We start from the raw sequence: 72,089 nt of genomic DNA, 5'->3' as shown, positions 1-72,089 counted from the left end.
TATTTCTTTACAGGGCTTAGAATGAGGTAAAACGGTATAGTATAATAATAATCCGAAATAAAAGGCCAAAATAAATTCAAAGTTAAATAAAAATCATTTCTATGGGATATATATTCAGCCACTCTAGGGCCTCTTCAGTCCAAAAAAAAATTCAAAATACTTTATAGGGATAATTGAGGATCAATAAGCTACACTATTGATATAAGTAAGTTATTCCGTCCCACATGTTCAAAATAAATGACGTAACGTAGAAGTAGCTAATGGAATATTCAATAGACACTGATGTGCTCACAACTTTATCTTGGCTTTCAGTGTTAATTTCACACTATTTATCATAGTATATCCCCATGTCTGTAAAACCAATGAGCTCTTAAAAGTCACGATATCAAATAAAAATCTGAATACTCGAAGTAAATATTCAGATAAATTTACCTGTCAGAGTTTTGATTGACACGTGGGTACACCCGAGTGTTTACCTGTAGAGTTCAACGTCCCGTTATATAACGCGAATATCTTACCCCTCATTTCATTTTACCTGTAATTACGTAGATTCTCAAGCATTGTCAGCTTACCGGTAATTTTCAGATGATAAAATATCAAAATTTTGTCTTATTACGTTGCTTAATTTTCGTTTTAATTGTCAAAGCAAGAAGATTAATGAAGCATTTCACATTGATATGATAATTATTTATCAATAAGAATCGAAATATGTTGATTTCGCTGTCTCCTTTACTTTCATTGTTACGTGTTTACTGATAAATTGCTCCAAGCGTCAACAATGAAGAATACTTTCACTAACCTGCCGTAAGTTTCTTTGTAGTAAGGTTGAATTTGTTACACATTACATGTTCAATTATCAAACACGAAAACTAATTTATGATAGCAAAAAGGGAGTTCTGGCATTTCTTTCTGTATCGTTTAATCTTTATAGATTAAATATAAAAGAACGAAAAAGATTTCAAATTTGAGACAAGATTAATTCTGCCCATGGATCCAAAAAACGAGAACTGAATTCACATTTAATGTCAATATACACAATAAAGCTACATCGTCATACATTTGTTGAAAGATTGGCAAAAAATGAATTAATGTTTGATATCAACACCAGGTATCAATAGAGAAGTAGCCATGTTCATGAGAGGCAACAAGGCTTGGTAGATAGCATTCAACCCACAACAAGTTTTTGTCATTTTCAAATTTAGACTTTTACAGTTTTTGCTTGTTATCGCTCCACGAATCACTTGACCTCCGCTACAGGATCCACATGAAATCGACACTTGAGAAGAAATTTGTTATTTACACCTGTATATCTGATACCAGGTAAACACCTTACCTGTCCAGCTGACCGTACGTTACAACACAGCATCATTTACAGGTAGTTCTGCCTTCTGGTCCCCACAATACCCATCTGTTCTCGAGCGTTCATTCAAGGTTTTATTTCACTGCTAACAAGGTAAAATCTATTGATATCAAATCTTGATTTAAAAACTAGTGATTCACACACGAGACGTCTCTCTCACCTTTTCTTTTTCGTTTTATATGGAAAAGCTTAAATTTTCTGAACAGATAGATATTCCATAGTGCTTAATTTTGCTCAAGTTTGTCTAATAAAGATATATATGAATAGTTTTCCTTTCTTTGAAAGATTAAATGTTTGAAGTATCGATACCTGATCTTAATAATGGAGATCATCTTCACCGGACTCATAACAAAATACATGAAAATGACGTTCCTAATATTTAACTTATTTCATATCTATAATTATAAAGGAGTTCCAGGTTCTACCAACCTATATCCAGTCTGGTAGCCTTTGTATTTACTGGTACATAATATTTTCGAAAAGCTTGTTACATATTTTTGAATTCTTAAGGCAAACATTTGAAATACTTTTAAGAGAGTTTCAAAAATTGTCACATAACGTTAGAAACTTTGGTTTCCACTATAACGTTACTGTTCCTGTTTAAAAGATGATAAGGACTAACTTGAACGAACTTCAGTTCTTACAACGTCTAGGCCACAAGATCATGATCTGATGTCAAATCAGTCTTAAATTTAGACTTAGCCAATCACAGATGACGTTACAAAAAAGTAAGGTCATTTTTGATTGGCTAAGTAAAAACCTAACTCTAAGACTGTTTCACGATCCTGGGGCCAGATACACGTTGTTTTCGTTAAAAAATGATTGGATGTTTTTGGTAGAAATTTGTTAAATGTAGATGGTGTACCATCGTCAAAACCTTTTTGTATTGTCTCTACTGATACTAACCCAGTGACGAAGGTATGTGAGGAAAAGGTATCGTAAACGACCAATTTCAGACCTGCTTCAGATTAGAAAATAAACAGTAGTTAACGTGTTACTGCACATATTTGCGGTTTTGTCAACAAATTGTGACGTGTATGGAACTATTCATTTCATGGCTTCCCCACTCTGTACCAAGAAATAGCATTTGCGGTTTAGCGTACCGACAGACGTGTACAATTAAATTGATCACAAACTGTACTAAGAAAGAATATAAAGCTATAAATATAAAACCATACATATGCTTCCCACATTGTACTAAGAAAGAATACAAAGTCACATATGCTTCCCAACATTGTACCAAGAAAGAATATAAAGTCGTACATATGCTTCCCAACATTGTACTAAGAAAAATATAAAGCCATGCATATGCTTCCCCACATTGTACTAAGAAAAAATATAAAGAAATACATATGCTTCCCCACATTGTACTAAGAAAGAATACAAAGCCATGTATATGATTCCCCGCATTGTACTAAGAAAGAATATAAAGTCATACATATGCTTCCCCAACTTGTACTAAGAAAAATATGTCATATATTGCTTCCCACATTGTACTAAGAAAGAATATAAAGTCATGCATATGCTTCCCCACATTGTACTAAGAAAGAATATAAAGTCATACATATGCTTCCCCACATTGTACTAAGCAATAGTATAAAGTCACATATGCTTCCCCACATTGTACTAAGAAAGAATATAAAGTCACATATGCTTCCCCACATTGTACTAAGAAAGAATATAAAGTCACATATGCTTCCCCACATTGTACTAAGAAAGAATATAAAGTTATTCATATGCTCTCCCACCATTGTACTAAGAAAGAATATAAAGCCATAATATGCTTCCCCACATTGTACTAAGAAAAATATAAAGCATAAAGTCACATACTAAAAAAATATAAATCTCCCCCACATTGTACTAAGAAAGAATATAAAGCCATACATATGCTTCCCCACATTGTACAAAGAAAAAAAAAAAAAGAAAAAAATATAAAGTCACATCTGTTTCTCCACATTGTACTAAGAAAGAATATAAAGTCACATATGCTTCCCCACATTGTACTAAGAAATAATATAAAGTTATTCATATGCTCTCCCACATTGTCCTAAGAAAAAATATTAAGTCATACCTTTGCTTCTCCCCTTTATACTAAGGAAAATTATAAAGTCATACATTCGCTATTCGAAAAATATAACGCCATACACATGCTTCCCCACTCTGTACTAAGAAAGAATATCAAGCCATACATATGCTTCCCCACCGACACAAAGACTCACGTATACCTATACATTGCACCTGTCGGGCCGTGCAATATGACGTGAAGCATGATATATTTTCTCTGTAATCTCTCCGTAAATATCATTATTATTTATAAACACCTTTTGCGTGACATGTCGATAAAAAACCAGTATATTGAATTTCCGTAGATTGTGATATATCTGCCTTACATTTGTTTGAGATCAAGGGAGATAACCTGTCTCAATGGTCAGACGGGGCCTTGTGTAATGGAAACACTTTCATCACACAATTTACAATTGTGTTATAAGTCAACAGTTCCGAGAGATGAACTTTCATTTTTTTGCACGATAGGACATGTTTATGACAGACATGACTCAGCAGATCGTTCCTCTGATTGACTAAGGTTTGGGGGAGCTTGGATGTACAAGTATGATCGTACTTTATACACACAAGCCTCCGCATCCACACAGGAGGTCAAAGCATAAGTACGAAAAGTATAATTTCGAAAGAAAAATTCAAGCATTTTATGTTATTATACACTAATTCACCAGTGTTAGGAATTATAACGCTTTGGGATGCTGAAATGTATATCACTAGTTAAAAAGAATAGTATCTATTCCAAGGAAAAATTCCCTCTGAATCAGATGAAGGGAGCTTGAAAGCATAAGCAAAACTGGAAGAAAATAAGATATCTGCGAAATATCAAATATTACATGCATGCATAATCGACAAAATAACAAATGAACAGCGTTCACACTGAACATGTTTTAGGGAGCTTGAATACCTAAGTATATGTGCGAGAATAGAGCAGTGCATCTGCTGAAGGAAAAAGAAAACCCTCCATGCAGAAGTGACGAAATCATCTGCTTTACTTAAGAAGTAGAGTGAAGAAAACACTAGGCCCTTTATACAGCAATCTCAAAATGTGGCAACTCACCTGTTCTAATTTCAACAATGATGTACCGAATAAGAGGTTTAGGAGTTAAAAATTAAAGCATGAATTGCTGTTAGAATGTACGATGCTTATAGAACAAGTATAAATTCAAAATAGTTTTACCGATTTTTAAAAAAAAAAGTACAGCCATTTTCATAAGTAGTGAAAAAACATGAAGAGGTGGAGAAGGCTTTTATTTTCAACTGACTAAACAGGTGGATTTCTGGAATACTAGGTTTGGCAATTAACACTTTAATTGATACTCATGAAAGTGCGCGATCTCTTAGTGATGTTTATGAATGGGACATATTAGCAGTTACTCAGCATCCCTAAACGAAAAAAGGTCTGGCAGGATAGCACACCTGGGGATTTTGTTTGGCTGCTAATTGTACCTGGAAGCTACTGATTAAATAATTTCTGTATCTATATAACCATACATTTGCCAGGTAAAACCAATTAGATTTATTTAGACAAGTGAACCTTTTGCCAATCAATGCGCAACAGAAACAGTTACATCAATGAAGCCGAATCAAAGATGTTTTTAAAGTACATTTACCTTATAATTATCGGTATGCAGTTGCTTAATTTACTGAATATTAAACAAATGCTGGTTAAAAGCCTTTCAATAATACAACATGCTCGGTAATATCACGATCATGTTTCCAATTACAATGTACAAAACACTAGTAATGGATTTAAATACGACCGATAAATATATTGCACTGCTTCAATTTGGAAAAAATCAGGTGACAACGATTGAAAAAAACCGAATAAATATACTTTGAAGGTGATCGTAGTTGCTAACATTGACTTTAACTGATAAAATTCAACATACAAAGAACATAGGAAAGAGGGCTTCTCTTACTGATCTCCCTTTTTAATTGTTTTACCCTTCCATTTTTAATGTCCAATTGAATCTATTTGGGAATTAGTTTGAGTACTTTTGCATTCAGTGGATATGTTGACTGCCTTCAAAGGCATTTTCCACATCAGATTCGAGAATTGCAGATTGATTAACTCTACTGGAAAGTTTTACGGTCGACATTATGACCATGTTTATATGACGTCAGCTTCGTCAATGAGTGTCCGAGTCTCTTGATGTTTTATTGCCGCAACCCGATTCCCATTCAAGATTATGACAAAACCTTACTTTGACCCAGATTAATGTCAAGTACGATTCAGAGAACGCTGACTCTTCCGGAATATGTGGGCCTATAAAGTATTATGTTTATTAGTCTCTTGCAGTTGGTGTTTCGTTTTCAGTGCAAGGTTCGATTACGATTATATCCTCTAGTCGATAGCAGTTATTTCTAGATCTTTAATGTAATCAGAAGAAATCAAAGTTAACTAAGTTTGATGTCGATTCGATTAAAATCTTTATTAATACATGCCAATTAAAATAAAAATTTGGAATCCATTCAAAAACATCAGAGCCAAGAATCTGGTCCTTCAATGGAATAAGCATATTCAAAAAAGCTACAACGATTACCTGATTACTTTTTAAGTGATGTTTTGCGTTTATTTCAATCAAAATCTTAAACAATTTTCAAATCTTGTTTCAAACTCTACATGAGCACACCGGTTACGCCGAAACCCCGGAGCGGAGTATTTCTTTTCGCGGACATACCACTTGTAATTCGGCTTGAAAACTACGGATTCCTACGCGGGGTGACACTTGACGAGACATCACGAGATACTTGTTGCCTGCCTCGAGATCTGTAAAGTTTAGAGCTGTTGGTTTTATAGAAAACGTCCCACCAGGAAAAGCTAATAACTAACCGTATCACTCCCCGGGTGCCGAGGAGTTCCGGTAATACAAAACTTACTGGTGCAATACTTAGCGATAAACGTTGCACCGTGTTTGCTTGTGCATGCTATTGCATGGGGAAAGCGGAAATTAATGAAATCTTCGGGAACTTACTCAATATATAGCTTACTTTACTTCCTGCCAGTGTATCTTCATATGTTCCAGGTTGTAGAGCATTCGTGGTTGGGCATATGACCATTGTGTTGTAGTGTCTCATTTTAATCATTATTATTTTTCTCTCATTGCAGAACCGGTTAGAACATCGTTGACCAATTACAATTTTTACATTTCACTGCAAGCACCGGCGTTAGATTCTACTAGATTTATCAAGGGTCTTACAAGAGCATTTGTCAATTAAAAGGAGATTATTTATTGGCTGTTCAGCACGAGGCTTACTGAGTGTTGACTAGGCGTGTTTTACTAATCCTATAGCTGTAATCCATAACTGTACATAGCTTTTGAAAGCATGGTAGGAAATCAGTTTGAAATATTACATATTCTTAGTACATACCGCATTATAATTGGGACAATTATCTTTTCCATAGTCTAGGTATTATCATTAAAATCTAGGTTCACTTTGGAATGTCCAGTCAACTGTCATTAAAGGGAGTACATCAAGTTTGCAAAGTGAAGCATATGTGTGGTAAATGAATGAGCTATACGATGTAGTCTCATTGCGATAGCGGAACTCTGGCCTTTTTCATAGTGCTATCTTACTAGAACATACTTGTACGTATTTTTTACTGTAGGGAATACAAATGACGTTTCCTTTTTCTGATTAATATTATCCAACAACAATACGAACAATATCCTCTTATTTCAAATCTCTTATCCGAAATTTTATAACAATAAAATACACAAAGACTACCATAAAGAACCCATCGTTTGATCTCCCGTTTGACCGTACCAATGCTTCCGAACCCAAATAGATAATAAATCAAAACACAACATCTGACTTCATTTAAATATTTACCTGAATTCACTTTAACAACTTTGTTGTCGGATGCGAATTACACGTGCAACTCAAAATGCATGTTTTATGAGTCAGTAAATACCCTATCATCATTTACGGAGCCGCGCCCAGACATGCGTAGAAAGCTTTCCTTACCTATCTGAGCAAGCACCAAAATAAACAGTTTAAAAGCATAAAGTTGCAATCAAAAGCATTTAAGACAATAAAATTTCTTTACTTTGAACTTTGAAAACTAAGACATCGAATGGCAACCATCTGTCGTGAAATTTCTTTAATTAAAACCGTACCTCTTTCTGAAACAGTGAGCAGATGAGAGTCGTTAAATTCTTATTAAATTATGTAAACCTTTCGTCTTAGCCTGTTCTGTCCTAGTCTGTTAGAATTGCTTGCGATACTAATGATTTCTCATTCATTAATTCAGTGAATGAACACAGAAGATGATTGTTTTAAGTTTTTACATCCAGTGGTATATAATTGTTAAGACAATAAACATCCATTGTTATGAGAGCGAACCATTATATTGTAGTAGAATATCACACAAAGCTAACCAATAAAGAATTATCTACACGGAAAGATACTTTCTATCTTTTAACATCTAATAACTTTCGGCCCATTTGTAATAGAAAATTTCAAGAAAAAAACATTGAAGTGCCATTATTCCTCAAAAGTGGTTAATAATTTGGTTGCAATATTCTTTTTTCATTTAAAATGTAATTGTCAATCATTTGAGTTGGAGAAGATCTGAAGAAAAACAAACTGCTTTGTACTAAAGATATACAAAATGTGATGAATTACTCTGACTTGTGCCTGCTTTGAGTTTAATTTCGAATCTACCACACGCTATAGGACGGGCTAGGATGAGAAGGTTATATTTACAATATTCTAAACTTACGTCAAAGACTTTTTTATTTCTTTGTTTGGCATTGTGGGAGTTTCGTGACTCAGAAACTACGGGATATACTCTCTCGTCTATCCTATTTATATACAAATTTAATGAATGAATTGTATTACTAATGTAATAATGTTTTTCCTGTTAGTATTTGATCTATACGTACGTTATTGTAAAATCACTTTGCCCGCGCCAATTTACCCTTAAAAAAACACAGGAAATAGGAACTCTCTTATGTTCTCCCCCAAAACGTATCCCAATTAGTCTCGATTTTCACGCCAATCTACCGCCATATTAAATAGTTAACCTCGGGTATAATTAGCGATATTTCATCTTAGTTATATACATATAGAGGGTGAACCCCCTAATTGACTTACCTTCGATAGAACAATATAAAATAATATCTCATAAACTATTCTTTTTACCCTCCCTCCTTTTAATCCTAATTGGAATATTGTTTAATCTTTAATCTCAAACTATTGCCAGGTTTCTGAAGGAAAAAACCCACTTAAAACGTCAAGCAAAACTCATCATGTAACTTTAGAAAGAGAAATAAAATTTAAGAAATCAAAATGTACTTCTCCAGTTTTTATACATATTCGGTTTTAGCACTTTTGTTATAAAATGAGAAACATCAAGAAACCGTCTAAAAAGGTGCCATGGAAAATATAATTACATATTTGGGAAACATTCCATACTTACGATACAATACTGAAAACAATACATAATGGACTTCATTTGCACCTGTAGTGTACAACAGTTAGTTTGTTTTCCGAATGACTTTGTTTTGTTTATTCAAAAGTTTGAGTTTTAAATGGAAAGACGGGAGATACAGAGGAAAACCACCAACCTACCGTCACTGTCTGGTAAATGCCCCTTGTAGGTTCAAAACTCGCCACTCAAGGGTCAAATAGTACCAAAATGTCGCAAAACTTTACTACATAGCGAAGCCACTGTGGCCGCTTTGACATGAGCATATACATTTATTAGGCAGTCTGCACTGCTGCAGCGGTAACTTTGGATCTATGCAAACCTATCGGGTGACTCATTGTCAATTATCTTGTGTTAGGCATTAATTAACCTTTAATTTTCGTTACAAAATGATATCTTTTTTTTAGATATTATGCCCTGTCACCGTTCACTGAAATCATTATGAAGTGACCAGTGTGGACGTTATGAGGATAAGGTGATCTGTGCTGGCTTCATTTCAGTGATTTATCATAAAACATATATTTTACAATTGGAATATCAATGTAGAGAAGATATATATGAAGTTTTGTTTAATTCATGTACTTTAATTAGGTTGGCCTCCCAAGTAGCATAAACAATTTCAGAACTAGATTTCATTTAACTTGGATGGTAAACAATTGATATGCAACCTGATACAATTTTTTAAAATACAATGTTTAGTAACAAGTTCGGTCATTTGTAAGAATATCGATACAGACTCTGAAACCATTAAACAACAGACAATGAGTAAAACAAATAAAAACGTAAGATGCAAGAATTCAAAAAAGGTCCTTAGAACGAAATGATACAGAATTAAGAGCAAATAATGTTAACTTGATCGTCCATACCTACCATTGAAACAGGCACAAACTAGATATTTCTATAAAGTTACACTTTAGACAGCAATCACTGTGTTTGTCATCAAGTTCTTCAATCATCCGAATGAATTTTTTTTCTTGATATCATTGAGTTTACATTGAAATTTTGTCAGAACTTACAAATCTTTTTTTAACCTTCCTTGCGAGTAGGTAGCGATTATGACGTCATTATTTTGTGAGCGAAACTCACGTCATTTTCTCCGAAAAGTATTACGTTAAGCTCGCAAACACATGACGTCACATGCAATCATTACCATTACCTATCCGCAAATAACCCTGCAAAATCAGAATAGCAGGACATAAGTTATCAAGATTGTTTCAGATCACTTAACCGCTTATGTATAACAATCAAGTCTCCCATCAACGGTTCTCGATGTCGATGTTAACGAGCTGATACCCGAATCACATAGGTAGAACATTATGTATGTCTGTAGTTTCCATACCAATCAGGGTCAACTTTTAGAAACATTCCATAACTTAACGGAATACTTTAATTTACAATTCTCCATTATAAAGTATCACAGAAATAAAGGTAAATTCTTAATTCTTTAACATAGATTATAAACTAAACTTCTGCAATGCTTTTCTATAGATAGTTTTATGTCAATGTATTCTTTACAGTTAAGGGACGTCCATAAAACTGTGGCCAATGTTGATTGTGTTGATCGTGTACTTTTAATCCTATATTTGCATATCTGAACATGCCATATAGGGACTTTTATATAGTTAGTGTTATCTAATTATCTCCCGTTAATGACATGCCTTCGTTTATCTGAAGACATAAATAGGCAAATTTGAATAACAAATTACATATTTGTTTAATCAGCTGTGATCGTACATGTCGAGACATCATAAAAACATGACTGAGATGAAAATAAAAACTAAAAGAAAAACTTTTTATTGATAAACATTTAAAACATTTTCTTCAACGAATTCTGACATTTACATTGAGAACATATAACCTATAAATGTTGCCGTTGACAGCGTTACATGTAAATCTTATCTACTATATGTGTTGGTTATACCTCTCGCCAAACTACTGACTGCAGTGTTGGCAGATTTACTTACTGGGGTAAGTGATTTCGAAAAAAACCCATATTGAAACTGTTTTCGCATTAGAAGCTCATATTGCCAATCAGATATTGAAGTTATGGTTTGGTTGTTAAACCTTTGATTTGAGTTACTATACATGCTCTAGGCTTAGCTCTCCCACTTTCTCCACATGAGCTTGAGACCGACTACGGTGAAGTTGAGCATCAAATATTAATTCACAATAAGTAGCAAATGTCTCCAAATCTGATATCGATTTCATGCTGCACTCTTCTGTAACCGGAGTTAACATGAACAATAATGTTTCTGGATACTGGTATTTGATAATTCAATATGCAGAAAAAATACAAAAAATAAGGCAAAGATTGAAAATGGAATTAGCATCCCGAAGCATGTAGAGTAATGAAAAGGTAAATAATTGCATATGGTATCCAGGGCGGATGTGTGTGAAGGATATATTTGACTGGGTGTGAATGATTTGTGTATTTGCATATGCACAAACACTTCGATAAGTTTTACTAAGATGTTGACATAATGCTATTTAATTTATGGGTAGTTTGGTACCCTTTACATTGACAAGAAACAAAGTGCGAATTGAAATGAATATTTATAATGAGTAGCAATATAAATAACTTGACAATCAGCTTTGTTATATGTATTGCTGCTCTTCTCAATCAAACAAGAGCTGAGATTTACAGAAGGTCAGCGATAGAATAACTCCAATTTGGCCTCTTACGTAAGACGAAGTTTGACCTATGACCCTGTACTGTTTCAATGTTTACACGTGAACAATCCCGCCATTACAGGCGTCTTACTACTCACGTACGCTTTTTCATGATCATATTAACATACCATAAAGTTTTAAAAGTGAAGGTTGCCTCTTTACTCAGAAGCTGCACGACAGTATTGGCAATAATGATATTTTATTCATATTTGCTATAATATAGAAAATATGTATTGTCTTGCTACCATTTTTTTTTTCTTTTCCAAAAATACAGATAACTATGGAAAAGTGCAGAACTATTTTGTTGGTCGATAAAGGGCTATATTTCAATTGAATTGTCCTAATAATTTTCTTATGAATAAGTAAATACGAAAAGTGGTATAAATATACTTATCTAGACATTGTGATTATATACATCAGGTATTCGTTCTTTTGTGATATATGTGTTAACTACTTAAAAGGTGACATTCGAGTCTGAACGTCAATAAATGTAAAAGTGTAAGAAGAATATTATCCGTTATCTTAAATATACCATCACCTCAAACACTATTTAGATCAGATACTCACATTTTCGGATAATTAGGAGAGTTATTACTTCTAATCCGTTTTCCATTGTAGTTGTATATGGAATCCGGAAATATATTCCGTCATATAGGGGCGCTGTACCGGATATTACATTGATGGAAATACAATAAAATTAAACAACGGCTTACGATAATAACGGATAGCGGCAGACGCTTTTATTAATATTGATGTTAATAATAGTTGTATGATAGTTATTCAAACAAAAACCTAGACAACCATGAAATTCCACTTAACATCTCATTTTTTTCGAGTGAAGAATCATTTTGATAAAGCGAGAGGTTTTGACTATGTAAACAGCGTAATACTGCTTCATGATGCTTTCAAACTATATATAGATCTTATACCGAGGCAAACAATCATGAAATTCGTCCATTGAGAGTATAATAGATGAGTTTTTCATTGTCAACCTTTTTTTCTGAACCAGTTTTCCTTGTGGTGCCATTAAATTATATCATAACACCATTTTCACACAAATGTATGACAAATGATTAAATACGTACTAATAAATATAGATTTCCTTCGATGAAGACTATATGGAAGTTTTGTGGTCGTCCGGATATTAGATACCGTTATCAAATAATGTACGGCCAAGCCTGCCTTAGCGACCACCTCTTTACAAAGTTCACCTGCTTTAAGCTGACAATACAAGTTAAAAAATATACATTTGAGATTTAAAAAAATTACGAAGGTTTTATTTTTCAAAATTCGTTTCTGAGACCGCCCCTTGCGTTTCTAGGGACGGGCAGTGGCCATTTTGTTTGAACTCTGCTTGGAAACGAATTTCGAAAAAAAAATATTGAAAAAAGACATTTTTTTAAATCTTAAATGTATACTTTTTAACTTGCATTGTCAGTTATAATGATCAAGCACACCTCAATGTACCCAGTGTATAACGACACCTTGGTTATCTAGACTTTTTTCTTGGTCTCTTGAGTGGTCTTCATTGAGAGGTTTGAATGTACTATGGCTTTTTTTGCAATATTGACATTGAGGTTTTTTTTCTTTTATAATATTTTCTTTATTATATATTTGTAATTACTCACTAATTTCTTATTCGAATGAATTTTGTTTCCATTTCCACATGAAGTCTCATTTGTACACTATTTCAATTACATTTAGTTGTATTATATATAGATGTTTAGAATCAAAGTGTAGAAACATGAAATGATCAAGTCTTTATTACTATGGCATACGATAGTTTAAACTGCTTTCGGAGATGAAATTGAAAAAAACAAATTTCCTTTTTGTTCTCTTCTTATTATGCCAAAATTTATCTTTTCGTGATTACAAAGCACTTCCAAACACAGAAGTCATTATCTATCAAGTGAATTTATTGAAATATTGAACTGTAAAAGGGTTCATATCGGGTAGTGGTGTAAAAGCGCAAGTCTTTTAAATAACATCAAATCACGGGCCATTAGTTTTGTACTTAAGCTCAATCGCCCAAAATCATCGTCATTTCATTGTACTTTTAAACGTAAACGACGATGATAAGGGAAACATTAGAGGAAAATTGATTTTTCAGACATCAAATTGAAGTAAATTAATATAAATATATTTGTAAATAGTTACAAAGTACGTTATATTTAAGTTGATATACGATTGTACGGGCTTAATAACACGTAAAATTTGTAAAACATTTTACGAAGTTTTTTATAACGAGCTGACAACACGACAATATGAGTCAGGAGCATTACTAGGAATAATGTTACAGAGATTTGTTAGCTTAACGTGCTTTATAAGGCGACTTTAAAGCCAAATATTTTAATAAAAAAGCATGATTTTAAATGTAAGTTTGTGAAAACTGACCCGATGCAGTTATAAAGAAATGATGCATGTAGTGATGAGTAATAAATGTTAAAATGAAGTTAATCATAAAAATCATATTAAGACTTCAAAGTGACAATGCTTTTTTTTTTGTCGCACTGAAATGACAGAAACCAGTTTGTAAATTTACACATAACACCTCTATGAAGAAATCACCGACCTTTAACGGTACACGGAATAACGCGGGAAACACAGAGTGCCACCCATCTCGTGCGACCTTTATTGTGGTATCATCTTTCCCGAGGTCACGTGATAGCATGCCGAGTGTCATCAGGAGTCGGGTGGATTGTTGTGAGGACGATTATAAAACTGATCTTCACACGCGATTTCTTAACGGAAACATTCTTTTGTCTTGTACCTAATTATGAATCATTTGAATTTGTATAGTTCGTGTGCACTGTGTCCGCAAGGACGTTTTCCATTCTAGTACATTGTATCCAACAAAAGTAAATCTAATCGACAAAAGTAAACAGAAAAAAAAATGTTATAAACTAAATGACCTTCCAAAAACAACCCTTAATCAGATATGGAGCGATTTAACAGAAATATTCAATCTGGAAATTTGTTTCAAATATTACCATAAGAGATATAGGGTTTCGAGATCCCAAAACGACGTGGATAAAGTACATTTTACCTTCGATTAGTCGCGCCATACGGTGATTATGTCGTCATCATTTAATGTGAGGTTCGTGACGTCAGCGAATGGTGGGATTAATCGACGGGAAATTGTACTTTACCCCCATATTCCAAGAATACAAAGCATTATTCTAACCTCCTACTATATACACATGGACCTTTCGGTTGTCTTGGATTCAATATCATGGTTATTATAGCTTAGCCTTTAGTAAAACATGAATGTATAAGGTGAGTATTGTTATAAAAAGCGTCATATTGAGATTAATTGTTCGTTATACATATTGATGTTCTCAATTACAGTATTTCATATTCGTTTCCTCATTCTGCCTCTGTAACCATTTCATATTTCCGATGATAAATTGTACGTTTTATTTTGGTTGAAAACCAAGTTTGTCTCTTTACTGTTGGCGAAGCTTCTTTATGTTATGGAGATACAACACAAATTTAAGGATTTTACTGTTGGCGAAGCTTCTTTATGTTATGGAGATACAACACAAAAATCTGAGTGTACTTTAAATAAACCGCGAAGATGTTTATGATGAGAGTACACTCAGATTTTTGTGCTAGAGATGCTCCATCGCCGACAGAGCATAAATGATATTTATAATTTGAATAATAATTGGTGTTTAATCGTGCATATATATGTCTAATTAACACAAAAAATAATATAAATAATTCATTTTGCTTTTTTGTGCATGCGCAATCAGTACTTCATTCCATATATGATATAGTGCCTCGGATTTTTTTCGGGATGCAATTAATTATTTTTGATATTATAAACTTGAAGTAAAATTAAAAGCTCAAACTTTTCAATGGTGGTAATGGTGTTATGTAAGTAACTTTTGTAACTGAAGAAAAAAACTAAATCGTCTGCCCCTGTGTTTGATAGATGAAAAAATACCATTTGTCAGCGTTGGAGCATCTTTAAATCTCCATAACATAAAAAATCTATTCAAGTTTATCCTTATAATTCAATTTACTAAAGATAATCTCTTCAATATTCCAAATTCATATTGGGACCCTTTTGTCTATGAAATCATTACGCCGTCATCTTATTTTTTAAGCCAATGAAAATGCTCGTAACAAGCAAAATTGAATTATTTTTCTATAATATAGCGAAAAGTTTACTTTATCGGTTCACAGAGATAGACTATTGTCTAAAACAAGGGTTAATTTTAATAATGTTTTCATAGTAAAAACAATATGTAAAATTAACACAAATTTCAGATATATTTCATCAGGCAACTAAAAGAACGTACATTTTGAAGAATTTCAACGTCAAAATGTATTGCAAGCTTTTAGCGAAAGTAGCCATTTTGTAGCGACGTCTAAGACTTGACGTCAGGTCATGACGTCACAATGAATTGCCAGCCAATAAAAAGCGCTCCAGGGTATACACTAGTGACATAATGTCTAAATATTACTGGGCGAAGTCACTGGTGGTTTATGTGATAACAGAGACAAAGAGGAAATACCATGACATCGCATTCTAGGAACTACATTGTATATTGTGATTAGAATATGCCAAGTGGTGGTTCTACAATCGCTTAATACATCCCAATGCTAAATGTTCATGTTGAACTTTTGCCGTAAATTTATTTGTGCTTATGCTGGACACAGAGTGACCGACACTAGACAAAGAAACATTATTTTACTGACTACTAGCTTGACCGACGACGGACGAAGGATTCGTGCGTTTTTTGTCGATAGTTCAACACGCAAACAGAACACGACAGGTCAGGATGGTGGGGATGTCACCAGGGTAAAGTTTATGTTTGTATCCCGTGTGGAAACAAAGTGCTTTATTTTAGTGGTGAAACTCTCAAAGTCGAGAGACTTAAAGTATCGAACGGGAGCATTGGTGTAAAAGAATAATTAAATTTATAAATCAATTCGTTTAATCAGCACACAACTAATCCATAGTATGGGCGAACGAACAACGGGCGGGAGAGATACGAATGTATAATTAATAAAACGGCATTATTAACTTTCAATGTTAAATTGGATACTAATTGGTATTGATGATTCATGAGGGTTTTTTTTCAATTGTCCGAACAATATAATGTGACCGGGTGGTGTGTCTTCTTCGACGTCTTTGATGGCAGGCTTGGAATAGCACTATAAAAAGGTCAAGAGTTCCACTAGTGCAAGATACAAGTCACGACACGAAAAACCGCAGCCCTCGAAACATACCGACATCCCCACACGCAAAGCATTGCCTATAGAGACGGCCGTCCTTCGTTGGTAACAGGACGTTGCAACAGTAGCAGAACTGACATGTGAGGGGAAGGACAAAATGCGAAGTGGAAAGGTCTTCATACGTGTCACCGATCAAGATTTTTTTTCACTGACATTTTGTATCGTTTTTTTCGTGTTTTCCTGGTAAAATTCTTAAGTCACTTGAAACAATTTATTTAAAGATCTTCAAATATTGAATTTGCCGTGGCCTGAAAGCGCGAACAATCTTAGCAATCTGCTTCCATGAATAGGACTTAAGAAAATGAAAAACAATGTTTAACCTGAAGTATAGCTACAAGAGTGTAACAATGTCAACAAATCAGCGCGATCTGTTCTGAATGTAGGTCCACCAGGTGGCCTCGCTAGAGTGTTTGTCTAGATATATGTCCACACTATCGGAATTTCGTTATTAGCTTTTTTATTTCAGGTTTCGGACATAACCTCGTGTCAAACAGATACTTTATAGAAGTGCCCCGCCCCCTTCCATTTCATCTTTTGTTCGATGACACGCCCACATATGGCTGTGGACACAGATTACCGGCACTTTTAACAAGACCATAAATCATCTTCAAACATTTTGTTGACCCCGATAGTAGTTTAAAGCATCTAATTGAACATGACTACTAACAAGCATCGCGTGTGTGTAAACAAAGACGAACTCAGACTGTGATCAAATATTGACATTTGTTTTTCGCGCACAAAAGGATGAGATCCCAACCTACATGAGAAGTATATATTTAACTGGATTTGCCTCTTTTGTCGCCTTTGTGCAGCTATTGTATTCTGAAATATATATTTGTGTAATACGTGAACCAGGCAGTGAAGAGGTGTTTTAAACACATAAATACACCTCCTGACTGTTGGCGGTATGGGGGCAATGTTGACCTTGGTGGAGATTTATGATCATGTATCACAGATTTCTCTAGTGCTTCCGGCAGTGCATTATGTCGGCGCTTCCATCAGTGAGATATTATTATCAAATTGATTCGCCAGAACATGTTTGGTTTCTATTTTCTAAATTTTCCGCACATGAATTCAGCACATAAATGGAGAAGGACGACTGGTTTGCCCATTGTAAGATCAATGTTGCCGGGTTGGATGTATTGTTAGACATGCTTCAATGATATAACATTATAAAAAAGGGTATGGGTTTCGGTATAACAAGGCGACACAACAATCTCCAAAAACCTACAAACATTCACACATGTAACACATTACATGCAGGGAGGCTGTCCGATAATGACCTTAGCTGTTAATATGACATTAAGCTAAAGAAACAAACAAACATCAAATAAATTATTATGTTATACATTTTTTTTTTCATTTTGATAATTTTTAGTTTGGTGAATGTGTCATTATCCTGACCCATCACTATCATCCGTTTGCATTCTCTCTGTTAGAGAAGCAAACGTTTAAATGTAATTTGGAGCATTCCTATACCTATGCATGATCATAAATACTTGTTCTCTTTAATTGTATACGTCATTGTTAAATACCTACAAACAGTATCTTATTGAATTCAGAATATAAAACATATTGCATGAATGAATTATTGCATCAAATATTTTTGAATTGTAAGACGATAATATCACTTCGTCGGTGTCACGAATAGTTTACCTGGAAGAGAAAACCAGAAGAGATATGTCCATTTCGAAAGCTTTAGTTTGACCCAGACTTCAGTAGACACAGTAGGGCACTTACAGTAAGCGTTAGTGTGACCCTGACTGAGGACACAGAAGTGTTCTGACAGTGTGGACACAACCACTCAAGACTGGTATAATTATAGCTTTGCTCACACCATTGGCAACTTGTACGACGAATAGTCATTTGACAAGCCTTTAATCACGGCTTGTATAGCTGTCTCATCGTCTTGTCAGAGACCTTTAACTCGCAGACGGGTATGGCTGATATTATTTTAGATGGAGGTCGTTGAGTACTGTCAGGGTTGAGGTAGTGTCGTAATGTACAAGGTGGGTGATAATCGTCAACTGAAGTGAATCGTATGGAGATATGACAAAATGGATTCATTATATCTTTTTTTATTTTTAACATTGCATTATCATAAATATATTACCGTCCATAAAATAATGAATAGGTAATTTTTCTAAGATCGTCCTTATACTCTTTCTGTCATTTCCACGCACTTTTACCTTTATTTATACTTTCGACTGTTTATTGTAACACGGAATACCTGAATTATAAACAACGTAATTTCCAAGCGCCACACTTATCAAAAGGAAGTTGGTAACAGAGAGAACCGTACTCTCTCTGGATATGTTTTTATTTACATGCATTTTGAAACCAATAACGCTTGTTGGTTTGTTCAAATAAATTAACGTCCTATTAACAGATTATATGTTAAAACGCACGAAAATATGTAATTTTACTCTTACTAAAAGTAAAGAATAGACCTAATATTTGATCCTATTGACAAACTACAGCCATATCCTTTCGACGTGCGGCAGGATTCGAACTTGACTCAATTTTGATAGTAGGTTATAACAAATGCCATCTATGAAAGCAGTTTGCATTTAGATTTCAGTTGGATGCCATTTTCACGATTATAATAAAAAGTACACACTGGAAACAAGTAAAAACAGTCACCGGAAGTCCCCTTAAGGTCACCGCGCATGGGTCATGGGAGGCAGAAACCTGGGAATCAGGATTTCAGACCTCAAATGTATTATAAGGCATTTTTCAAAGGTGATTTGTGACGTCACTTATGCAATTATCGAATCGATATTGTCATGTTATATAGTTATGAACATCTCCTTTTCACCAAATTAATATTTAATTTTCGAGGGTCTCATAGGGGCTCCAGAAGTGTGCATGAAATTGGGCAAATGCATAAGAACGCATAAATACGTTACGGCCGTCCAAAAGATATATGTCAACAAAATTTGTTGAAGTGAAAAGAATAAAGCACTGATGGACATGTGGATGACATGATAATCTGGGGTGATAGAATCTGTATTTTTTATCGCACCATAAACCTTTGTGCCGCGTTTGGGAAATAGAACCGTTTTTGATCATGTTATGTATGTTTTACTTGTCAGTGTTGAAGTGTTTCTTTATGAACTTACTCCTATCAATCAGAGAATTTATTGTCCCCTATAACGCTACACATATAAATCATCTGTATTTAAACATCAATAGATTGGTACCCGTGTGACTCTCTTATACGCAAACCTCATCCTGTCAGCATTCGTTCACAATATTTTCACTTTCAACGGGATTTCAAACCTATGATATAAAATGAAATCTTTCAAGATATTTATTGATTCTTTACATTTCATCTTCTATTGGAAACAAGAAAATATTCTTTTTTATTTGTATTTCACAGTTTTATTTCAAATGAATTTCCAAACGTCTTTGACAATATGACAACATATCGATGAAGGCAATGGTCGCTTAAACTGCCGAACCACCTAGTTCCGATAAATTTCCTGGATTTTCAAATAACTTTGGTTCGGTTATTATTTTGATACTTGTCGTTTTTATCATTCATGGCAGTGAGTAATGATGTTTCGTATCCAAATCGGCAATGATATAATTGCCAGACACATGAACAGTTGATGGTTATTGGAGGAACTGAGCAGGACTTAGTGGTAGATATATGACGACGTTGTAAGGACAACCACGACCATCAGCTTATCTACGTAAGTATCGGAGTCGAGTCACATAAAGCACTGTTATACAGTCGGACAGCAATCCGCGATACCCCATGAGTTACTATTAATGTCGTTATATCAATCCCTGGCATATCTTATAGTAAAGATAAATGATATTTAGGAGAAAAATAACTAATCAAGTACATCATGCCTGTAGAGACTCCCTTTGAGGATTACAGAGAGAGGCATCAAACCCCAAAGCCATAGGGTCAATGACAGTGTACCTTTATTCGACCAAACTACCTGTCTCATCTGTTGGCGTACATAGAGCCTTCATTTTTGCAATGAAATGTTATAGGGTGGTTATTATATGAGTATTGCGAAGCAGTCAGCATAAATGGCCCTTCAGATATCCAAAAGATACAAAAGCAAAAATGTACATTTTGAGTACATCCAGTATTACTTATAACAGATTCAGATACAGAAACGCATTCCTAATATTCATAAAATATAGCATATTCCTAAAATAAGTCTCGCAGTCTCGTGTCATGAAGTCACATATAAGATTAGCACGGATATACGATCCTATATATCATAGCATTGACTTATGTTAAGGTAGCCAAAACTATATTCCGTAATACGTAGTAGTACGTAGTCATTCATGTAACAGTATCCTAACAGAGATTTTGACACGTTTGTTTATTAATGTTACTGTAACTTAACAGAGATTTCGCAGCAAAACATATCTTGTGGTACGGAAACACAATAGATACATGTAGTTCATAAGAAATAGTCACTGATATTAGGGTATATATTCCATAAGAGATAGGCATTTGTGTTACAATATATATTCCATGAAAAATCAATGCTGTTATGATATATATATTCCATAAAAATAACCATTGATGTTACACTATATATTTTAATAAATAGTCATTGGTGTTACGGTTTATATTCCTAAGAAATAGTCATTGATGTTACGGTATATATTCCTAAGAAATAGTCATTGCATTGATGTTACGGTATATATCCCATAATAAAAGTTCATGGATGTAACTATATACTTTCAATAGGAAATAGTCTTTGATATTACGGTATATATTCCTAAGAAATAGTCATTGATGTTGCGGTATATATTTCATAAGAAATAGTCATAGATGTTGAGGTATATATTTCATAAGAAATAGTCATTGATGTTGCGGTATAAATTTCATAAGAAATAGTCATTGATGTTACGGTATATATTCTATAAGAAATAGTCATTGATGTTACGGTAACCCAGTAGAGATTCCGTATCGTGACTGAGCACCTAACGAAACCAGGAAGTGGCGTTATTTATATTCGATCATCAACCCCAGGACATAAGTCCTCCACAACAAGGGCCTCTTTACTGTTTTATAGGGCACAGCTATCAACAATCACACACTGTGACAGTTTCAGCCTTCACTTTACCTTTTACTCAAGGTATGGCTATTGATAAAGAGGGGCTGTGACAGTTCTAGATTTGGAGGGATTTCTGCACACAACCACAACTCAGTGTGAATTGTACATAAAGAGATTTGTGGAGGACCCGGATGTTTTCTCGGGGATTAGCTATGTATGCTGTTTTTGAATTCCATGCGAAAAAAACTGTCTATTACAAAGTATTGGGACTCAGTGACCGCGCCTATATCTATACGGTTAACAGTTTAAGGATAACTGTGAATAGAAGCATTTGACATTTTTATTTACCTTAAATATAGAATTTATCTTAAAATGGATTAGAGAATGTTGAAAAATTTTGAAATCTCTGTACATCCCATCACGTTTCGAAAGAGTTTAAATGTAGGCGTTTGCAGGAAAATCCCCTCCCTTATCAACAAGACAAAAAACTCGGTTATCATGAGAAATCGGGACATTTCTTTTGAACATACGTACCCTTCCAATAAAAGTTCATCGTAAAAATCAGCAAAGGTTTTTGCACCGATGGGATTGTTTCCTTCCTAAAATCCTTATATTTTGAGTAATGTCATTTTTTCTGGAACTTGTTCTAAATAAGTTCCGTGTTTTATTTTTTGTTTGTTTGTTGGTTTGTTTTGTCACGTATATGTAGATCATGGGAATATTTATCACCATTTTCCCTATTTTCGGTTATTACTATCGTATCACAAAAAAATAAAGGAAAGCATCACCATGATTCAGCTTTATCTTTTTGTCCGCAATATATACCTATTTGACCTACATATATTAACCATATGTCCAGTCATCTGTCAAACGTTTCCTTGATCTTGTTTATCTTAAGCTTTTCCAAGGTCTTCAAAACGTTTTAATCATTAGAAAAAAACAACGGGACACCGGTGTGATCAAAGAGACAGGAAAGGGACAAAGATTCATGATCCACATCTCAGCAAAGACATGTAGCTAGGAGTGGTTGCATTACTATTCAGATAACAGAACATGCATGAAAGACAAATTACAATTTTATTAAAAGTTTTTTTGTACTTCATATTACACCATGAACACCGCCGAACTATGAGAACCACATCACGACACGTACGCAAAACAGCTTTACTCTTCTTCGTATTATCTCTGTAATTTTTTTTCTTAAAATTATGATCATAATCCGATGATGCAGCTTTAATGCTGAACAAATAACAATATATTAATTTAACGAACAGGATGTTAAACTTTTTTTAATGCAATGACAAAATTACCGCAAACCACATTGAGACTGTCCTATTCACATTCTGTATAATATAATAGGTAAATGTTTTGTGAGTTCATCTGAATAATGAATATGATCACAGCGATTTCGACTGATACATTGTCTGAATCGCTATCCAATACACCAACCACGGATGTTTCTATCCACAGATTTCTTTCCCAAACGCAAAGTATCCACGAATGCTTTATCTTAAAATGATCTTCTGTTTGGACAAGACGGTTAAAACCATTTTAACTTGTTATATCATTACAAAATACACCATGAAGAAAAGATGCATATGGAACGAAATGCAACACATATGCACATGCACAATACAGACTAAGCAACGAGGCCTTACACGAGAGGAACAACATACTCGAATTTAAAGCTGCTAAACTCCGGACTCCCGCCGCGATCAGATTAAAGTTATATAAATTTGATAGACTTAACTTCTTTCAAAGCAAACATGTTTTTACGACATAAATAGGAGGCAATGTCACATGAGACATGGGCCTGACACCTTACAAGTGGTGAAGGACTGGTGATATTATCGACGTGAAATACACGCGCTGTATATCTCAAGTGTATCTCGGCAACACTGAACGCCGATCTGCTGGATAGTGCATGTACGTCATATAAACACCGCGATGAAACGCATCTGTGATCCAGGGAATATCCGTATATTATACACATATTGCAATTAAAAAAAAATATTTCAAGAGGAGTAGAGATTAAAAATAAAAAGGGAGTTGTAAAAAAATGTGTCAAAGATGTAGTAATGCACTATTAAAAGTTAGAATAAGTTTGCGATCACAGATTAAAATATGCAAAAGTGTATATAACTACTATTTACTTGTTGAATGAGAAGTAATATCGGATATGCTGTTATACTTCAGGCTTGGTTGTAAAACAGTAAATATGTCATCTTGTGATTAGAGCCGGTTGTACGATATGTATGTTGTCACTGTAGAATAGACCGAATGAACTCCATATATATGACATTGTGATGTATTTATTATATAAGAGGTTTTTGTATCGTATTATACTTGATCAACAACAGGGGACTACACATTCTTACCATTTCTCACATTTATCAACATGTCTTTCAGTCCCCACTAAATAAAACATTAGAATGATCAGACTTCGCGAAACAAATCACCGCGAAGAAAAGTCCTGAAGCGCCAAAGTAAGCCACCACAAAGACCAAGTCGGTTTACAGTTGTTTCATATCTGTCAAAATTATTGCTAGTGAGATGTTTTAAATTACTTGTATCAATACAAGCTCTATATGTATAATCAGAACCTGCTTTGCTATTTCAGTCGACATACTTGGCCGTAACGTCTACACGAGCCTTCAACGAAGACTGCACAAATGCCATACAAATAGAAATGTTTCGGCGTCATGGAATGATTCGGGAAAGCACATGACACACAAAAACTGTGCCTTCTTTCAATAATTAAACGTTTGTCCTTTCTAGAATTCGGCAGTTATGTTAAGCATTTGTGTACCAGGTTCCATTTTTTCATATTAATATGATTTTATATTAACATCACACAGACCTTTCATCATTTTAAGATTAATATAAGATACTAATATTGCTAATTGGAAACAATCAAGATGGATTGTTGAAATCGACAAAAAATGAAAATAGTGTGACTACTCGAAGGGCCAATGCTACAAATAAATTGGATGGGGGAGTCATGTATTTCACAATTTTGAAAGTCAAACTATTGTATGCTCAACTATCTTTAACCGATGATATAAAACAAAACTCAAATAAAATGTTTCAGGGAAAACACAAAGAAGATGCGGTTAGATGGTATTCGTTCGGTATTCAAGGTGGTATTCACTTTAAATGGGCGAGAGTTTCTACTATTGCAAAAGAGACAAAACATTAATATACCGCGGCCTCCCAAATATTACAGCCATTCAAACACACACACATCGCACGGCATACCGTCCTTAATTATTTATAATGGTCATACCCATTGGTTGACTTTACGGAAAATCATAGGTGGTTTTAGTTTTGCATTATCATTAATCTAACCAAACCTATTGTTTTATTTCCTCCAGTGATATCAGTATTCATTACAAATGACCTAAGAGACGCAAACGAATATACCACAGCAGCCTATTAAAACATAGACATTCGCACACCCACAACGCACTGTGTACAGTGGAGACGTTACTGACAAACCATTGGTTACCTTTACGGAAAATCAAAGGTTTTATTTTTTTTAATTTCAATTTGTTAAGCTCACCTTTGTATTTCTTCCTCCGGTGATATCAATATTTGATACACCAATGAACTAATGATGCGACACTACCTCCCCACACGTTACATTCCTCTCACCACAATCCGGAATCAGAACAAGACACCTGCTTCAGTTGACGTAATCCCTGTAGATCCGCGGTAATTTAGGATGATTAATTTCAATAAAATTAGTTTCTTTACAAACTGCCTCTGTTTTTGTATCGCCAGGGTTCCTCCGCCACTATAATTGTACCATTAAAATTATCTTTATGCCAAATTCTCTTTGTATTAAATTTTGGAGGATATTTTCAGCTTGGCTGCTCGTAGTGTTGGAGCGTTGCCGAGCAACATTTTATAAATTAATTTTGTTTTGTAATATTGAGTGCAATAAGTTTTCATGCATTCAGTACAATCATTTCATAAAAGGATTTTAATTTGACAATAGTCCAAGAATGCTATATTCCCTGCTCAAGTTACTACGTACACAACAACACTATTAGGTAAATTCTGCTTTCTGTCAGTAAGGATCTTTACATAAATGATTTACAGAGTTAATGGCATGTGGTAAATAAATTCAGATTCTAAAACTTCCTAAACATAGTTGAACAGTATTTTAGCCTTGTTATACAGCATATAAAAATGTCTTTTCAAACAGTCATAGTATCTCACTCGCCATTTAACCACAAGAGCAGATCCGAGTGTTTAACAATGAAAACATATAAACAAAATATAAATTCTACAGAAAACAATTAGAATCATGTGGTCCTGCACTACAACGACAGCACTCATGCAAGTAAAGGTCAGGTATGTATTAAACTACAGAAATAAGCAACGTAGTATTAGTATAGTATCAAAATAAGGACTAGTGTAAGTATATCAATAAGTGTAAAAGGTGTTGTTTGTGTGATTGTAAGACATAAATGATCAATATTTATAAAAAATAAGCTGATATTTAACAATGCATGTATAGATTATGGACTGTAATCTCACTTGATACTCATAGCCGCATATCTTTGAAATATAGCGTTAGTTTATGTATAATCGTTTGATATTTTATATCGATAATCAGCTACATAAAATTAAAAGACATCGTTTTATTGTGTGATATTCCACCTAATACTACAGCTCGGTATTGTAAGATGATAACGCTGACATACATGGTAAAGTGACAGAATAACATGTAAAATAGTGTACCCAGCGTAACTGTGTGATATAAGATTAAAAAACTATCATGTAATTCCAGCCTTGATATAGACAATGTGCGAACTGAAACCAATACCACAATTATAATGAACCAAATCAAGAATAAAGACTCATTATTTCATATGAAATTGAAATAAAAACTATAGCGGTGACATAAGGAAATAACGTGTAATTTTATCATTGGATATGCAATCAATGAAATGAACGAGATTAAATTTATACAATAATCCTGATGAACCATATACAATAGAACAATGCATTCATCATTATCCGAGGAACAGCGGCCGACATGATGGACGCCATGACGAGAATTAGATATCACACCAGCCACCATCAATTATTTAGGGGAGGACTTTTCTAACATGTCGATTACAAATGTCACTATTGATTGGTTTAACCTTGAGTCCTCTTCGTCCGGAATTTTGATCCGCATTTGAGTCGGACTACTGTGTGTGTCAGTCTGCATTCGCGGGCGCTTGATTGAGGATTGCAGATGGCTGACAGGAAATCGTTCAGATTTAATAAAATAAGGTAAAGCTCCATGACATGAGAACAAGAACGGTCGGTGCGGAGACTTCAAAGATCACAAAAAGTCTGTGACTGCCAAAGACTATTGAAGAGGGATGTGGACATTTGTGAAATAAGGTTTTAAGCCAATAAGCGTTAGTCGGGTGAACTTACCTTCCACCAAAACGACCTAGGTACGAACTTGACAATTGATCACGTCACCTGCACGACCATTTGGGTTTCCATGGCAGTCCCGTTTTGTTCCACTACAACACGGTATCTCTCAAGTGAATCAGCAAGTGTTTCATTAAAAGTAGTCTGGTTAAAAAGAATAATGTTCCTACCTTATACTTGCGGTGTTTTGATTGAAATCTTTAGTAAATTGCTGTCATATCTGATATTTATTAAAAGAATATGTTCACAACTGTGAGAAAATATTGATTTTGCTGTAATAAGATGCATTTCCTAGGAAATACGGGATACGGACAAAAGCCCCCCCGGACAAAAGCCCCTTAGGACATAAGCCCCTAGGACAAAAGCCCCTTGGACAAAAGCCCCCTCCATACTAATGGAAAAAAGAGGACAAAAGCCCCTTCATTTTTCAAAAAAAAATAAATTAAAAAAAAATAGTAAAAAATATATAAAATATTTTCTTATATCAGTTTTTTTTTCTTCAAATATACATGTAGTTCAAAATAAGACACAATGTAATAATTTACTGGATTATTGGGATTTTACTAAAAATTTGATAAATTGATTTCATGATTTAAGGGGCTTATGTCCGGAGGGGCTTTTGTCCAGGGGGGCTTTTGTCCTACACTCAGGAAATACATACAGGTGCAAAACGACCAGGTATTTCCCCAAAGTAGCACTGGATGGACATGTAAATATCCGGTTTCTCAGTAAGGACACCTGTCAAACTCTTAGAAGGCTCTGAAACTGTCAAATATGTGGTTTAAAATTGTTTATTAGATTTATATCTACGACTCAAGTCAAATTTGACATTAATTAAATTTCCGATTAATTAATTATTGATCAAAATCCTTAGTAATATGACAGCAATTTATTTGGTTGTATGAAACCTATAGACTAGCTAACTTTTATCCAGCAGGCAAACAAGCTTGATTAGTATTAGCGGATAAAACATGTTTCACAATTATCATGAAATAGATAAAACTTTTTTTTTCACTAAAACATTTTCAGAATAATTAAATATTTTCTTAAATTCAGTTGTTTTACCATAACAGCCAAAACATTTTATGTTTGAGTAGTCGCTTGTATATACTCTAGTGTACATGAAGCTCTTGAATATAGAAATATACATGTTTAAAGATGCTCCACCGCCGACAGAGCGTAAACAACAATAATAATTTGAAAAATAGTGTCTGATCGTGTATAGATATGTGTAATTAACACAAAAATAATATAAAAATAATTTAGTTTGCTTTTTATGCATGCACAATCAGTACTTCATTCCATATAGGGTATAGTGCCACGGATTTTTTTCGGGACGCAATTAATTATTTTTAATGTCTTAACCTTGAAGTAAAATAAGAAGAATGGTGTGTAAAATACGTAACTTTTGCTTTAGTAACTGAAGAAAAATACTAATTCGTCTGCTCCTGTTTTCGATACAGAAACAATACCATTTGTCAGCGATGGAGCAACTTAAATAACATTTTCGTTTTAGATTTAACCATAATGTGAAACATATCTGGGTTGAGTTTGCTACTAGTTATCTTAAAATATTAATCTATATCTAGATAATATATATATATATCATTATATATAGTTTTTGATTTATTCTTTATCAAGCAGCTTAATTAAACAAGTTGTCATTTTCACCTTTTAAAACTTAAAGAAAGGAAGGAAAAGAACATGAGGGTTTGATCATAAAAGTGTTTGAAGATTACAACCATATTCGTTTCAACACCAGCTCTCAACAGACAGACAACCAAAGACTATTCATTGATCTCAATTTAAGACACACTTCACTGATGACTGGTACATACCAGTAAGTAAGCTATCAGTATTGTATGTGGCGATTGTACGTTTTACCCTGCTGACTAGCCGAACGAGCTATTATAACTGTTAAATTGATAAGACAACAAACAAAAACCATTGTGATTTATCACCAATATATGGGTGTTCTAATAATGTAATAATGGTACGTAATTTTGAGATAAAGTATTCAAGGCAATGATTATCAGACTAACCAGCCGTTGAAAACTTTTATTTGTGACACGAGAAACCATACATATGGTTTACCTGTCATATCAATACAAAACCCCATTGATGTGACATTCTCTCAGGGGTGTGCTCCATCAGACAGATTTCTGGTCTGTCTGATGCCAAAATCAATTAAAGCAGTCTAACCAATTATGTTGCCCACAAAGCGAAACCTTGTATAACTAGCCATACATATACAGGTCAGCGATCGAGACATTTGGTAGGGCTTTGTTAAATCAATAGAAAGTGAAAGTAGAAGCCATTGTTTGCACTCACGCCCAGGTATGACCACACGTCCATAGAGGGTCTTTAATTAGCAGAAGTATAAATATCAATACATGAACACATTTCTTGTCTCTCTTGGGGGTCAAAACGCTCGCGCTGATTAACGGAAACCGGAAGTATTTAAAATTAACAATATGTTTGGATGTCCGTTTGCCATGGATGTTAGGCACAGTCAGAGAAGTCACGACGTTTGTCTGTGATGGGACATGTGTTTTCACTTCTGATTAATGATCAACAATCAATGTGATGGTATTGAAGTGAAAATAAAAAGAATAAGATTAATAATGATATCAATAATTTTGTTCTGTAAAATAGGACCCCAAATATTTAAAATGGCTAATCCTCCACCACATGTTTAATACCTCTTGGCGGAACAATCTATAAATGTGCATGTTGTTTGACATTTAGCCACTATAACAATTTAGTTTGATACTTATTTGATATATTTGTCAGCGAGTTTGCCGTTTATTCCTGTGTGCCTCGACTTTCTATATCACTAAAGCGAGTTTGCCGTTTATTCCTGTACTCCGGAATCCTATATCACTAAAGCATATTATACTATAAATCAACTTAATGTCGCGTTTTTATGCCCCACGACATTTTCACGGCCATTAAAGATCGCGATGTAAAATGCTCTATTATACTCACAGTTGAATTTGTTGTTGCGATTTAAATTCGCGAATTCTACTTGCTTACGAAATACGCTGAAATAAGTTGGGTTATAACAAACTGATCACCAAAGACAAAGTTATAGGTACTAAAACAATAACTACCCAAACCAATATCTGGAATATCGTGAACTGGTCCCCAAAGACAAGGTTATAGGAAATAAAACAATAACTCTCCATATAAACACATGAAATACGTTCGTACAAACTTCAACCATTTGACTAATTTCTTCATGCTTATACAGAGAGTTTGTCGTTTTTCTCTATGTACTCCAGATTTCTTAGAACCTAGTTCATACCGATCACTAATAACAATGTTATAGGAAATAAAACAGTACAATAACAAATCAAAATCTAGAATACGTTAACGCAAACTATAAACATTTTGATAAGTACAGTCAGTCGTGGCTTTAAAGTCCATCAAGGGATGAAGATCAACCTGTCTGTATAGTCAGGTGGTCTACAAATATCAAATTGTAATGAGTCTTATTAAATATGTGGTCTTTATACAGGCAGGTTTGACTGTATGTCAGATTCATCCGCAGTAATGGCTTCATCAGCTGTGTCCACCTGTCACGATTGTCCAAGGTCGATCTGAGTCCTGATAAGGACACGGTATACTGAATATTTAATCCGGGTCACCCTGACACAAAGCGTATCCGTTACAGTCGGTGACAATCCTGTACTATTAGTCGTTATACATCCCCGTGGTGGGTTATTAAATGATAAATAAACTATACTCTTACAATGTCACATCCATTACCTGTTATAACAAAAGTTCTTTTTTAATCGTTTTCCTGGTTTTTCATTTTTATTTCTCGTCAATAAATCATGCCGTATTCTTGCTTTAGATGCGAATATTTTTATTACCATTTGATTGTTATATTGACGCAAAACTTTTCCGTATCATGGTTTAAGAACTGATTACTGTATTTCTTCTTCGGAAAATGTTGAATATATAACGCTAAGCTATGCAGTTTCTTTTTTCTAGTCTTTAAAGCAAGATTTTAGATGACTGTAAGCTCTAACAATTAGTTGCAATATGTATATAACACGAATAAAATGTAATATAGCCGGTTAATGGCGCTGGATATCATTCGCTGATTGCGAAGCATTGAGGACTAGTTGAAACCTGTAAACGCTTGAAACCAGATAACAAAAATGTTAAAGACAATGAAAGTATCTGCTTACATTATTTTCTTGGGATTTTTTAGTAAAAAAGTCGTGAAAATTATGATCTTTCAAAATTCTTTTATTTTGTACATTTTCGATGTAAAAATTTGTTCCGTTTGTGATAACAAATTTATGATTGCATTGATTCCACACGAGCATTGTTTGAAGTTGTTCTCATACAAAATATTTATATTGGCCATTATATCCATGTAATTGATTTTGAATTTTGATTTCAGCAATATGAATATTTTGCTATTTCTAATATCTAAATTTACGCTTGTTTCAGAAGCCGAATATGCTACTTATAAATTGTAATAACAATGAAGAGGCAGCCTTTGATCAAGTACGTAATAACAGGATGATTTGTATTATGACATTAAGAGGACGATTTCTATTATGACATTAACAGGACAATTTGTATTATGACATTAACAGGACGATTTGTATTATGACATTAACAGGACGATTTGTATCATGACATTAACAGGACGATTTGTTTTATGACATTAACAGATAATTTTTATGATGACATTAACAGATGATTTGTATTATGACATTAACAGGACGATTTGTATTATGACATTAACAGATGATTTGTATTATGACATTAACAGGACGATTTGTATTATGACATTAACAGGACGATTTGTATTATGACATTAACAGGACGATTTGTATCATGACATTTACAGGAAGATTTGTATTATGACATTTACAGGACGATTTGTATTATGACATTAACAGGACGATTTGTATCATGACATTTACAGGACGATTTGTATTATGACATTAACAGGACGATTTGTATCATGACATTTAACAGGACGATTTGTATCATCATGTTAACAGGAAGATTTGTATTATCGTGCATAACAGGACCATTTTATTTATACATATTAATAGGACCATTTGTATATCATATTAACAGGACCATTTGTATTATGACATTAACAGGACGATTTGTATTATGACATTAACAGGACGATTTGTATTATGACATTAACAGGACGATTTGTATTATGACATTAACAGGACGATTTGTATTATGACATTAACAGGACGATTTGTATTATGACATTAACAGGACGATTTGTATTATGACATTAACATATGATTTGTATATGACATTAACAGGACAATTTGTATTATGACATTAACAGGACCATTTGTATTATCATATTAACAGGAAGATTTGTATTATCATGTTAACAGGACCATTTGTATTACCATATTAACAGGACCATTTGTATTATCATATTAACAGGACCATTTGTATTACCATGTTAACAGGACCATTTGTATTACCATATTAACAGGACGATTTGTATTATCATATTAACAGGACGATTTGTATTACATGTTAACAGGACCATTTGTATTACCATATTAACAGGAAGATTTGTATTATCATGTTAACAGGACGATTTGTATTATACATGTTAACAGGACCATTTGTATTACCATATTAACAGGACGATTTGTATTACCATATTAACAGGACGATTTGTATTACCATATTAACAGGACGATTTGTATTATCATGCTAACAGGACACTTTTTATTATCATATTAATAGGACCATTTGCACTATCATATTAACAGGACCATTTGTATTATCCGTCATTATTTCAAAATTGTAGAATAAGTCTCTGATTACCGTCCTATTGTTTCTAATTTTCAAAGGTATCAGTCTGGTATTAGTACAATAGCATTAGTTAGATATATTATTTACATTATATCGTCTTTGCATATAAAAAGACATCTGCTAGCTAAATAGTATTTATGGTAACGGCATGTGTTTATAAGCAAAACGTCATGTTTTTCAGGGAAAACGACGTAAATTTCGCTCACAAAACTATGACATCAAACTCCATACCGTCCCGCTACAGATATGTAATATGCACAGGCGGATACAACTGCAACCGCAAGCATGTTGAAACTTTTGCTCATTTTTTATAGCTTTGGTAAATTGACACTTCTATTAAAAGAAAATATGACGTCACAGCATAGATCTGTGAACAGTTTTGAAACAAAGGATAAACACAAGTAGAATGTTTATTTATAGATAACAACAAGTCGACACGCTTGAGATAGTGCTATTTCCGGTGTTGAGCAGGTATAATCGAAAAATAACAATACCAGTATTGTTTGTGTACTTTTGGTTATCGGTAAACCACAACATGGAAGTCAGTGACACGATCTCCAGAAGTCTACAGTATCAGGTACGGTACGGTTCAATGACTCCATCCACCAGACGTCGTATTTGACGATCATAAAAATATCAGTTTAAGCCTTGGCCATGCTATAATATTAAATTAAATGTCATTAACATTTTAAGATAATTTATGTTGTAATTAAATTCCCTTTTTATTGATGTATACTATTCATTAAATCAGAACAAATGGTAAGATATTTTCGAGTCGATGTTTACATTTTCCATTGTTCCGTTGATGTTCACGAGAAAACATTTCCACATTAAAACTGATGGTAAGCCAGGGTGGTCACGGGTTCATGGTGAGTACTTTCTCTATAGATGGTCGAGTTAATGTCGAGTGGATGACAGACCGGGATTGTACTCGTACATTATGTATGGTCCAACATTACGAGTAATCCCATCCTTTGTTTATAAATGGTCTAGTTATGTGTTTGAGTACAAAAGTTGCACTAATGTCCATACAGCACGTGACGTACGTATGGCTGGTCAACCGTATCCGATTCTCTAATTACCATACAAAAGTCATGTGATCCTATCTTTAGAAAATAGTGCAAGAATGATTCACCTTTTCTAAATCTGATTCATGTCGACGGCAGAAAGAAGAACAAGATACATATGATTTCTATACAGATTTGCGACATCACATTGATGTTTTGACTGTACAGTCTTTGTATATTACAGATTTGTGGATAGTTATCCATGTTAACGTCATTATTTTGTGAGCGATTTCTCTAAAAATTATGACGTTACGCTCGCAGACACATGACGTCACAATTAATGCATATCCACAATTGCAAATAATTATAAATACAACACAAAGGTGTAATATAATCCCACATTAATAAAGGATTGGAAATTAATAGTCTGTTATTTGGTCCTATTTCATATTTCTGATATACAATGTGTCGAAACTGAAAATGTTAGAAGATGCTACCAAATTCTCCTCCCTGTCCTACTAACTCAACATGGATGGAACCAGCCAAATCGGAGTTCAATCTTTACATTTAAATGATTCCGTATCTCTTCTGAAGGCGAAAACAATATACAAATTTACATTATAAAGTAGACAGCTAGACATGTACCTTACATAACTATTGAAACGTTTCTCAGCGCGGCAGGTAGCTACTTACGTACCTCAGATGAAATCATACATTTGAAAATCTTATGTAAGAATTATAAGTCCGCTCTTGTTGATAACAATTTTGACAAACTCAAGTGTTCCTCACACTTACGTCGTCAAAATCCTTTCTAACTACCTAAGTTATTGAGAGAAACAAATTTTAATGCAATGCGAGACTTAACCTGTATGTATTTATCAGTATTCGTAACTGTCATGGCGTAAATCAAGATGTGAAGCTTCCAATACCGCATTTCCATGGAGTCCTCATCAACGATGTTTGAAATGTTCATTCATTGAAACATTTTCAATTACATGTATTTAACTTTGCAGTGTAAGCTTTAACATAGTGCCAATTATATTATACGAAACAATGAAAATATCTATAATTGATAATGTTTCACTTAATTGGTTTTAACATTTGTAAAACTAACATTTTATACGGAAAGACATTAATAGTGATATTTTATGTGTTAAATGGAATTCAAATAGCAAACAAAAGTCAGATTGGTTAAAAAAACTGTAACAAAACACTAAACAAAAAAATAAAAATAAATCGATAAAATAGAAAACAAACGATCTTGAAATAGCAAGTATCTGTAGTTAATAGGATTCACCTATGAACCATCGTGCGAATTACATGTCCGTAAATCAAAACTACAAAACGCCAACAAGACAATGTATGTCTACAAATCACATTTATTCAGAATAGGCTGAACCTACACCTAAAACAGAGACCAAGGTCTTATTCAAAATAACTAAACCATAATTCAAAATTAAAACCGATTAAAAATGTAGGGGTGGGGGTTGGTTACAACGACATCCTAAACTGTACAAGTATTTCGGAATCACATATCAATCGGTATGAATCTATACGTCACTGTCCTTGTATACACAGCATCTCGCCTGCTACTGGGTAGGTTTTGTACTCAATGCGGCGTTACCAGCAGGCTATTCCAAATTCTGTGTGAGTGGTAATTATATATATCACATCTAGTACTCATAAATTACGTTAGTTACGAACGTCTAGTACTCGTATATGTCGTTAGCTATAACCCCAGACCATCCCGAGACAAAATCTCAGCATCATTGCTAACGGGTCCCCTTATAACAATGATAATAGGATAACGGAAGTCTTCATTCCTTCATGTCAGGAATCATATGCATGTACGTGCACAGCAATTAACGGGGTTATTGATAATGTAGCAAAATATTCAAAGTTGGTTTATGTTTTATCAAATCTTCACGGCATAATTTAATTTCTGATCGTAAATGAAGCCAATGAATTACCAAACTGTGAATAGCAAAATTTATAGATATTCGTTACACATTAAGTGAATACAAATAGCATTACATAAACCATACAAGCTGAAGAAAACATCCATAAAGTGTAAGTAACAGTGAGGATGATAACAACTTCCACCGACATATTCCACAGAGATGAAAGTGTAGCAGAATATTCAATGTCGGTTTAAACTGCATAATACCATTATAGATAACAATGACGTCGACGACACGCCTACCTGTAAGATCTGGCGACATCGTTACACAGTGAAGGTACATGTATGATGGTGAGCAACAATGGAACCTCAACACCGATACCTATTGGTACTTTGGTCGCTGTCCATGTCATTTGGATGTTGATGTGACACGGATTTTTCTACTAATTAACGCGGAGATTGACTATTATAGTCAGTAAATAAGGAACTAATGTGGTATACTTAGGTTTGACAGTCAATCTAATCTTTTTTGTGTAGCGTTATCAGTTAACGTTATTCGGTATGAGTCCTTAGTGGTATGGTTCATTAAGACAGCACTATAAAAAGATAATAATTCGCTACTGCAGGGAGACGCTAAACAACTATGCCACAGCTTACTAAACATTCTCCTATTTTCCTCTTAGCACTACTGGGCAATTAAAAAGAATATCTAAATAGATACATTTTATCTTTCGTATATGTAAGCACCGCGTATAACTGTTAACATATCTTATGTCTTTTACATATCAGCAAGCAAAATTCAGAATATATATAAAAAAATGAAACTGGTAATACCATCAGGTAAGTCTGAATGCCATTGATGGAAACACTAGCATCATAATAACCAGGTGTTGATTGTATGAACTCATACTAACCCGTGTACTCTATAAAAGGAGAAACGAGGCGAATAAATGCAATACAAACGGATTCACTGACTACCGTCTGTGTTCAGAGGTTAGTTATTATCTCAGTCGTGACGAATCAATATGAACAACTAAATGAATATGATTACTGCGATAAATAATACCAGTGAACAAACAACCCCAGACTCAACTTATTAATTAAATATAATCGAATTCCTGAGTACGGAGAAACCAACTCACCTGTTCGTTATTCCATTCTACTACCTGAACGACTTACCTGGACCATTTATCTGAGCTATTAATAAACATCATTAAGGTGTAGTTTTACAGGTATGACGATATTTAGGTCACCTGTGATTTGGGACAATCAATGTTAATTTCCTATATTCATCGTTGTGGAATGTTTGATGATATCAGAATTTAACTGCTTTGATTACACTGTGTATGTTATATATAACAAAGACCATAATGGCATTCTTGCTTTCCTTCGAATGGTACACCTTTTGTTTCCTCACTCAGGAAGCATCTAACCTCAGTAACCTATTTCAGTCGTCAATCGTAAATTCTGGGCCAAGCTTCATCTACTTTCTATAATTATGAGAATTTTTTCTTAAGATTTTCCATTTAAACATTTGCAGGAGTTAAAGATGCTACAGATTTCCCCCTTAATTTCTGAAATGCTTTCCCAATAATAATTTTAGTTAAGCATCTCTTTAAATTTAAGGAATATTAAAGAAAGTGGGCTCTTTAATATGTCTGAGTAAAAACAAAATCTTGGACCATATATATTGTTTTGGAATTATATAGCAAAACAGATTAAAAGAAAGCAAATGTATTTATACAGCAAACGTTCAGTTAATTTTGCTTCATTTCCTCTCCTACAAATAAAATAAGACTCTCCTTTGGTTTGTAAGTAACTTGTTTCATATATACATGTATACACACTACGCACTCGCATGATAGCCAAATCTGTGACTATATCATATATGTATACCCAAACGTATATGTTATAAGTCAGAGTTCCATGATAAGTAATCATACATTAACTTTAAAACAAGGTTAAATACAAACATTTTGCTCTATTCTTGTATAGTAGAAAAAAAAACAATATTTGTTTCATTTTCTCAACCACTCCAACACTAATAATTTATTTAACTCTAATGCTGCTCAAATGTATAAGCCATGTATATGGTGGCGGATTAATGTAAGTACTTTGTACTTGTTTCCATATCTGTATGATATATTTGATGTGTTGTATCTTCATTAGATAAAATTATGATTGAAATAAAACAGTCCATCACAGAAGCAAACTCCCAACAATAACAACTACATTCCAATATAACATAGTGTATGAATGCATTGTCTAATGTTAAAATCAAGAATTAAAAAAATGTGTTGTTTCATGACCTTAATTTTCCACTTTGATTTTGCACAATTCCTTTATTGATAATGAATTAAAATCGTGCTTGAATAATTAGGCCGATTATGTAGATTCTGGCCCTCATTATCAAAACCTAATTAAGCATTGAAATCCGTCTTACTGACACGAAGGCGCACAGTTTTATATCCACTTCCGGTCTTGCGCAGAAGCATGAAAACAATTCCGACCACCTGGATATCAAGTGGTTTAATTTGATGCCAATTTTAAGCGATCTAAATAATATTTTTTCTTCGCAATCAAATTCGATTCGTTTGTCAATTATTTACGAAATTGGAATGTCAGTGTACATATTGAGTTAAAGATGGTGTGCTTCTGTTTGTATTAACATACAAGTGCCAAGTAATGCTGGATCAGAAACACGAACTCAATTTCAATGTTTACAAATCGTATTTAACTGAAAAGGGTCAAGTGGGGCGCGTGGGGGCGTGCAATGTACGTGCACTGCTTGGCACCGAATTAACGTTGGTATGTTGAAACCTAATATACTCTCTTTTGTATAAATACACATGTGTAGTCTGACTTGAGGCGAGGTTTACAGAGGGGAATGTAAAGTGCAGAGATGTCAATGATCTGTGTTTTTACAGAAGTGATACAGACTCCAAATGCTATTAGCGTTCATTATTCAAAATAACCTTACCAGTTGGAAAAGGTAAGCACGATGACGCAACATTATTGATAACTTATAGATTTAACAGTTATCATAATTTAGAGTATTTCACATCAGAAATTTTGACTTAAATATTATTGCACCAACTGATTTCTTTCTGGGTGGCGTTGAATATGGTTTAGGTTGTAGACTAATGGAGAATTTTACGGCTGGCGTTAGATTTGTCGTAGGTGATTGAATAGTTCTAGTAAGGAGCAGCGGGTGGTACGGGTACAGCAATGCACACATGTATAGTTTTTGGGTGTAGGTATGATATAAAATTACATGTTTCATTCCCACTTGAATTAAAATCATCAACCGTGACGAAATGTGCATATTGTGTGGCTATTTCACTCATAATTGATCATTTTGCTTGTCATGTTATCATGCTTATTACTCAATTGAAATTCCACACTATAAAAATAATTATAGACCTGGCTTGATATGGACGATCATATTTTGATACTGAATGGTGATGAGTCATCAGTTATTATCTGTTGGGTAAACACTTGATTTATACACTCATTGCTGATTTCATTTTTATTTATTACACTGCTGGAGGTTTTCACAAATACAAGGAGCAAACATACGATGTAAGTGGTATGACGTCATAAGTGATTGGGCGAGTGGAGGCGGCCATGTTTGTTTATTATGTTTTGACTATAACAGCCCAATTTATCTATCAAATTGCGACCAAATATTGATGGTATTTGTATTGTGATATTTTGATTGTCAAAAGAGAAGATTGGAGGGGCGAGATGGAAAGAGCGTGACGGTTGATGGGAATTGGAGGGGTGTTGGTTAGAAAAGCACGTTGAGTATATTTAGTCTACACAACGGGGTGTTGATGGAATCGACATATACGCATGCGTATTAATGAAAACCTATATGATCTTACAAACGAACCTTCGACTTTTTTCCACTTTCAAAGCAAAGTTATGTAGATGGTTTTCCTACTTGTGTGTTCGAATCCCGAGGCATCATTGTTTTCAAAATTTGAACTGACGTCGTATATATACTTTGGCTTTGAAAGCGCGTCTGGTCTAGACATTTAAGTTGTTCTCGTTTTCGTGTTTATTGTGCTTAATGGTGTTTTAACCAATCTAAGTTGCACATGCACTTTTGAAAATTTTACTGGTAATTATTGAAAAATTAACACCAATCAATGTATATTACAGGTTAGGAACGAAAATTGTCGATTTCACAACAAATACTCAGAGAAATAAACAAGACAGTATTTAAAACATCAGAAGTCTCCGGAATGTTTTTTTATAATAAGGTGGAATATGGTAATAATTCTGTTATGAATAAGGATTGTAATATCATTAGGACGAAAAGAAAGATTGTCCACTTAAAGAAACAACTCCTTTCAACCAAAACTAGAAAAAAAAAAAAAAAAAAAAAAAAAAACTCTGGAGACATCAAGCTTGCGTAGTTGTGTAATTTAATTATGATAAAAGCTAAGGATCCAATAGATGTTAATGTAACGGTATTTCTATTTGGACATGAAACAAATTTTTCGATAGATATTGACGTTACAAAATCACCTTTAGTTCGCTTTTTTAATTGTATTTTCTGCTATGTACATTGTAATGTTAAAAATAGAAATTGTATTTACAAAGAAAGGACAATGAATAAAGTAGCGACTAGAAAAAGAGCATTTAAATCGGAAACTTTTGTTTTGTTTTAAATACCTTATTTACACTTTATTTTTGTTTCATGTGTTTTCATCTTCCACTGACAAACAGACAAAAAAGAACAAACGAATCCTTGATGTTGTATGGCCCAATGTCAAGATGTTAAGGTGTTAAGAGAATGCAAAATCATCAAAGCAAATAAAATGGCAGAATTGAAAAACTTTTCCAGTTAAAACATGAAATTGTCCTTTTGGTAAATCCATATAAAACCCTACCGATTACAGTCGAGATGATATTTTCACGATTTCGCAGGACTATAAAAAAAATGAATATCGTCATATTAGATCATTGAGAAGTGATTGAATCATGATGCCCTTATGATAAAATTGCGAAATTTGATTTCTCAAAAAAAGAACATCGTCTTTTCAATTTTCGGTCATATTTGCGAAAATTTGTGATAGTGAAAGTAACCGACTGTATTGTATAACATGCTTCCCTAGTAAGGCTAAACAAAAATCGTTAGACATATGAGAATCATATACGTAAGATGTATACAAGAGTTGAATGACCTAATATCTAATGCTGTTTTACTGGTTTATAATTGAAATATCCTTTGTTCTCATACATCCCGCCACCAGCCGCCTGAGAGCAAGGATATATTTCTTCTGAACCGAATTAAACCAGTTGTACTTCACATGAATTAAATGTCTGAAATTTTACCTACCTCAGACATATCGTTCTTTGTTGTTTTTTGTCTTCTTTTGGGCACAGTGATTCACGAAATTAGTAAATCTCAGAACTTCTTTCTGCAAATTTGCAATTACAAATACTAACCAGCAATAAGACTATATAGACATACAATGATTGTAAACTGATACACCGATACTATTTTATAAGTGAAGATAACAATGCTTCATATTATTACAACCCGGAAATGAAATTACATTACTAAACACATGGCAAGCCGAGGTATTGTTTAAGTCAAGGTAATAATAATACGTTTGATAATTAGAACCCGGAAATGAAAATACACTTAGTAAACTTCACCAAGGATATTGCATAGCAAGAAACGATAAGCCGCTGTATAATGTAGGGGTTGGGACGAGAAACGATAAGCCGCTGTAAAATGTAGGGGTTGTGACGAGAAACGATAAGCCGCTGTATAATGTAGGGGTTGTGACGAGACACACAAGACAAAGGTACGCCACATGATGCAATGATTTTTTCATTTGTTTTATGATGTCATTTTTTTTTTCTCGTTTTTTATTTTGTCGTCGATTGTTTGCTTGTTTTGGTTTTTCTTATTCTTCTTTTTGTGGAGTTGTTTTTCGTTTTATTGATTTTTTGTTTCTCTCTCTTTTCACTCAGAGATGGAAAATTTGACTTAACGTAAATTATTCATTCGTTTAGGAATAACGTCGGTATTTGGAGATGGTATAAGGTAGAATATATCTTTAACTAGTTAGCAACACGCAAAACAATATAGATTGATATGTTATTCACTTCAATTCTTTTTATTATTAACTTCAGTTGACAATACATTACATAATATCAACTGAATATGGATAAACATCTTTGTTTAACACATAATAAACCTTATTTATGATAGGTCCAGGGATGGTTATCCCGTTTCCTTCTGTTCAGACTGAACACAACCAACAAGACCGGTAAATAAAACTCAGTATCGCCTTTCTGATATCTTAAACATTTTTTTTCGCTTTTTAAAAATTAAACGCTACGAATGTAAAGTAGCAAACAATATCAAACCTTCGATTGAGTTCGGCCTTGTATTGTTACGGAACCTTCTAATAAAATATCATAAAAATTCCAACACATGATTGTATTCCAACACATGATTGTATTCGAAATTAATTAGTATTGTTAATCGATTCATATAAAAATTCATACATGAACACAGTGTTAATAAACCCAAACGTTCCGGTGGAGTAGGCTTTTTCCTATTCACGACACCAGCTACAAAATTTCAAGTCAAACCCGGATCAAGTAATAGCATCACTTGTGAAACGTAGTGATATTGGAATCAAAATGAATAATGAATAAACTTCAAAACTTTAATCAACATAGATTGAAAATCACTTTTTTCCCGGAAATGTACAATTAAATCCAATATAATTACATTCCTTGATTGGTTTACAAAGTATGGCTTAAAACAACATGTTAAAGAAACCCAATGATACAACACATGTTAGAAATGTTCCTGTTCAGATTAAGAGTTTAATGTAAACAAACAAGATCCGGCTTCGTTAGCAGCCAATAGTTTTAATGCTGCATCACTAAAGCTATACAAGCAGCCAATAGTTTGAATGCTGCATCACTAAAGCTATACAAAGTGTACGGAAGGCTTAATTCACCCTTTCCAAACATTTACATGTTTTGTTTATTCTCATAGTCATGGATTTCAAACCAAATGGATAAGACAGTTTCAACAACTCAAATGTTCGGAAATTGAAACCGATTATAAATATCAACATTATAATAAAACGAATATGTTATCAAACGAGGTGTTCGAGAGAATAAGCGATTTATGCTTCATCGGTCACAGCCGGAATGCAAAGTTCATTTCGGGGTCAAATCAGTGGTACAATTTTGTATCTCAAAATGGATGTGGTAATGTCAATAAACACCCAAGTGTTTGAAATTACCGAAGAAAACTTAAAACTATTCCAAATATCTCCTTTTTGTACATACATTTACTAAATAGAATATTTTCCTTAAATGAGTAGGTAGCGAGGCTCTAAAGCTATGATAGCGATTGACCTATTGGCATTTTAATCAACTATTGGACATACATACGGTCGACACGTTACTAATGACCAGTAAGCAGGCAGGTCAAGTGAACTGACCATAGATGACATTGGTCAGTAGCTCTAAATTGACCATGTCGTGTCCTACGATCATCTAAACGAGCACCTGAAATGTTACTGACCAAAGCTCACACTGGTCAGTAGCTGTAAATTGGCCATATCTTGTCGTACTGTCAGGTAAGCAGGCGTTTGTTTACAAACCATTGGTGAGCCAATCTAAACTGGACATATCTGGTCTTATCGGGGATTGAATATGGACCACTTAATATTTAACGTAGAAAAACAAACAGACACAGGTAGGGTGTCGACAGACAAACACCCGAGATGGTATCACTGCTAACGCTCTGTGTCCAATTGACCGTTTATTACACGGACTCAAGTGGTTAAGTGGTCATCCACCAACACCAGTCGATACTCAGGGCCAGTTATGTACGGGAGGGAATCGCTTTGATATAGTTAGGGCCAGTTATGTACGGGAGGGAATCGCTTTGATATAGACCCTGTTTGTTATACTAGAAGTAAATACTAGCTAGGTATGGCTTTGTGACATAGTGGTAACAGGTACGTGTGAACATTCCAAAGAATAATATTGAAGAGATTAAGTATTAACAATATAGTCTTGCAATATTCATAGTGACAAATTCTTTCCGAAACAGGACATTTCTTTTGTATAACAAGATTTACTTTAATGTATATACACGTCCATAGTTACAACTCATTACCTATTTCCCTCATCCCATGTTATGTATCACAATCAGGTCATTTTTAAATACAAAAATATTGCATCAAGATGGTGTCTTATCCGACCACGCATTTTATAGAAAATTCAAAACATCATTGCCCTTTTTGCTATTCTGTATTTGCATATAACAAAGTTATCTGCCCTTGTGGAAAGGTATTGACTGTGACGCCATGTGTTTGATAGCGAAAACGACGTGAATTGCGCTCACAAAAAAAATTACGTCACAATGGTACCTACCCGCAAGGGAGTTAAGTCTGTAATGTTAAGTCTGTAATATACAAAGACGGAATATGATGCCTGTGTTATTTTGAAAAAAAAAATATATTGTGATACCGAAAAAAGTCTTAAAGATTTTGCTTGTATTGTTATACTTTACGTTTGAACGTCACATTGATAACTCACCATTTTATACAATGTATGCCATGTAAAGAAGTCATTTTGCGTTATCGCAAACGTCTCGCTATTTAAAGCCCATGTTATTTTAAAAGACATCATTGGGATACTGCAACAAATCGTTATTCTTATTAAACCATTTTCTTATACTGTTTTACTGCTACACATTATAAAGTTAGAAAGTCATATTGTGAAGTCGTCAATTTGCACAATAGGCTATGCTACTACATTTAAACAAATCATTTTGCGATATCGCTACTCTCCCCAATCGTTATGCCATATCGGCATATCGTTTAATTCTCTATACCACGACATATATAGCTTCTTATCAGGTATGTGTCCAGTGATAAACAATACCATCGACTGACCCAACTGTCCGGATTGAGATATTTCCGAACTTCTCAATATTGTTTGTCGATATCAAAATCTGTATGATATCAATCGTCTCTACTCCAAATTTTTGTCTGCGTAGGAAACAAGGAAACACTGCAATTTGCTTTTCAAATCAATATCTTGCTACAATTTTTTTGTTTAAACAATCTACCTTTCTGACGAAGGCTATAAAGACAAACATTTGGAGTAAAGAAGGTTTATATCATACAGATTTTATATCATGTTCCCTTTGACACAATCATTTAAAATGATATTAAATCGGCTCCTCGATATTATATCCGGATTCACGCTGGCCCACTTCTCTCAGCTGTTTCACAACCATGATATCAAATGAAAACAAAGAGAATTAGATACATTTTGCATTTTTATTTGTTCATGATTTTAACATAGGTAAATTTAAACATAATAAATGGTCTTATCGTCAACAGTTAATTATGCTTACATACGGGTATTTTTCCCGTCCCAAATATAGTACTGATTTGACTAAATACCTTAAATAATGTTTGATAACTAAGCGAGACTTTACGAGACATGGCGAGATTTGATCGTCATATGACTCGTAGTTTAGTTAATCTGTTTTATAAATTAGCCATTCAATTTAAATTTACATACAATATATCTTAATTCATGATGATTCTATGTATTAACAAAATTTACATATACATGATACATTTGCATGGCTGGTCACGTGTGCTACCTAAGATACCATTGATATTACTGAAGCAGTTATATAATGTTAAAGGTTTATAATACCACTACTGATTTACTCTAAGATGGACGAAGGGATGTATATAGTTTTTAACTAGTGTGGATTTTTAACTATGATTAAAATTCTACTTGTGTGTCTCTACGTATGCAATAATGATATGCCTCATTAAAATACGAATGAAGTCCGTCGATAAATTATTAAACAAAATATGTAAATTAGATAGCCACGTGATCAGATTTGCATATTTAAATTCGCTATATACAATAACGATATCTTGGTAATAAATAAAATAACAAGTATAGTCTGCCCCTGCTTTATGTACATGTGATGGCTTCTTAAAGCAGTGGCCACAATAAATAATGGAGACCAACAAATACAACTTGGTGGAGTCATGTTCAATTAATGCATTCGGTAAATGTCGTATATGCAGATTAGCTCTACGAAAAATGTCGAATAGCATTCGGCAAATGTCGTTTAGTAAATTAGTTCTACGAAAATTGTCGAATTGCATTCGGAAAATTTCGTATTTGCAAATTTGCTTTCCGAAAATAGTCGAATGCTTCCATTCAAGACGAAATTGAGATGATTCCCCTCTGTGATCCAGCGATGCCCGTAACATGTTTAGGAAAGTGTGCCTTTACTAGAAGAATTCTGTCTACACTAAATATGATAGTCTGTCGTTCTAAAAATAACAATAATTTTATTTTGTTTTGATATCTCCGCTTTAAATTGCTTAAGACCCTAAAACATTTTTTTTTAAGTTTTCGAAATGATGAACTGCATGTATGAATTGTTGAATGACATGACGTCATTGTATTTTACCCTGAGCTTTTTAATGTGGCACATTTTGGAATGCTGTCTCGTGTTACGGGAAAAGCTCTACCAGACATATCCCATAATGGACCAGGCGAACTTTTACGTTTAATCATTTTGAAGAACTTGATTGAATGTTCCATTCAAATCATAGTTATCACAAAAAACTTCTTATGTTATATTCTACAAGTGCATTATGGGTATGGAGAGAAGAGAAGCACATCATTCCCGGTCTGGATAAATAAATAAATGAGCTGATATATGCATTTGATGTAGCTTTGTTCTCGAGGGAACACATCTCTTTTATCAAGCATCTTCGTGAGTGTGAGGTTCGGACGAGGAACTGATCAGGGTCGAGACAATGTTTGATTGTATAAAGCTAGCGATGATACCCCTAAACTCGCACTCCTTCATATTAACTGAGATTCAAAAAATGTTTTAATAAATAGAAATAAAAATATAACTCTGTCACAATCATGTGACACCTGTACAACCAATCAATGCATCTCAATTTCTGCATCATCTCATTTAAACTCCCCTTACATTCGTACCACGTCTGCGTTGCTTTTTATCACATAACCTTTACACAGGCTTACAGCGTCACAATTTTCAAAGTTTGAACCAACCAATCATGCTTCGCTATTCATCATTCGCTCTGTCATATACAATAAATATGGGGCTTATGTCAATATAATTTAATGACGTCATAATGAGACATAGACTTCCGTGTTATCTTCGATATAAAACAAAAAATAAATAAATATAAAAAAATCTTTTGATTTACATAATTGTGTGTTTGTGTGTTCTCCTAGTAGGACTGATACACATGTAATAGTTCGGTTTTATTTCAGCTAATCAACACAAGGCTCTACATTGGTACTAAGCTCTCACGGTAAAATTAATATAAGTCGTAAAGAATAATCTTATTACAAATCAACTTATTTTTTATAATTATCAGTTTTTGTATGGAAAGTATTTCCTTTGCATCTTAGAGAATTATCCCTGTATCGGACAAAGACTAGACTTGATATTTTGTTCGTGAATAACTTGGAAGGTCGGCTTTTGCACCTTCTTAGAATGAATAAGTGTTCTGTCATCTTGTCAGGTTTAAAAAATGGGTTTTTTATGACTGAATTCTATATTTTTAATATCAATATAGCACTTGCTAGGGTTGCTACTATAAAAAAACAACAGTAACTATCAGCAACATTAGAGTCCAGAACAGGTTAACCAGATTGTCTGACAGAATGGTCCGTCTGAAAGAATCTGAGGACATTCACTTGCCTTACGTCTTTATGATCACTGATATGATCTTCAACAGATTTCTAAAAAACAAAACTGATAAGCCTCTTTCTAACTGGGAATTAGATGTTTCAGATATTCCAAAGATACCTTAACTTATTTTTATATATAAGAGAAATCTTGAAAGTCTTGTATGAAGACGTTTTAGGATACAGTTTTGAACGCCTGACATATCTAGGTTAACCAATTCTCTTTCAGTTGTCTGGTAAGCTAATCTAAGAACAATAGTTTCATTAATTACTAATACGCCTACATATTAATGAATATAGATGAATACATTTTACGCTATATACGTTTATCTAATATGAATTTATGAATGATTCATGAAATATATATACAATATGGTACGGTCATTTCATATCTAAAAGATCTACAATGAATTAGGAAATTATTGATTTTTTTGGTTTATATCATTTAGTCTAAACTAGATTATTCCAGAATTAACTGGTGCATATTCAACAAAGAATTATCAAATTTAATTATTCATTATCATTATGAATATGAAAAATACTTATGAATATGCATCAGACTTTTCCTTTATATGCCTTTGTCAAGAATAAAAATCACATTTGATGTGACTGATTGATAAAATGAAGCGTTTAGATGACCTTGATAATCGGCAAGGCTGAGCAGCTTGACATTGTAGCCATGGTAACAAAACATTTTTATAATGAAAACATGAAAATTGAATTGTATAGTAACGTCGACAACATATAGTAGCTTATTAAAGCTGAACATGTAAACAAGTATTTGACAATAATAATGATAATACAGAAATAATAATTATATATATACGAATGTACAAAAATGATCCGCCATCGTTCTCGCTTCATCTGCACCATCTTCCATATAACATATTTTACCAGGCATTCGTCTCACTCACACGTTCTACAACTAACATTGGTATAACGCAATGTCACGGCCATATAAATACATATATAAATGGGTCAGTCCATTCTTATGTTACTTGCATAGAGATCAATGGTAAAAATGGGTATGCGCGCGCACATGTATAAATGAGTTCCATTTCCGGCGCAGCAGTTTCGATAGTCTTTGTAGATAAAATGGATGCAAGACAACAAGTATACCTTAGCGTACATGGTACACATCCTTGGTTCGAATCCAAGCGCTCAAATGAAAATCTCTCATTCTTTCCTCTTTTATCTTTATCACGTAAAGGGATTTCGATTCCTTGGTCGTCCCTAGCAGTACATAATAATGTTCTAAATATTCTTTGAATAAAGCTTTAATTATTGCATTCGTTCTTGGATCTGTTGTGGTTGGTAGTGGATGGCGTGACCTCCGGCGGCGATGGTCGGTGGCACGGCATATGTGTACGCCGCCGCGGGCGTCACGAAGGCATTCGTCGTGGCGGTGTAGGGAAAGTCGTACGTCCCGTTGGCGAACTGGGATGCATAGGCACTATAGTCAATAAACTGTCCTGTGGCAGCGGCGGCCGTGGTGGCAGCGGTGGGACTCAAGCTGCTGTGCTGCATCGACGCCAGTAGACTGGGCGACGTGGCCGCGGCGGCGGAGAGGTATGTCGCTGATGGATAGACGTACTGAGGCAATCTGAAATGTATAAAGAGAAGACGAGAATAAGTAAAGAGGTAAATAAAGGTAATAAAACGGTATAGTGAAATAGTAGGATGATAATGGAAGAGAGTATACAGGATATATATATGGCTAAATCCTTAAGATGACAATTAGTGTTGCTGAAGTCATTTCATCACAAAGGCAAATTTATTGTTTATGATATTTTACATAAAAACATTTTTGTAGATATATCAAGTCGTCGAAATCACAATTCTATTGATGGCTTAGATTAAAAAAAATATATAATCAGTCTATTCAAAATGCATATTTTAACTTTTGAAAAGTCTGGATAGTTTTGCGTTAATGATTTTAAGTAAGTTTAATATAATAACATGTCACATTTAGCATGAACCTAGTACCGGGGAGGTAAAAGGAACACACCCTGATAACAGTAAAGAACACCAATCAAATCTGTGATATATGCGTGCGATACTAGGCTATTCCGTCAAACATACACACTTAAACGTGAGGATTAAATTTCAGTGTTTATAAATATGGTAGGACAGACTATATTAATTGGGGACAGAAAACTCTCCAAACAGCGCGGGGAATAATCTCCCTTGGATTTCGAAAAGCCCAGTACGTGACAGAAGGGACTACGTAGAAGCAATCCAAAAACTCAATCAAGCTTGCCACTTGGCCAGTTATAGCTCGGGTGCTGCAAGCAGAAATGGCGTGATGAACTAAAGACAATCCCAAACCTGCGACTGAGGGAATACTGATCAACCAGGGTCGTCAGATAACAGAATGTCTATACTGGAATGACAACAGACACAGAAAGGAACAACAGACAGAATAAATACATCTAAATTTGATCTGGAATCACAGGTTTCCCTACTAAAAATCAAACACCGATGCTGATTGGTTAGAATTGACCTTTTGACCATGCGGCTGAACACTATACTATGAGGACAATGAATAAAATGTGTTGAAGTACACTGACCACCACAAAACAAACACGTGACCCATCAGCTCCGGAAGTACAGGAAGTAGTATTGGCAAACTCAAAAAGACGGCATCAAATACGAATGAACTGCACTTAAAGCTGATGAATGGCTTATGTACTGGAACGTTAGGTTTGTTTGACCTCCATGGGACTGTTTGTTAATCTATTTGTCCTAACTAGACCTGTTAATACATGCATTGAATGCCAACAACCGAATTGATGGAAAGCGCAAAATAAAAGTATTCAAAATACATAAATAGGACAAAAAAGCATTTGAATGGCCCAGATTGCTAAAAAGCGTTATGCTGACCTTGAATAGTTCGACACGTGTTACACAACCCTCAAAAAGAATGGGACAAAGTCATTTAAACGTTTGAGCTCAATACACCCTAGCCCTATTATCTGTTACCATGATACGTCGGCCTTCTTTTGTCTGAGCGCCATCCTATATAAATCAATTTGTTTGCTTTTACCTCAAAAAAGCCATGATTTATTTTTGAGTAATTATACTACTCGTATAACGTAGTCCATGGCCGGTTAGAGTGCATCGTTACTCCACGTGAAAGATATGTTTTACATATGTATGCTACCTTAGTAAGTACAAGTGGGCGGTGATCTCTGTTGTTTTAAAAACTTAGGAGAAACTCAAAAGGTCAGTCACTGAGGTTGAATATCAATAAATCCAATTAAACGTCTTGAATAATTTCATTTTGTATTTTTGAGTACAATATTGTTATTGTGCATAATATTCAATTTCCATTATGTAGATATTTTGGTTGTTCCCATGCTTGATACGGAACCAGGCAAACAAATAATAAGGAATTTTGTTTGATAAGGTATTGTAAATGTCGATATTGTCCCGTCTGCGTTCTTTTCTACCATTATGCCCACGAATATTTCATGACATACAACATACTAGTTTGCATTTCATCTACGATTTCATATTCCCCTTTTACTATTTTTGATTAAACTCTTTGAGACTTTGAGATTTATGATATAATCCGGTCAGTAATTCTAACTTGACACATGATCCACTTCAGACCAAGACGACCTCATTCTATATATAGCCCATATAAATAACGTTTTACGTACCAATGCGTACGCATTCAAACCGCAGACATAGCAAAGATTTAAAATCACTTAACCATGAACTCGTACAACGGACATTTAATCTTTTTTAAGTTTCAGGGCGTTACAATATTTCGAATGCCATATCTAAAATCGTCTACTTAAAATATTTTACCGGTCATAAAATAAATATTTAACCATCAGACTGCCCCATGTACTATGTCGGATCAGTGCCGGACTGTGTAAAAAGATCAGGCGAATTTGTATTAAATATTAAGATAAATTGTTTCCAGATTGTATTGTATTTGGCATGTTGAACACTAAATGACCCCTGGTCATTTGTACTTGACCATTGGACAATGTTACTTCGACAGTATGGATTACAAATTCCAAGTGTCAACATTAGCTACATACGGACAAAATAGAATCCGTGTTAAGTGTCCGCTTGTCAGGTTAACATCAGGTATTGTCGATATCTCAGGAAAAAGGCTTTTCTAAATGTCATTCGGGGAGTCCAAATATCTATGATGAATTAAGATAATTCAATATTATTATAAACCCATCATTCTAAATGCACTTATATATGAAAGGTAGTTATAATTTTCTTCAATCGTGGTCAGCCTGGATGCTTGAATATGGTAAACATTTCAATATTTACCTCGTTTATTTCATAGAAGGAACCTTGTGTCAAAAGGGTCTCTTTAATTTTAAGCACTACACATTCACTTGCATATCAAAGCAATTTGTTTCTTGTTGCAAGCAAACGTGTAAGACTGTTCAAAATGACGCAACACACTTCAGTTCACCACTTTCACATATCACATGTAAACGTTTACACTTTTAAAATGACAAGTTTACGTTCTTCTGGAACGAATGGTGTAAACATTATCTAATACCAAGAGGACCGCATGGTAGTATGGCTACGTCTTGGCAGTTGGAAAGGTCAACAAAAACAGTCCAAGGGACGCGGCGACACATTCAGACATCTTTGTAAGGTATCAAAGTGTCCGTCAATGCCCGGATGTCACGTTTAATTGGTTTGGTCGATATCAAAGCGATATTACGAGTAAATAAGGTCCCGTGTCTGATAAGCAGCGTCCGACAGCGCCTTATTCAGATTCTCAGATCTTATACGTTACATCACGACATTATTGATATTTTACCTGTAGATCAGGCATGTTTGCAACGGAATTTCTGATCAATATTTTCCAATCTATCAAATCCGGATTCGTGGCATGACGGGACTTAATCCGGTTCTGTCAGTTAGATCATACGGTAACAACGTGGCGCTGTTGTCGGTATGACCAGAACTAGGCTCGTAACGTAACAGCCAATTCTCATGATCACAGACAATGAATCACCAACGCAATGTTTGGATCTTAAACGTCTGTTAGATCTAAAAGGTCTGGATAGTTCATTTCATTACATCTATATTTTCTATTAGAACGGAGTTGGTCTGATCATGGCTTTTCCTGCCCCCTCCCCCCTCCCCATCACCTCCGCAAGCCACTTAGACGTATCAGGAACGGCCATTAAAAGGTCAGTTGTCCATTTAATAATCAATCTCCTTCACACAGTATGAAGTGCGTCGCATTTAAAATAAAACAATGAAACCTATTGACAATACATATCGTCGTCCTGCTTTGTCTGTCCTTTAGAACTAGCGGTATGCACATTCGCCATTCAGGTCAATACCATAGTTCCAGCGTCCGTTTACGTTGGCACATACCATTGATATAGCCTGTACCATAGAATAGTCCACAATGATATCTTGTTTATTCTGTATAATGGACTAATTAGTACTCCGCCATTGTTGGTGAAAGGTTCAGTGAGGGTATGGATTGGTAGTCACTTCATGGCACAAGTTCATACCTATACTATCTGAATCTTCTCTGCTTGCCGAAACCTTCTCGGCTTATTTTAAGTTTGAGCAAATGCAAAAGTAACATATTCAAGCCTAAAAGCATTAAAACAAGTTTACAATGATATGCAGGCTCAGCTTTTGATTCAGTGATTAGCTTTTTGTGTATTTATACGAGTTTTCGATGAGTGAAGCAATTAAAAGTCAAGCTGATAAAGTCTTCAGGATTGTTGGAGTTGCCCGATTGTTGATCTCTATATACTCTGTTAATTTCGCTCTCGAGAACAAACATATTGTTTCAGCTAGCCTCTCACATGAATGAATGGAATAATTCTATCTGTAGCCTGTCTCACAACCTCACTTCTACCTAGTATACCTGGGCACTGTCGAGGAAACTTGAATATTGTGACATGCAAACTTTGTATGTTGGTATCAAAGTTTAAATGAGAACATTTGGTAAAGCTTAGCAGAATTCATTTAAATAAAACATTACATTTCTCTGAAAATTTTGATGTTTTCTCCACTGCAGTGAAATGCAGTACAGAGAGCAATGCATTATGATGTTTTTAAACTGCCCATACCTGCAAACAGACACGGGTGATTTGATTTATGATGGAATCGTAGACGTCGGCTGTTCTATCTGTCTCGTTACACAATAAAGTATACGATAACGCGGTATCCATGATTTCTACAAGTGTCTGATACACTGCTCTTATCTTTTTCTATCTAAAAGATATTCTTCATTTATCATGTGCAAGTCTATAAAACCTGGGGCCAGTGAGTTAAACCTGGTATTGAAATATCCCCATACAGTAAAAGGGTGTCGCTGGGCGGCTTGCTAGCCTATATAAAATCTGATAATATTAAGCAAATGAAAAGAACAGGATAAAACCAGAGATAATTTGTTATTTTAAAACGTAAAGCTTTTAGAGAACGATATGGAAACCTGCTTTAGATAAGTCTACAAAAGGGGTATCCCGGCATTCAACTGAGGTTTGACTAAAAGTAAACACGAACTCAATACAATGTTCCGGAATATCTATTTATTCAAAGCTGAACCCCGATGTTCTTTAATTGGTCCCGCTATGATCAATGGGGAAAGCTAAATAAGTATTTTGTTACGTTTTGTTGCTCGTTATACCATCAAGCCTTACCTACAGCATTGTGAGAATATTGGTAAATTAAAGTTAACGGGGAAAATAATATCGAAGATAGCTATCAATGTCAAAGTTTATAATAATTATGATTTGGAATTTCATTTCGGGATGATTAAGCATAAGTTTTAACGTAACAAAGAGTTAAGTTCTTAGGTCGTGTACTCCTGTAGTAATGTGTTGTTTGCGAAGCCGGTAAGACTTTAGTTTATATTACCCTGCCATTCAGCATGAAATTACAAGTACACCCTCAGCATGGAAGGAGGTCTAAAGCCGATGTACTCAGACCCTACAGCGAGTTATGAAACCATATCTATAACTACTAAACCACCCTAATCCCATATACAAGATATTTACTATAACGTCCCAGTACCATATCCCCTCGACATAGCTACAAGGGTAACGGCGTATATTTTTAACTATCACCTATCGCAAATTAAATCTTAACTCTTAATTTGCATTTTGCGCGTGCACTAAGTCTGCACGATCTTCTGTAATTCCAGACGGTATGCTAGGGATGAATTACTATGTTTAAAAAAATGAGTGAAATTTTAACAAATTTTGTGGATTTCTTTCTGTAAATACCTATCTTTTTTCAAGGTTTTATGCTATATGTTCGTTTATACGCCTTTTACGAACAAGGATTCGCGCGAACACGTGCACGTGTGAAAACTTAGAAACTCCAATTATCCCCCTATCGGCAGATAGGGTTCTTTTGTCTCACGACCCTCGCCAAAACAAACGATTACACAATGCCTTGTTCCAAACCCGACATAATTATACTGGCAAATGTATTAAACGGATTGGTATTATTTAATTCGTTTGGCCGAGGTTTTAAGATCACGCATTATTCTAACAAAAAATCCACGCGTTTAGTATGAAAACTCTTCCTCTGGAATAACTCAGCCGAATGTGATCAAACTGAAATCAGGACTTTGTTTATTACATGTGTGAGGCCTCGCAACTACTTGACAGGTAATAACTAAGCTATCTCCTCAATAATACCATTGTGCTTGGAAACAATGCCAACTATAACACCTTTTCATATTTCACTTTAAAAATAAACGATATCCGAGGCAAACATCAATTTTAAGTTCTCAGTCCAGGTGTGGCCCTCTCTCTTGAACTTGAATATTCGAGATACAAATGTATATTTCCAGTGAATATCTTTCGCCTCCTATCTTAGCTATGCTTGTGGCTGACCTTGGCACTCTCACTGTGGACTATATTAACGCGTTCTTAAGAGATTTTATAAATGATAAACATCTAAAGTCAAGTTTTAAAATAAAACAAACATTATTTAAAGTACTGAAAGGCTCGGTGAAGAATCTGTTGATAATATATCGTGGTACTGTGTGGTGGCATCTTTACCTTCTAACCCGGGCAGATTACCAGTTATATATAGGGATTTCAAATTTCAATATACAGAAAATATTTCCAATTTCAATCATAAAGGATTTTGATATAACAGACTGACGATTTCTAAGTCGGAAGATTAGATCCCATTTGGATGTCAGTGGTGACATGACCGTTACAATTGTCAGTTAAAGTGGCCTAAATCTCTCATCTTATCGCGAGATAAAGCGTGAGGTTCTTCTATACATATACCAGTTTCCATGGTGATGTTTCTCATTCTAAAATTGAATGCAATCTTTAAAGTCAAAAAAATAGGTTTGTTTGGGGTTTTACAACAATCTTTCAGTCCATGAGCGGAATAACGATTTATTCTACTGTTCGGTTGTAATCAGATAGCCATGTGGGTGTGTTGTTCTGAAAACAAATCCGGAATTGTACCGTAATCGGTTTTCTTTTCTTAGTGTAGATTCCGGAGCCCTGTCGAGAATGTCTTACTAATATTAGATACATCTGTGCACGACCAAAAGTTAGCTGAAACGTGTGGACGAGGCATGCTATAATGATAAAGGGTTTTAATAATTCACTTCAGTGTTATAATGCTCAAGTACAGGGTCTTTACTATAAATCTGCTACCAATAACGATGGCTAATATATAGAAGGTACCGCGGCGAAAGTGAGACGCTTTAACGCTCTAATAAATCTATGTCGAACGCGCCGCTCGACCGGAACCCGACAGTTGGCTGCCGGGATTTTCCTCGTGGGGTGTGTCTAATTTGCTGTATCGTTATAAGTGTTTGAGAGTGGAAGGAGGGGGATCCTGGGTGTATATCAGAGAGCTACAGATAGATAATAAACTACCAAGGTGTTAATAATATTCGTATCGGATTATCGGTCTATTTGTCGGAAAAGTCGGAACATCAGAAATCCATAATCGCTGAGATTTTGAAAGTGCTCATATGACGTAGAGCGATGGCGGCTGTCCATCGATAAATGTACACACGTTAATAAAATATGTCAAAGTTGGCATCGAATTCCAATGGGAGCCCATTTAAACTTGGGTAGTCTTGTCCGTCCGAAGAGGTTAAAATAGTGACAGACACATCCATTGCTGTGGGAGTCGGGGCTAGCCCCACGGGAGTCGAGATATGAAAATGCTAATTAGATGTGTCTTACGTCCATTTCAGTCATGCCAAGGCCGCCGCTGGTGATGACCACAACCATGCGTTAATGAGGAACAGACCTTGAACAAAATGCTTTTAGTGATTATCTCCCTTGGTAGTTACTTCATTCCAGTAATTTACTCCATAAACAAAGGTATTAGTCGCTCGCCCACGGCCCTATATTAACAACAATACGTCGTCAATAACGGCAACCATGGTTACGACTCGCAGAAGATGCAAAGTCTATCCAAGAGTTGGACTTCAATCCAGAATGCCATTTTGAATGACATAAGTCTAAAGTTGTTATGTTGGGCATAGATTTCTAATAATATTTCATTTTAAGAAATCAAAATTAACAAATTATTTATCTTCTTATCGTTTGACTGAGAAATTGACCTCTGTAATCACCAAAAGTTCCAAAGTTGGGTGATGTAACCGGGCGGTATTACGACTATCTTGACTCCTGAATGCTATGGTCGGGTGGTAATTTATAGATTACGTTATTGTTGTCCCGATATTGTGAAATAGGACATGTTTGTATACATTCAATCTAGCTTCTGAACATGTATGGTCTGTCCTGGAGGTACCCTGTATAGTCAGCCTAATGTAAAAGTGCCATTTAATTCCGAAAATAATGGCCAATTGGATATATCGGGTGGGTGTGAGACACAGTAGATATACAGACTAATCCCCACGGTACACACAGATACATGTATTAAACCTATATAGGACAGTGTTAAAGGGATCCAGCCGGGATTGGTGACACTTTAGTTATGCTTGCTTTGTCAAATTATTACCGCTTATCAAAACTGATCGTGTTGAATTAAAACTACACTGGTCATTTTAGTGGATAAAGGAGCCACCCTGCTGAATTCAAGAATATATACCATGGTCAGCGATAAGGTTGACCTGCCTCAATTAATTAAAATGTTCTATATGTGTGGTCAAAAGGGTTTAAATCGGGACACTCCGAATTTGTACTTTTAAATTTAGAGAAATCTTGATAAAAACAATTCAAGGTTTCCTCTTTATTACCCTTTAAAGGACGTATGGGCGAGGAAAGACAAGGTCAGGACATCCCATAATATTACATCTAATCAACATAACAGGTGATTACGTCACACCATACCAATGTTAATATAAGAGATTATCTATACACATCCGGTTTGAGATTAACAATACATATCCGGCTGTAGATGCCCCTGTTTTCTAAGAAATAACTGACCATTGTGTCAATACGTCCAGTAGATGTAAGGGTCAGAATGTCCAGTAGATAACACGTTCATATGAATTAACTTCAGTTTAAGTACATATGGTGGAAATGATAGCAAACACCTTTTATATGACATAAGCTGAAGTTAATGTTTTAACAAGCGTGAGCTTGGCAAATTCCCGTTCATTGGAAAATATATTTTGGTTTTCCCTTTTTGTTCAATTAACAGTAAAATTATGACGAAATTTATTCGAGTGTAGCTTTAATGTTCTCTGATTAAGTTCAGTCATTTAAAAAATAAAATGGATTGTATAATATTAAAAGAACTGAAATCAGATGCGAATAGCTTCATTTCTATGCCATTACACATGCAGTGAGTATGTGGAAGATTTTACCAGACAGGTGCCCGCTGGGACAGGCTCTCACACGTAAACTAGCTAATTAAGAGAGTTAACGGTGGGTAGAGATCCACATTAGAGTGTATTAATTAGAGGAGGTCAATGATGGTCCGTCGTCACGTGTCAGACTAAATGGAGCGGAAAACAAAATGGCCGCTGTCATTAAGTTCTATTCTTAAAGTAAGTTGTGGTTGGATCGGATACATTTACATTTGTTTATAAATAAACTCTGATGGCGATTATCAAGCGCTTGTATCTATCTACATTGCATATTACACAAGATGCGCTTTTAATGGCAAATACTTAGCTCCGAAACGGAGATAATTCTGGATGTTTTATCCCATAACAAGTATATAAACTGGGGCCCAATTCACGGACATCTGTACTTCTCGATTTTAGGAGATATAATATGTAAGCATGTATGTAAACATTATGGGCTTTCTGTTAACACATGGTCAGTATAGAACTCAACAGGAAGCTTACGCTAACACAAGTCTGCAAATATTTACACGTGCTCTCAGAATCATTCATCCTTTGCCTTTGAACGTTGAGTGTGCAATTCACGTGTAAAATGCTCACTGCTCGTGCCATATGTTACAACGGACCGATTGTGGGAGAAATTCTCGGATATTTTTGTCTGGATATTTTGGTATTTTTTACAAATTTCTGTACTTGATATCTAGAGTAAGGGCGATTGTATGGATCTGGGAAAACTTTATCATTTATAAGGCTGTTTTTCTACTTGAGGTCTCACTTGTATTACGGTATATACACACGGGTTTTACATGACGAGATTAAACTGTACTTCTGCAACATTTCAAGATATCCATTCTCACATCGGAAGCTCTTAACACAAAATCCGTTTTACACACACACGAGTATTAATACATCTTTATGTTTACTTATTGGAAAAGCGCGGTCCGAGTATCTGTATAAATCACGCACTTATAACCAACGGAACTATTTTTAGAACAATAAATTCCACGTGCATACATATAGTACTATCTTTAGATAACGCACACTTTTCCATTCCATTGTCTGAGACCTTCGCGCTTTTGACTTTTAATATGTTTAAAGTTCTTTCGAATCTAATAAAACCAGAATAAAACGTTATCTTCGGTCTAGTAAGAAGGGTATTAAAAGTTTAATTTTAGACTCTAGTTTTCGCCGAAGAGTTTTAATGCATACTTGTTGTATTAAAATGCAATTCACATCGGCGTGTACATCTAATGACATTACACCACGTGGTACATATTAACATGGATCGCGAGGAGTAAAATTTGTTTATAAGAAATTCCACCGTTGTGTTTCTGATGCAGTATAACTGCATTCTTATCATGTCTTTAGGTTTGAGATTTCAATAATAAAATGTTATCATATCTTTCCATAAACATATTCACAGAAATGGGATTCAGTGGCGTAAGAACTTTTAATGTGATACGTATCAAGGGAAATGAGATCTGTCGATCTGTTTACAAATGTGTTTAAAACACCCCCGTGTAATGTCGAAACCTGCCACATAACGGCACGAAATCAAACTACCGTACATGTGTACATATAGTACATAGTGCACCTATCATTATCAAACTATAACACTTACGGTAATAAATCCACCACCGCCCTTTACAGTAGTCATTCCGCCATGTTTCCCCGTTTACTCTATATTTATCCTGTTTTTCTAATTATATAACGAACACCTTCTGGGTATAAAAACAGCAAGATAACGAAATGTATTAATTTTAAGACTTTTTACATTTTTCACTGTTTTAAGACCTGTCGTATTTTCGTATTTCCATTAAAACAGAGCAGCAACTTAGCGGTATCATTCATGGTCCCGCAGGACGCTTGAGTTTCCTGGGCGATATATGCCATCCTGAACTTACTAGCGCGTGCGATCTACCGGGGAGCTAAAAGTGAAATTTCCAGAGTAAATTAGTCCTCCCTAGGGTGTCACGTGTCCAGGGCACAAGACTCCGACCCGGGTCTGACATATGCCATACATAAGCCTCGCTACAAACATTAAACATACCTCGACCCCCACAACGCTCCAACATTTGGTTTAGTTTTGAATATTTTTGGAAAAATATACATGTCTTTGAAATTTGTTGTAAAGTTGATCCCAGCATGCGGACCCATCATAACCTATCTGGCATCGACCACGTGATGTGCGCGAGATCTGGACCCCTTGGCGCGTGCTGTCAGCACGTGGAACACAATCACTTATACTTCGCTAGTTACATCGAGTTAAACATCGTCATATTTAAACAGAATGGGCACTAACTATGTGTAAACCCAAAACCTATTGGGAAAATGTAACGTTTACTTCAGAAACGTCAAAAACAACAATCGCTAAAAATAAATCCTACAATATATCAAATACAGATTTAGAAAAGTCTTCCACGGGATAATTTAGCAAGAAATATAGGTACAGAAGAGTCAGAATCCAAGGTCTAGCTATACTAGCCTAAATACAAACAGTGTACATCCCAAATTAATAATTAGCAATTAACATTTCATCACAGATTTAGAAAACATGATATATATGAGCGGGCGGTCGACTACGTGTTTCTAAGGTAAAGAACCGGTGAAAAAGATTCAAGAACGCTGAACTACAGTGTCTAATGCAAGGGGTCGTAGCCGGTGACAAAAGAATCCGGATAGTGTTAGTAAATAACGTAAATGGACTTTTTAGTAATAAAACACCCCAACTTGTCTCCACAACGTGTGCAGCATCAACACGCCACTCTATGTATGGTTTCAACCCAATCACCCCTAAATATCACAAAAGAAATCAACCATACATTGTTTAGACTATTCGAAAGAGTTTTTGTAGGGGTGAAAGGGTTATTAAAAGAAACAAAGACCACACAGGGGGTATGATAATAAACAGAAATTTGTCAATAGAAACTGCACTGTGAATTGTTTCAAGAGAAAAAAATGCCAAAAATAAATCACAGTATTTTCTTTTTTAAAAAAATACAGCAAGTCATTCAAGGCCCTAAAAACACCCAACATTTATAATAACAACTTCAAATTTCAAAGTTCAAAGTTCAGTTACCAAAAGGACATAGTGAGAGTATTACATAGGATACCACACTCTGTACAAGCAAAAGGAACGAAAGTTTGAAAAAAGAAATGACCAAAAATACACTTCAAACGTCACAGTCAAACAGCCAATCAGAATCACCGTTTTATGTGTTGTTTGGGGCGAGCCCTGTGGCAGGTCGAACATTTTTGTCCGGAAAAGGGTACCGAGCCCTATTCCGGATGTTATTGACTGCACTTCCGGTCATGGTAGATGTCACGTGACAACTCAGTGTTGTTTATCCTAGCCTCTATAAGTGATAAATAAAACACAAACTTGATCAATTGGCCGCTAATTTGTTTCTAAATCCTAAATCCAGGTATGAAATTCTGTTATTTTTTCAATGTACGGGCGACTTTTGGTATTTCTCTTACAAGTACAAGTAGATGATTTGATTTATCATTAAATCATAAGCGATAAAATTATTGCAGATGATGTAAACAAGTTTGGATATTTTCTATATTCCTATCTCAGTATCCTGAATGTCATAATTTTCGATGATGTACATGATTATAATCAGGATTAGGCAGACTTTATATATATTACTGTATTATCTCTAAGTTGATTCCGTCGCCTGACCCCTGAGCCCACAATCTTTATTTTGCACCCGTCGCCCGACCCATGGGCTTATTATATTCCTTCTAAATTTAATATTCCACCAATTTTTTGGTCTGATTTGTTGGTTTTAATGTGTTAGGAAATGTTTAGCAAAAAACAGAAACTTACCCATATTGGCTAGGGAGGATTCCTGGTAGACCTTTGATGGCTAGTGGAATTCCTGAAAATAAGAGAAAAGAATTGACTTGATGTTGTTTTTATTCTCAGTAATTAGTATCCACTTTCTGTAAAACTGTATGGAATAGTGTAATTTATTATTTTGTGCACAGTAGTTCAAAAATGGTTACGTTGCTTTCAATTGGTATGCACATCGTAGATTAAAGCGTCGTGTCTCGGTAGCCTTCAATGTTTAGATAATAGCAGAACATTGGTCAAGTTTGTGGAAACACTACACACACTGAATGTAGTCTGCAGAAACTCTGATCACATTATGACTTCGTGCAGATGAGGATATTAATTAAACAGATAGACCTAGTAATAGATTGGTATTACTGTTTAAGATAAGATGTCAAAAAAGGGACAGGGCATCAGGTAGGCAAATAAAAGGGGGGCAGAGCGTCAGTTAGGCAAATAAAAGGGGGGCAGAGCGTCAGTTAGGCAAATAAAAGGGGGGCAGAGCGTCAGTTAGGCAAATAAAAGGGGGGCAGAGCGTCAGTTAGGCAATTAAAATGGGGGCAGAGCGTCAGTTAGGCAATTAAAAGAACACTGGGATCATAACAATAAAAAAAACTAACAAAACTGTATTTAATGTCGCATTGGGGGCAGAGCGTCAGTTAGGCAATTAAAAGAACACTGGGATCATAACAATAAAAAACTAACAAAACTTTATTTAATGTCGCATGTCATTCAAAGTTATTTCAATAGTGTTATAGCAACATATTCCAATGACACTGATTGTATATTATTAATTAGGGGGTTGTTAATTATATAGGTGTGATTGTGGTGATGATTGTATGGCAGTTGAACTTTTCACCCTTTTATTCAACTATTATATTTAAGTAGGTTAGGATTAACAGAATTCTTGACAAATCTGAACTTTTATTTTCTATGGACTTTAATCAGACCAGCTTTACTTTATTATAAACTAATCGGCTGTATTGTTATCTAAATCTCCGCGTACCACGTGACCAGATATTAATTTGGATTATAATTCATATCGTGTTGGCACTCATTGTGGATTAAGGTAGTACAGACAGTTTTAATTTCTGAGTAAAGATTAATGAATACGTGTAGAGACTTGCCGTGTGAAAAACAGCCTAATTTTCGGACTATACAATTTCACGGTCGAACGGTTACATAAAAGAAACTGATTAATTCGATAACCTTAAGCACCTCCGCTTACAACTGATCGTCAGACTGGCATTGAGCGAGAGACGTCACGTGAAACAAACTTTGAAATTAAACCTGTCTATATGACAATATAATTAGAACAGTTCTCAACAGTTCGCACTAATTGATTACAAAAAACAACTTTGGTGAGTTTTCATTGTGAGTAGATGTCGTACAGGGATTCCTCTGTAGGTTTATATGTATATTCACCTCGAAATTCGATGATTGAAAGTAGGTCTCATTGCCAAAAAGGATTTAGCTGTGATTTTCAGCTTTATTGTTTCTGATAAGATGCCAGTGATACTAGCGACATTTGAACATAACACTTTAACACACACCGACTCCCATACATTTAGATATGATTATCTAATATTCCTCCGTCGAGGTCAATATGGTGTTATACCAAAACTGTGGACAAAGACATTAACCGAGGGATAAGCCCGATGTTAATAACCGAGATCCTTCCACGTCAGTATTGTAAATTGCATTTGTGTTATCTTCTATTTAGACAATTGGGGCCTCAGACATGGCTTCAATGGCATTAACATCCATTGTCTATTGTTGTCTATGTTCAGTAATGGTACAGAACCGACGAACACACCCAATACCACCACACGAGCCTTTGCGCGAGCTGTAATGAAAAGCACGCGCACATCGAGGTTTATGTTTTTGAAGTCAAGCGATGCCCTAGTGACTCTACGTGCCGAGAACAACTTTTGTTCTAACATGTCGGAAATTCACCAAAACCTCACTTTGGTCATGGGCATTCATAATGTGATGAATGCCATGCCATACCACTAACACAAAAGAGTTCCAAACAGCACCATGCCGGGGATATATTCTGGATATGGTTCTGTCACTCAAAGTGAACGTGTACCGCCGGCCTGTCCTGCCAAGACTTTAAACAGTGCGTTATCACGGGCCACAGTAAACTTTCTGATAATACCCCGAGCTTTATCACCAAAGTTTTACATACATTTTCAATAGTCTCAATACTGTACAAACATCTAACAACTAGCAACGACCTTTGGGCGGGGGTACGGTGTTCACGTTTTTTGAATTTGACGGAAAAGAAACAAACCGAAAGGACCGTGGAAATTGTGCTATAGCTAACACATGGTAGACTAGCCAGCGAAGCGTCTAATCTCCAGGAATATGGAAGGGTAGAGAAATAGCACTACCATGTGTTGTAAATATGGTCCACAGAGAGGAACAGCCACATAGACAACAGATGGTCCGAGTTATCACGAATTTTTAATCATTCAAACAAAAATAAATCCAGGTCAGAGATTTATAAACTTAATGAATATACTGATTTCGTGGATTATAGATTAAAAGCGGAATTGTCCGGTAAAGATCATGAAAATATGTCAGCAGTCATTGGAATTTGATGTAAAAGGTGTATAGGGTGTCCATGCCAGGGTATGTGTGTGTGTTGGAGGTTCTGAGAGGGGGGGGGGGTACGTGTAGTATTCCGAATATTTGACAGCTTTATTTCACTCCGAAAAATTATTAACTAAAATTAATTTCAGATCAAAGGCTTCGCAACAATTTAAATGCTATCTTTTTTACGCAAATTGTAAATAAACGGTTACATTCCATCAATATTCACGTATATACAACATACACGTAGTTGTAACGTCTAAATCACTTAGCATTTCTGAAAAACATACATTAAATACAGGTTTGCATGTTAAACTCCAGTACGTACATGAATGTGTAAACAACCGTACAAATATATACAGTCCTTAAATTAATCAACTCGGAGTTAGTTGTATACACGACTCCATAAATTGGCTGAGTTAATTCATCAACAAATTATATAGACTAGGAAAATACATTAGCATGTTCGCCAGTAAATGTGTTATCTACCGAAATTTAGCTGTATAACGGCTCGTCACAAAACAAATAGCAGGTATCTGTCCTACCTGTGCGTGACTCACCGAACTACCAGGTTTAGGGGTAAAACGTCCTTCAATACTAATGACATCTTATGTCATACTATCAGATGCCTTGTATCCCATATATGCACTCAGTACCATTTTTAAATGTAGCTAGACATTCATAGATACGTCAGAAATTGAAAGACTGGGTTTAACTATTGAATGATTTAACCCTGGATAACGCTATGTGTCACCGTTATACATACAGTTACTTATCTCACTTTTTATATACATATATACTCGTACGTGCCTGCACTATAGAATATATAACCTTAATTCACACGATTCATATAGGCTCGAGTTACACAAATTTACGTTTTTTGAAATTTACAATTCTAACCACTTAGTATCATGTTACTATTCATACCAAACTTTTTATCTCGTTAACTAATTTTTCAATTTCTGCCCGCCATATTAAAATTCCTATTTTAGTAACCCGATGATTTCTGACCTAAAATATCGTATTATTAAAGTCATAATATTGACACCAGTGGCTCGTCCAAGCACGTGGCCAATTTACAGTAGGGAAACACGGGCTTTAAACCATATATATATAAATAAAGTCATATACCCACCTACAAAGTGATGCCTTTCATACCGGCCCGAATCTTTCATTTCGTTAAAGCGGAATTAAATGTCTGAACAAATAGCAATCTGAGGGATTCACAACAGAGAATAATACGTACAATACCTATAGGGCGTACCTTATCCGTGTAGCCTTGTGACAAACGCTTTGTCCGGCTTCAAGGTCTTTTGTACATATATTTCAACAAATGTATTCAAAGAACACGTGGGAACGGACGAAAAATTAAACATATTTCATGTATGTCTATATAAACGTGTATGAATAATACTGAATATAGATTTGAAATTGTCTGTTGTTGTGCGTAGAAGGTGTCTTATATGTTTTTGACTGTGTCTTGTATTTGGGTTAAAATTATAATTTCCTACCAGTTGGGTCACGGATATTTCTTGATAAACAACTGGAATAAAATACCATAACTCCGAAATGTCTATCACCATTCGCATTCCAGGTTGACAAACAATACCAGAAACTGGACATACCTGTATATACAGGTGAGAACTATCAAGATAAGATGTCTTACCCGTACCTGTCTGGATGCCACGTGGTTTTGCGCCCAGGTAAGCGAGGTTGACATTAGCTTTTCTCCCGTCAATGATGGGGTTGGGGTCCTTGCAAGCCCTGTCGGCGGCCTCCCTGTTGGCCATTGTTACCTGCATGAAGAAAGGAATCACCGTTATACAGCTATACGATAAGGCAGTGTTTACTACAGCGGGTAGCTGTTATTTACCTCTCCGGGGGCACCAAAGAGGGGTAATCATAACGGACATCCATACCAATAACGAAACTACTGAAATAACATTATAATACTTCAAGGCCATGCTAAACAATAGGAGATAGAATGGTAATTCGACTATTTTTAGAACCATTGTTAATATGTCTGCTATTTGAGAGATGAGATGAAATCATAAACCACTTCAATAAAAACTTATCATCGTAACATACTATGTAATATAAGCATACATGCGTATTATTAGCTTCGACACGTGTTTTGCATTTCGCAGCAGATTACTGTGTGTATATGCTACCACAGTGCACGTGAACGTAGATATGTATATGAGAGATACAGCGGTAGATTATAATCGATAGTTCGTAAATAATGCACATATCTACAGAGCTATTTAGATTGTCATCTCCATCGATGGGACATGCGCGCTGACACGAGCTCAAGGGAACTTACATTGAACAGGTAAATGAAAGTGTGAAATTTTATCAACTTAAATGCACGTGTAAACATTGTTTGTATACACATATATAAGATATGCACATACAGGTAACACACATGTGTGTAAGTTTACACGTGTAAATGATGCAAATATCATTGCAAGTGTATATATAATGTAGATATCACGTGCAAATTACACACGAAGATTGTGACTAGTAAATTGTGTGTACTGTGACGACTCCAATACGCACTTAATGTAAAATACTTCTGCTCTAATAAGCCTGCTATGTTAATTACATACGCCAAAGTAAAAAAAAACATTTAACCATTTATAATTAACGACGCTTTTAAATTAAAATTTAAATTAAAACTTTTAGCACGGTCCCCAGTTTTCTCTAATAGATAGCAAAGAGCGCGCTATAATTGGTCAGTAAGGTGATACGACGATGATGAGTACCGAGTATTTAAATACATTACGTGATGTGCTTTTTTTTACTGTGTAGGTACGAGTCCGATATAGCGGTTAAAGTCAGTCTAATTGATTGGGTATAAAGAAAGCCAATGACGGGTAAAGAATTAATGGTCGGATAGCAGTGACTAAGGACAGAACCGGATTAATCTATGTTGTATACAGGTTATACAGAACAGGACTATAGAAATGATCCCTAAAAGTATGATCTTACACAACACGACTTACTACATATCTTCTTATATAGATCACTATCAGATCGGGTTCTGACCAATTTAGAAATCTTTTAGGAGATTTGAGACGCGAAACAGGTGTAAAATTTCAGAAATTTACAGAAAGGATTATCGAATATTCTGAAGAAAATATAAAAACATTGTCAAGGTTTAAAATCTCTCGTTCTGTATACATTATTTGTACTTTTAAAGGAATCCGTGGTCTACAGTAGCTATACATTTAAAGGTATAACAAGTATGAGCTAGCTATATGTCACCGTTAGGAGACAGCAGACATACCTTTACTGTGTACCTCAGGGAGGATTGGTACATTTTACGTTAGTGGTTACAGCGAAGAAGTGATAATCGGCAAAATTCGCAAATAACGTCTAGGTTTGTCTAAGATTATTGATTTGATATAAAATTGTATATAAACACGCTAATTTGCGATAATATCCATTTAGCACTATATAATGGTAAGCTTGCGAAGAAAGCTGAAAATGCTGTTCCAGATTTATCTGTAGAGAATATCCCCTATAGAAGTTTGGTGAACTAATACCATGGTACTCGGTAATAATAATTGATTAATTGTCACTAATTATGAAATAACTACTTACAAATCCATAGCCCCGACTTTTGCCTGTCTGTCTATCCGTGATGACCACGGCTTCCTCAATGTCTCCAAACTTGTCAAAGAATTCCCTCAGTGAGGTGTCTGTGGTGTGATAAGGGAGTCCACCGACGAAGATTTTTGTGTATGTAGTATCTTTCTGTTGAATGGTAGTAGCCATTGTAGTGAAGATGATTAAAAAACGATGAAAATATTAAATATATAAAATTAGAAGTATAAATATCCCAACACGTGGAGTGTAGTTCTCTGACGAATAAATAGCTTCTCTAAAACAACACAGAATGACTAAATATCACAGCCTTGTGCACTGATTACTATAGATAACTAGACTACTGCGTTGGTACGATATCCTTCAACATTCACAGTATATATCCCTGTTTATACAGTTTTGGCACCAACTACACAGTGAACAGTTCGTATAGCATGGACCGGTGTTATTATCACACAGGCCACGCCCACTGCGCATATTTTATTAAGCACGTGGACCGGTATTCATAAGCCCCGCCCCTAACTCCGCCTACAATTAGGCCCCGCCCACGCCGTGAATATCGAGTTCACCCGACCAGCGTTGTGTGCTATGAAGGGATATCGCCGCAATGTAGTTTGAATCGATCAAAACAGATATTCAAGGACGATTTGTTCTTCATACATTATTTTTTTTTATTTTACACACCAAATCTACTCGATATGGACTATTTTGACGAGAGAAGGAATTATCAGATGGAAACGGTTACAGCTCAGCATATTTTTTGTGTGCAGTTTATTCAAACGCGACTTGTCCCATTTTCTCAAGGCAGTCTCCACCTGTGTGACTTTTAAACGTGTTTTGGCAGATCGCCACAATGGTAACCTTATACATCTGTTTTAACATGCCGGAGTAGGAGATGTCAACTTACTAGTCTATATTATAATATTTAAAATCGATCGTAATCTGTAATCACGGACCGGTCCGAATTAACTTTCAGACGTGGATTTCGGGTGTAAGCTCCACTGTAAATGGGAGATTTATAAAGATAAACAAAAGCAAGATCAATTCGCTAAGTTCTGATAATCGGATTTTTATTGTTAAAGCGCTTTAGTAAATCTCGGCCGAACAATAGAACAGATGTACGAAGGTGCGCAGTAACTAAATTTTTTTGCTAAAGTTTCGTACCTCATTGTCTGTCGTCGGGACGCTGGCCATTGTGTTATTTGTTGTGGTTACATGGACAAAGAAATTCGGACACAAACAATCTTGGAAAAATCTTAAGACGTCGACCCGTCTATGGTGCAACCGAAAGCATGACTTTGGTTTCTCCGGTTTAAAACGTCAGTATCGGAGGAGAGCGAGCGCACGTGTTTACGCGAACATTGCACGAGGCTGTAACACAATCAGCATCTCGTGTTCTCTACAAAGGATGTGTTATTGTAAAATTTACAGGCAGATTTTGGGATAATACAAAAAAGGTTAAGGTAGGCCAAAGGAGTGGAATAAGTTTGCCGTGATTTATCGTCTAGTTGATTTGCTGTGGTTGAAAGTCGTAATTAATTACTAACATTATTTCAAAATTTTTAACATTGTTTGATTTCTTTGAAAGATAATAAGTGAATAAGATAAATAGTTAATCAGTAACTTTTGAATTTAAGAGTGGAATTTGAATCTAAAAAAAAAAAAGCAATAACAAGTTTTCTTGTCCTCGTGTGATATTAGTGTACAGTATAATATCTGATATGATTTCGGGATGTAAAGTCCGGAATCATGTGTTTTGATTGATTTGATGCTAATTAATAAAGTTTGGTTTTGATGAAATAAAATTTTGACACTTCTTACAATTTTTGCTTTGATCTTTTTCATTTTGAGTGTGTTGTGTTCTTTTGTTTTCTTTCTTTCTTACCCAATAAAAAAAACAAAAAAGAGATTCGGTTGCCAGGGAAACCCCCTCCGTGCCTGCTGCTTTTTTGTTTGCTGTGGTAGTTTTGACCTGGTATTTTGAGTGTTTGAGTGTGCTGATCGCTAGAATGGTCAGTGGTCAAAACTGACCATCACATTGACGTAGACGGATGAGGTGTTAACATTTTTTCACCGCGTGAAGTTTTTTTCTTAGTCCTTTAGCAACTAACAATAGGAATTTCACTCTATTTTACAATTTTCTTTCTTTCATTCTCTTTTACAATTCTCTTTCTTTCTCTCTTTTCTATTCAGCCCCTTAAGTACATTTCTTTCTATCTGTTATATCTTTTTTATTCTTTATTTACTTTTCTGTCCGCTTCTGAACTCTTTTGAAGATTCGAGTAGAAGGTTCAGCCCCTTAAACTATTCTAAAATATCATAGTCCTTCTTTCTTTCTCTCTCTCTCATCTTTACGCTTCAAATGCTTCAGTAGAAAAGTAGCTAAAAGTGTGCAGTGAAAACTATAGACGAGATTTGAAGTAGAAAATGCACAACAATGTGAAAGAAAAAACAAATGTATGAGCAATTAAAAGAAATAATGACGAAACAATGTACAGAGCATCTCAATGATTAATTGAAGATAATTTTAGATCATGATCGAAAATAATTTAAAATGTCACTGAAACAATTAAAATCAGAACGAGACATTTGATGACGTCATCAACAGAAGACGATTCCAAGGTCATCGAGGCTGTAGGTAATTCCTGCAGGTCAAGGTCGAAGATGATGCCATGTCACAAGGTCAGTGCAACAATATAATGTACATACACATAAACAATACAAACAAACACGCGCACGTGCACGTGTAACAACAAAGGCCTTCTGGGTAATTATGCAGGTCAGCGGTATATGACAGCAACGTATGTTTATATAAAGGAAAAGCCCTAATTACAGACTATACAAGTGTTCAGTAAACTCCCTTTTCAATTACATGAAAATCACCAGAACCTATTTCGCTGTCATTATGAAAATCTTGTTAGGACGAGTTGCTTCCTCGGTAAGATCTCGCTTATATAGCAAAAATTGTAATTATCTCCTATACACAATCTTTAAAACGTTTAATTAAAGTCTATAATCCACGCATGTCATTGTGATTAAAAAGGCTGCGCGGAGAGGTATGAATGGGACGTAATTTGGGGAGTTAAATATGGTTATATAAATATGCCTCTCACTTGTTTAGGTTTATAACACAGGATTTGTACGTTTTTGGTATGACCTAGCTGCAGTGTTGTAAATGAAAGTGAGTTATGCTATGTAAGAAGTAGATAATGCGAGACCTCTCTCTCCTATGGTCTACTCGTAGTTAGATTACAGGCTTAGGGAAACGTAATACGAACATTTTCTATCGCATAGAAACTCTTTTCAAAGGAAATTATAAAAGGATTTATAGACTGAATAGAATCGTTCTACAGACTTGTTAGCTAATGACGTCATCATATTTTAATCAATTGAATGTTTGAATGGAAAGAATAATAACACTAGGTAAATTTCACACATGCTTTAGTGGTTAAACAGCTGGTTTTATTGAACGCTTGTACCGCGAAAAGCTAATAAAAAGCTAGACACAATTAAAGTAGAATTGTCATATTTAC

The 72,089-nt window shown here is 34.9% G+C and overlaps 1 protein-coding gene across 2 annotated transcripts; it reads right to left on the bottom strand.

Annotated features, from left to right (window-relative positions):
- Nucleotides 1-45,307: 45,307 nt before the first annotated feature.
- LOC138309122 (RNA-binding protein 38-like) lies at nucleotides 45,308-68,985 on the bottom strand. Of its 2 annotated transcripts, none has more exons than XM_069250271.1 (4): nucleotides 68,554-68,985; nucleotides 66,614-66,743; nucleotides 62,344-62,395; nucleotides 45,308-49,352 (listed from the first exon to the last, which is right to left on the bottom strand). In XM_069250271.1, the coding sequence occupies exons 1-4, from the start codon at nucleotides 68,725-68,727 to the stop codon at nucleotides 49,031-49,033; spliced, it is 678 nt and encodes a 225-aa protein (XP_069106372.1). In that variant the 5' UTR covers nucleotides 68,728-68,985; the 3' UTR covers nucleotides 45,308-49,030. The 2 variants fall into 2 exon arrangements, with proteins under 2 accessions (XP_069106372.1, XP_069106373.1); XM_069250272.1 differs by having other exon boundaries at nucleotides 66,620-66,743; nucleotides 68,554-68,984.
- Nucleotides 68,986-72,089: the final 3,104 nt, after the last annotated feature.

The sequence above is a fragment of the Argopecten irradians genome, chromosome 15, assembly GCF_041381155.1.
Source record: "Argopecten irradians isolate NY chromosome 15, Ai_NY, whole genome shotgun sequence".
NCBI classification, from domain to species: Eukaryota; Metazoa; Mollusca; class Bivalvia; order Pectinida; family Pectinidae; genus Argopecten; species Argopecten irradians.
This window is presented reverse-complemented; position numbering and strand designations above follow the sequence as displayed.

What these genes read in the sequence shown, in the direction of transcription:
- LOC138309122 (XM_069250271.1), bottom strand. Translation starts at nt 68,727, where the DNA reads ATGGCTACTACCATTCAACAGAAAGATACTACATACACAAAAATCTTC. An exon ending in TGGCATCCAGACAGGTACGG is followed by an intron (nt 62,396 to 66,613) that starts GTAAGACATCTT and finishes TCTTATTTTCAG; the next exon opens with GAATTCCACTAGCCATCAAA. An exon ending in ATCCTCCCTAGCCAATATGG is followed by an intron (nt 49,353 to 62,343) that starts GTAAGTTTCTGT and finishes TATACATTTCAG; the next exon opens with ATTGCCTCAGTACGTCTATC.